Raw genomic sequence first — 72089 nt, forward strand, 5'->3', positions numbered from 1 at the left:
TGGAGTGGATGCAGGCTGATAAACTGGAGTTTTATCCCAACTTGTCAGCAGAACATCTAACCTGGGATTTAAGATGTCGCCTGTTTGAGATGCACTTATGCTCCCACTGAAGGAACAGGCCTGTATAGGGTTGCCAAGTCCAATTCAAGAAATATCTGGGTACTTTGGGGGTGGAGCCAGGAGACATTGGGGAGGAGCCAGGAACAAGGGTGTGACAAGCATAATTGAACTCCAAGGGAGTTCTGGCCATCACATTTAAAGAGACAGCACACCTTTTTAAATGTCTTCCTTCCATAGGAAATAATGAGGGATAGGGACACCTTATTTTGGGGCTCATAGAATTAGACCCCCCGGTCCAATCGTTATGAAACTTGGGGGGTACTTTGGAGATAGGCACGAAATACTATACTGAAAGTTTGGTGCCTCCACCTCAAAAAACAGCTCCCCCAGAGCCCTCGAAACCTCCAGATCAATTCCCCATTATACCCTATGAGAATCGATCTCCACATAGGGATTATTTATTTATTTATTTATTTATTTATTTATTTATTTATTTATTAATTATTACGCCCTCGCCGCAAGCGGACTCAGGGTGGCTCACAACATCATATCCACACGGTTAATAATGAAGTGCTCAGCAGACGTTTCCCTCCCCCCCCCTTTCTGGCAACTCTGAAATAGGGTGGCCAGACCGTCCCGGGCACCCGGGAATGTCCCGGTTCTGGCCCCCTATTCCCGCCTCCCGGGCTGGCTATACCGGGACCATTAGAGGTCCCAGTTTAGCCAGCCCCGGAGGCGGTGGGCCGCGGGCGCCGGCGGGAAAGGCGGCGAGTGAGGGAGGGAGCGTCCCTGCGCATGCGCAGGGCCCCTGCGCACGCGCAGGGACGCTCCCTCCCTCACTCACCGCTTTCCCCGCGCACGCGCGGGGCCCGGCGGCGGAGGCGGAGGCCTCTCCGCGGCCTCCGCTGGTCGCTGGAGAGGCCGGTGCTGGTCCCTGGAGGCCCTTTAGAGACTCTGGAGGGCCTCCAGCGACCAGCGCCGACCAGCGGAGGCCGCGGAGAGGCCGGCGCTGGTCCCTGGAGGCCCTCCAGAGACCAGCGGAGGCCCTCCCCGGCCTCCGCAGCCGCCGCCAGCCCCGCCTGCAGCACCAGCCGCCCGGAGGAGAGGCCACCACCCGCCCTGGATGAAGGTAAGCAGGGAGGGAGGGGGCCGAAAGCGGGGGGGCGGCTGGCAGGAGGGGGCGGCCGGCCTTCCTTCCTTCCCTCCCTCCCTCCTCCCTTCCTTCCTTCCTTCCCTCCTTCCCTCCCTCCCTCCTTCCTTCCTTTCTTCCTTCCCTCCTTCCCTCCCTCCCTCCTCCCTTCCTTCCTTTCTTCCTTCCCTCCTTCCCTCCTTCCCTCCCTCCCTCCTCCCTTTCTTCCTTCCCTCCTTCCTTCCCTCCCTCCTTCCTCCTTCACTCCCTCCTTCCTTCCTTCCTTTCTTCCTTTCTTCCTTCCTTCCCCCCTTCCCTCCCTCCCTCCTCCCTTCCTTCCTTCCCTCCCTCCCTCCCTCTGGCCACCCCTGGAGTAGACAATACTGACTTTGGTGGACCCAAGCACTGATTCAGTGTAAGGGAGCTTTGTGTTTGTGACTGGACTAGACAATACTGACTTTCGTGGACCCAAGCACTGATTCAGTGTAAGGGAGCTTTGTGTTTGTGTCTTCTGGTGCAATTTTATTCTCAGATCCTGTATTTACTTCATCAGTATATGGGATAAGGCACTTTCTCAACTGTGCTGCATAATGCAGCCTATTTCTTTTGTCCTGTTTGCTCTGTTGGCTATATCTGCGCCACCTTCATCACTTTCGGGGTGTGGATCCCCCAGTGGGGTGGTCTCCTGACTCCCTCCGCCGGCTGTTTCTGATAGCCCTGCGCCCCCTCTTTCATTTGATATGTGTCCCGTGTGGGTGCCACCCTCCCGCCGGGAGATGCCGCAAAATGAGCCCCCTTGAAGCTTATGGCGGCAGGGCTCGGGGGAAGCAAGCTAGACTGCTGTTCTTTTGAGGGGTTATAGAGTGTTTCGAGCCCGTCCCTGTGGCATTGGTCCCATCGTTGTGGGGCCCAGGGGGCCGGCGCAGCGGCACACTGAAGCAGCCTGTCGGTCACTTCCGGGTTCCTGTCCTGCATCTCGACCTGTGTTATTAGTGACAGGCTGCTTCGGGAGTCGGGAGTGAGCAGTGAAGTGGCCAAGTTTGCGGATGACACTAAATTGTTCAGGGTGGTGAGAACCAAAGACGATTGTGAGAAACTCCAAAGGGACCTGTTGAGGCTGGGTGAGTGGGCGTCAACGTGGCAGATGCAGTTCAGTGTGGCGAAGTGCAAAAAAAATGCACATTGGGGCCAAGAATCCCAGCTACAAATACAAGTTGATGGGGTTTGAACTGGCAGAGACTGACCAAGAGAAAGAACTTGGGGTCGTGGTAGATAACTCACTGAAAATGTCAAGACAGTGTGCGTTTGCAATAAAAAAGGCCAATGCCATGCTGGGAATTATAAGGAAGGCAATTGAAAACAAATCAGTCAGTATCATAATGCCACTGTATAAATCGATGGTGCTGTCTCATTTGGAGTACTGTGTGCAGTTCTGGTCGCCGCACCTCAAAAAGGATATTATAGCATTGGAGAAAGTCCAGAAAAGGGCAACTAGAATGATTAAAGGGCTGAAACACTTCCCCTATGAAGAAAGGTTGAAACGCTTGGGACTCTTTAGCTTGGAGAAACATCGACTGCGGGGTGACACGATAGAGGTTTACAAGATAATGCATGGGAAGGAGAAAGCAGAGAAAAAGGTACTTTTCTCCCTTTCTCACAATACAAGAACTTGTGGGCATTCGATGAAATTGCTGAGCAGACAGGTTAAAACGGATAAAAGGAAGTACTTCTTCACCCAAAAGGTGATTAACATGTGGAATTCACTGCCTCAGGAGGTGGTGGCAGCGACAAGCATGGCCACCTTCAAGAGGGGTTTAGATAAAAATATGGAGCAGAGGTCCATCAGTGGCTATTAGCCACAGTGTGTGTGTATATATATATATATATAATTTTTGGCCACTGTGTGACACAGAGTGTTGGACTGGATAGGCCATTGGCCTGATCCAACATAGCTTCTCTTATGTTCTTATGACTGAAGCCTCCAGAGGTGGAAAGTCACATGGTCCTCTGGGGGAAGGCTTCCCCCCGTTGGCCAGCTGACTGGGGGCGGGAAGGAGCCTGGGAAAGCAGAAGAACCCCTGCTGGGCCCAGGCTTCCTGCAGGATATTGTTGGATATTTTACTATCTTTGTACTATAGCAGTAATTCACAGCTGGCTTTTTCTGTATGGAGAAGCCAGACCAGTTGCAAAATTCTGATGTAGCACAGTGCATACACAGTATCCAAAGATGCAGACTCTCTCTTCCATATAAATACACAATTCCCTGCTGGCTATCATTTCCTAATCTTCTCAAAGAATCTATATTAAACAGTCACGTCCACTTATTGCTAGAGTTTCCAGTGGGAGAACCTGAAAAGTCACTCAAACCCCATTCAAATCCTTGAGCCTTGGCAAACAAGGTCTTCGGAGTACTTTGAGACTTATGCAGGAATAACCACACAGAAAAACCTTGGACAGGGATTGTGGCATAAAGGTGTTGGGAGTATGGTCCTTCAAACAGCTTAGAGGAGCATACATGGGTCTCCCTTGTTTGTCATGTCTTGCCTTTGAATATAGATGCAGCAGGAAAATAAACATCTGCAGCCCTGCCTTGGATAACTCAGGATAGATCCATCTCATCAGATCTCAGGAGCTAAGCAGGTCAGTCTTCGTTAGTACTGGGATGGGAGACCACCAAGGAAGCGATGCAGAGGCAGGCAATGGCAAACCACCTCTGAATGTCTCTTGCCTTGAAAACCTTACAGAGCTACCATAAGTCAGCTGCAGCTTAACAGCACTTCCTACCATATAGAAGCCTAGAATCACAGAGTCGGGAGGGGCCATACAGACCTTCTAGTCTAACCCCCTGCTTAATGCAGGATCAGCCTAGAGCAGGGGAATCAAGCTCATTTGTTATGAGGGCCAAATCTGACATAAATGAGACCTTGTCAGGCTGGGCCATGTTGGGTTGGGCTGGGCCATGTCAGGCCAGGCCATGTGTGTACCTATTTAAGATTAGGTAGCAGAGATATAAACTTTATAAAGGTCTTAAAGGTGCTTTCTTTGTATTTTTCTCATGGGATCCAGGGAACTGGGCAAAAGAAGCTGTGGCTCTTTCCTTCCTTCCCCAGGGGACGGGGGGCGGGGAAGAGTCTCAGCCAATAGAAGGAAGAGAGGCTTGGCTCACTAGCTCTGCTGTGTGATTGAGAGAGCCTGGAAAAACAAGCTCTGCCTTCCCCCCTTCCTTCCCAAGGGAGGAGCCTCAGCAATGGAGAAAACAGAGGTTTTGTTCTGTAGCTTTGTAGCCTTGCAAAGCAAGCGGTTATGCAGAAGGAAGCAAGAGACAGCCAGTTGCTCGGGGGCCTGATTCAGACCCTGGGCCACATGTTTGACACCCCTGGCCTACAGCATCCCTGACAAGTAATCATCCAGTCACTGCCTGAAGACTGCCAAGTGGGGGGAGCTCATCACCTCCTTTAATAGCTGTTGAGCAACTCTTACTGTTAAAAAATATTTCCAGATATCCAGCCGGTACCTTCCCATCCTTAATCTAAACCCATTCTTGCAGGTCCCCACCTCTGCTGCCAACAGGAACAGCTCCCTGCCTTCCTCTAAGTAACAGACTTTCAGAGAAAGTCCTTTTCAAGAGAAAAATCATGTCCCCCCTCAAACCCCTCCTTTCCAGACTCAACATTCCCAAGTCCCTCAGCCTTTCTCCATAGGGCTTGGTCTCCGGGCCCCTGATCTTCCTTGTTGCTCTCCTCTGCATGCGCTCCATTCCGTCCATATCCTTTTTGAAGTGCAGCCTCCAGAACTGTGTCCAGCACATTAGGTACGGCCTGACCAATTCAGTGTACAACTGGACTATGACATCTTACGATTTGGATGTTAGGCTTCTGTTGCTACACCCCCAGACTGCATTAGCTTTTTTTGTTGCTGCATCACATTGGCTATTCATATTTAATATTCGGTCCACCCATACCCCAAGATTAGGGTGGCCAGAACGTCCCGCCCTCCCGGGAAAGTCCCGCCTCCGCCTCCTGAATCCCGCGTCCCGATTGGCCAAGCTCGGGACCATTCAGAGTCCCGGATTGGCCAGTGCCCCTGTCCGTCATTTTTTCTCCATTATTTTTTTAATGATGAAGCCAATTACAAGGCAGCCTGCCTCCCCCAGCCAATCACAGGGGCACCTGAAAGGCAAGGGGGGCATGCCAGGCACCAGGGCTCTCACCAGATTGGGCCCTGCTGCCTGCCCTGGAGGCCCCGCCTCCAGGCTTCCCGCCCGACTGCAGTTAACCAGAGAAGGAAGAGCGGAGAGAGAAGAAGGTACGATGGGGAGGGGAGGGAAAACTGGGGTGTTTGGGGGAGGAGGGAAGCCCCAGGACCATGTGCTTTTGCACCTCCTGTAGCAGCAACTCGTGAGTAGACAGGCCAATCCCCCCTTCAGAGGCAACTAGCCAGGAACGGAGAGGAGGGAAGCTCCAGGACCATGTGCTTTTGCACCTCCTGTAGCAGCAACTCGTGAGTAGACAGGCCAATCCCCCCTTCAGAGGCAACTAGCCAGGAACGGAGAGGAGGGAAGCTCCAGGACCATGTGCTTTTGCACCTCCTGTAGCAGCAACTCGTGAGTAGAGAGGCTAATCCCCCCTTCAGAGGCAACTAGCCAGGAACGGAGAGGAGGGAAGCTCCAGGACCATGTGCTTTTGCACCTCCTGTAGCAGCAACTCGTGAGTAGAGAGGCTAATCCCCCCTTCAGAGGCAACTAGCCAGGAACGGAGAGGAGGGAAGCTCCAGGACCATGTGCTTTTGCACCTCCTGTAGCAGCAACTCGTGAGTAGAGAGGCTAATCCCCCCTTCAGAGGCAACTAGCCAGGAACGGAGAGGAGGGAAGCTCCAGGACCATGTGCTTTTGCACCTCCTGTAGCAGCAACTCGTGAGTAGACAGGCCAATCCCCCCTTCAGAGGCAACTAGCCAGGAACGGAGAGGAGGGAAGCTCCAGGACCATGTGCTTTTGCACCTCCTGTAGCAGCAACTCGTGAGTAGAGAGGCTAATCCCCCCTTCAGAGGCAACTAGCCAGGAACGGAGAGGAGGGAAGCTCCAGGACCATGTGCTTTTGCACCTCCTGTAGCAGCAACTCGTGAGTAGAGAGGCTAATCCCCCCTTCAGAGGCAACTAGCCAGGAACGGAGAGGAGGGAAGCTCCAGGACCATGTGCTTTTGCACCTCCTGTAGCAGCAACTCGTGAGTAGAGAGGCTAATCCCCCCTTCAGAGGCAACTAGCCAGGAACGGAGAGGAGGGAAGCTCCAGGACCATGTGCTTTTGCACCTCCTGTAGCAGCAACTCGTGAGTAGACAGGCCAATCCCCCCTTCAGAGGCAACTAGCCAGGAACGGAGAGGAGGGAAGCCCCAGGACCATGTGCTTTTCCACCTCCTGTAGCAGCAACTCGTGAGTAGGGAGGCCAATCCCCTCTTCAGAGCCGACTAGCCAGAAAGGGTGGGGGCGGAGAGAGGGAAACATCTTCATTTCCTATGAAAGGAAGACATTTTAAAAAGGTGTGCTGTCCCTTTAAATGTGAAGGCCAGAACTCTCTTGGAGTTCAATTATGCTTGTCACACCCTTGTTCCTGGCTCCGCCCCAATGTCTCCTGACTTCACCCCCAAAGTCTCCTGGCTCCACCCCCAAAGTCCCCAGATATTTCTTGAATTGGACTTGGCAACCCTATCCTTAGGCCAGCTTGCTTTTTAAAATTGGGGTTTCCTCTCCCACTTTGCCGTGTAAAATTGTCTATCACAGGGTGCTTAGGCTGCTTGGTGTAAAGATTGCTTGTTTGATCTCTGGATGTTGTTGTGGTGGTGTATTTTTTTTTTTAAAGAGAAATAATATCTGTCTCCGACAAGAGGCTTGTTGTGGAAAAGACCAACCCCCTGTTGTCTTTTTCCCCCCTCCTTCTCTCTCTTCTTTCTCTCTTTCTCTCTTTCTTTCTTTTGTAGGGATCCCTGGAGGTCCCTTCCAACTCTGTGATTCTTTGATGCTAAGCAGGTGCTCTGCCACTGAGCCACAGACCCTTCCAGTCTGCTGTAGACTGACCTTTTGTCTAGCGAGATGGGTATTGTCTGCTCAAGCTAGCATTGGCTCTCCAGGGTTTCAAGTGGAGGTCTTCACATGACATGATCCTTTTAACTAGAGATGCCAGGGTTGAACCTGGGACCTTCTGCATGCCAAGCCAAAGCCGCTTTCTAGCTGCTTATACTGCTTTCTAGCTGTCTTATACTGACCTTTGGTCTATCAAGATGGGTATTATTCAGAGGTGGAATTCTAGTCGGAGCTCCTTTGCATATTAGGCCTCACCCCCTGATGTAGCCAATCCTCCAAGAGCTTACAAAAAAGAGGGTCTAGTTCCATAGAACTTACAGCAAAACCCAAAAAAGAGTTATAGTGTTTTAAAGGCAATCTTTTTTTGTGTGTGTGTGTGTGTGTGAAATCCTTTTCTGTTTGCCATTGGAAGTTGTGGAAAGTACTTCTGAGCATCTTTTAATAGAGGCATGTGAGAGTCCTCAGATCTGGGGTGGCAGGGTGGCATCAGGAAATACTTCTTAGTTTTAGGAAAGGAGAATCTAGGTTGTTTTTGTAATAGTTATTTGAGGGTGGAAGATAAAGTGAGTAAAAGTTTTACACTGCCCACAAATAACGTTCCTGAAATGACCAATAATATTAGTACTGGGATCAATGACTAGGAGTTGTTGCATTCATAGGATGTAATAGAATGCGGGCAGAATGAATTACTACAGAAACTCTGAATGTGCCAGTATTCTCTTAATGGATTGCAAAGCATGTCTCTCTGCTGGGAGGGAGGGCTGCTTTTGCTCTTTCCTCAGGATCGGAGGAGCGCCTGTGGGGGGAGCGCGGCAGGGAGGAAAGCCGGACGAGAGTCGAGATTGGCCAGCCGCTGGCCGTGAAAGCAGCCTGAGGGGATAGGGTTGCCAATCCCCAGGTTGGGGGCAAGGGATCCCCCAGTTTGGAGGCCCTCTCCCCACTTCAGGGTCATCAGAAAGCAGAGGGGAAGAGGGAAATGTCTGCTGGGCTCTCCATGATTCCCTATGGAGACTGATTCCCATAGGGTATAATGGAGAATTGTCGGGTGTCTGGGGCTCTGGGGGGCTGTTTTTTGAGATAGAGGCACCACATTTTCAGCATACCATCTGGTGTCTCTCCTCAAAACACCCTTCAAGTTTCAAAAAGATTGGACCAGGGGGTCTTATTCTATGAGCCTCCAATGAAGGTGCTCCTAGCCGTTATTACCAATGGAAAGGAAAGGTCCCCTGTGCAAGCACCAGTCGTTTTTGACCCTGGGGTGACGCTGCTTTCACGTTTTCACGGCAGACCTTTTTAGGTGGTGGTTTGTCATTGCCTTCCCCGGTCATCTACACTTTCCCCCCAGCAAGCTGGGTACTCATTTTACTTCCTGTTTCCGGCAGTGGCATTTGGGGGAAATGATGTCACAGGAAGTGATGTCACTTCCTGCTTCCAGCAGGTGGCACAGGGAAAACGATGTCACGGGAAGTGATGTCACTTCCTGTTTCCGGCAGTGGCATGACGTCACCGGAAGTGACGTCACTTCCTGTTTCCGGCGGGCGCGCGCTTTGCGCGCGCGCACACACATTCATCCCCCCCCCCTCAAGGTGTCCCTGGCTGGCCTGCAGATATTATGGCCACCCTACCCAAGATTGGGTTCACATAGACTGTTCCCCAGAAGTGTATCCCCTGCCCAGTACACATGTTCCACATCTTTTGTTACCAAATGTAGAACTTGGCAGTTATTCTTGTTGAATTGTATCGTGTTCAGGTCCACCCACTTTTCCAGTGTGTTCAGATTTCATTGAATTATAGCTCTATCTTCTGGTGTGTTCACTGCTCCTTCCAATGTACAGTCATCTGCAGATTTAGTGAGTAGCCTCTCCACACCCTCATCCAGATCACTGATAAAAATATTTTTAAATACTTGTCCCAGAGCGAGACCTGTGGCACCCCACAGGACACCTTCCTCCATTCAAATGAGATGCAATTGACAACTACTCTTCGAGTGTAGCTAAGGACATAAGAGAAGCCATGTTGGATCAGGCCAATGGCCCATCCAGTCCAACACTCTGTGTCACACAGTGACCAAAAAAACCAGGTACCATCAGGAAGTCCATCAGGGGGGCCCGGACACTAGAAGCCCTACCAATATGCCCCCCCCCCCAAAAAAAGCACCAAGAATACAGAGCATCACTGTCCCAGACAGAGAGTTCCATCAAATGGTTTTCCAACCAGTTCCCTATCCACCTAAGTATCCTAGAGTCCAGTCCACAGTTCTCAAGTTTATGCATCGGAACATCATGGGGAACCTGTTAAAAGCTTAACTGAAATCCAGGTAAACAATATCAACAGCATTCCTTCCATCCAGTAAGCTCATCACTTGATCAAAGAAGGAAATACGGTTGGTCTGGCAGGATCTGTTGGGGACAAAGCTATGCTGACTTCCCGGGTCACACCAAGTTGTCTTTTAGGAGCATGCAGACTGATCTCACTAAAATCTTCCCCAGTGTCTTCCCTGGGACACAGATCAGACTGACTAGCCTGTAGTTTCTTGGGTCATCTCACCTCCCTTTTTTGAAAACTGAGATAATTATCTGCCCCCCTCCAGTCTTGTGACACATCTCCCATTCTCCAAGAGGTCTGGAAGATGATGGGAAAAGGCTCTGCAATCTCTCCAGAAAGTTCTTTGTGCACTCTTGGGTGCATACCATCTGGCATACCACCTGGGTGCATTATTACGCATTATCTTTTATATGAAAGTTCCACAAGAATTGCTATATTATGTTCTAGGTAGACATGTTTCAGAGTCCTGATACAGAGTGACTGGTACAAGCCAAAGAATGAGTGTCACAGCTAAGCAATGGTTTCAGTCCAGTTTGCCATTACTCTATGGTCGTTAACAAACCACACCCCACCTGCCCCATCTTTCTTATCTAGCATTTCATCATTCATTTCAGAATGTGTCACCAATGATTCACATTCTAACCTTTCTGTCACAGTGGTTTTGTCAAGCAAATATCCAAATGTTGCCCTCTGGCAAGGATTGCCTTGTATTTATTTCCCCATATTTTTTACAACTGCTATGATACATGGTTTTTTACAAGGTTTTGCAGAAAAATACAAGCATGGGAGCTTAAATACAAGAATACCAGCATCTCTCAATGCTTCATTTCAGTCTGCAGAGAGGGCTGAGGGCTTAAGCACTTTGGGCTTTGCAAAAAGTTGCAGTTTTATTTTATTTTTTTATATTTCTGCATTGCCTTATCCTCCAAGACAGGCAATAAAATGATTTTAAAATACAACACACAACAATAGAAGGCTTTCATAAAATAACAGAAATGCAAAGGCAGCACAAAAGCATGTGTTTGGTTCAACCCAGATGTTAGGAGGAATCAAAATGCATCCACTTGTCCCTGTGACAAAATCAAATTAAAAAACAGAAGTGCCTTTCAGGGAATCATATCCCTCAGCTATGAGCCACAACCAATGAGAGACTGCTCCACACAGAATTACATTTCACATTTTAAGCTTCAGGTGATGGCAACAAAAGAGTTCTGCTGGATCAGACCACTGGTCCATCTAGCTCAGCATCCTGTCTCACATAGTGCCCAACTAGTCCCTCTGGAGGTCCAGCAACAGGGCGTACAGGATGAGGTCTCGTGGCAATGGGATTTACAGGCTGATTGCATCTGAATATGAAGCTACCAAAAAAGCTCTGGACATCTAGATTGGATTACTGCTATGTCTTCTATGTTGTGCTGCCCTTGATACAATATATTAATAAGTACTTCTCCATGGCAAAGGACGTTTAACTCTGCCAAAGCCAGTCTTTCCCTCTAACAACATGAGTGCCACAGATGAACTGGTATCCTTTTCAAGGCCCCCTTCACTTCTTTGTTCCTAAGGCTATAGATCAAGGGGTTCAACATGGGGGTAATTACCCCATACAGCATGCTCACTGTGACGGAAAGCAATGGGTTAACCATAAACTGAAGACGCACAGGGCTGCATCAGGTGACCTGAGGGTGGGGGCAAAGTGCTCGGAGCTCTCAGGGAGGGAAAGGGGTAGTTGAGAAAGAGAAACTGCTGAGGCACTCAGTCAAGTTGATGTCTGACAGAGTGGAGGCCTGTCAGAGAAGTCTGTCAGTGGTGAAGCCTGACAGAGACTGAGAGGGTCAGTTCGAGCCTACCAGAAGGGGAAACAAGTACATCCTGACCATCGTAGATTATGCCACCAAGTTTCCAGAAGCGGTTCCACTTAAGGACATTGAGGCAAAGACAGTGGCAGAAGCCCTATTGAATGTGTTTTCAAGATTGGGTTTTCCAAAAGAGATGGTGACTGATTTAGGCACCACATTTATGTCAAATGTGATGCAAGAATTATTAAGAGCTTGTGGAATCCGGCATGTGACCACAACGGCATACCACCCACAAGCAAATGGAGTCAATAAAAGGTTTAATGGCACCCTGAACCATATGCTAAAGACTTACGCATACAAGCATCCCAACGATTGGGACCAGAGGTTGCAACACCTGCTCTTCGGGTACAGGGAGGTACCCCAAGAAAGTTCCGGGTTCAGCCCATTTGAACTGTTGTATGGAAGGCAAGCCAGAGGACCCCTTGATGTTCTGAAAGAGGCGTGGTCCGGGAACGAGGACATCCAGGAGACAGATGTCATCTCTTACCTACACGAACTACAACAGCATCTGCAGGAGGTGAGGACGGCTGCTGCAGACAACATGAGAAGATCGCAACGACGGCAGAAGCAGTGGTACGACTCCAAATCCAGAGACAGAGAGTTCAAGCCAGGAGACAGAGTACTGGTGTTGAAGCCCAGGAAGAAGAACAAGTTAGACGTGGCCTGGGAGGGACCTTATACCATCGCCCATAAGGTCTCCAACGTGAACTATGTAGTGAACTTAAGTGAAGATGGTGAACAATGTAAAGTGTTCCATGTAAACATGTTAAAACCTTATTTTGACAGGGGTAATTTGGTTTTAATTGCTAAGAAGGGAGAGTGTGCGGGAACTGAATTGTCGGGTTGGGGGAAAATATCCCAGGAAGAGACCATTAATGAGGTTCAGTTCGCCCCTTCTCTTAATGGAGAACAAAGAGGCCAATTACAAACAATATTGGGAAGGTACAAAACAATTTTTTCAGATGTACCAGGTAAGACAAACCTAGCGTGTCACAAGATTGACACAGGGGATTCGAGGCCTGTGGCACTCCAACCGTATAGAGTGACTGGCCCGAATGCCAAATATGTACAGCAGGAGGTAGAAGAAATGTTGAAATTGGGTTTGATTGTACCATCAGAAAGTCCGTGGGCCTCACCTGTAGTCCTAGTACCCAAACCGGACAAAACCATGAGGTTTTGTGTGGACTACAGAAGATTGAATAAGATCACAGTACCGGATGTGTATCCAATGCCTCGCATAGATGAGTTGGTCGAGACAATTGGAGCTGCCAATTTTATCACCACCTTAGATTTGACAAAAGGTTATTGGCAGGTAGCTATGGATCCTAAAGATCAGCAGAAAACAGCTTTTGTAACCAAAGAGGGACTCTTTGAGTTTACTGTATTATCATTTGGGTTAAGGAACGCTCCCTCCACGTTCCAAAGAGTAATTGATAAGATGTTAGTGGGACTGAAAGAATTTGCTCTTGCATATATTGATGATATTGCTATTTACAGTGCTACATGGAAGGAACATTTGCAGCATGTGGCCATTGTGTTACAACGAGTGAAAGATGCGGGTCTCACCATCAAAGCATCTAAGTGTCAACTAGCCATGGCCGAGGTTAAGTATTTAGGGCATGTGCTAGGAGGAGGTAAGATCAAAGCAGATTGGAGAAAGGTGCAAGCCATACATGAGTGGCCCAGACCCAAAACCAAGAAACAAATTCGAGCATTTTTGGGCGTAGTAGGATACTACAGAAGGTTTATACCTGAGTTTAGCGCGATAGCAGCACCGCTATGGTAGATGCACTGTCAAGAAGAATGTAAATTTTGAGAAGTCTGTTTGTATGGTAATGTTATAGGATATTAGTCTGTATAACTGATGAAGAATGTATATAGTTTTGAGGTTGGTGTTATAACAAAAGTGTGGAGTTATAACATAGTGTAACCCAAGCAAGTGTGCCCATGTCCCATTGCTCAGCAAAAGGCTGAGACCTTTCGCCTTGCACAATGTCTCAGAAGGGGGAGGGACATGTGACAGAAAGCAATAGGTTAACCATAAACTGAAGACGCACAGGGCTGCGTCAGGTGACCTGAGGGTGGGGGCAAAGTGCTTGGAGCTCTCAGGGAGGGAAAGGGGTAGTTGAGAAAGAGAAACTGCTGAGGCAGTCAGTCAAGTTGATGTCTGACAGAGTGGAGGCCTGTCAGAGAAGTCTGTCAGTGGTGAAGCCTGACAGAGACTGAGAGGGTCAGTTCGAGCCTGCCAGAGAGGCTGAGAGGACAGCTGATCCTGTGAAGGAGCTTGAGGCAGAGACGGGGAAGTCTTCCAGAGACTGCAAGCTCGACAAAATCAGCCAAGAGGGCTGTGTGTGTGTGAGTCAGTTGAGACCTGAACGGTCACAAACACCTAGAGACAACTCTGAAGATCTAGTGAGGTGGTTGAGGGAGTGGATGTGGGTCTGAGACACCAGAAGGGCTGAGAGGAGAGACTCCAGTCGAGGGGTGAGACTAGACACATCAATCCCAAGAGGCCAGACCTTGGCTAGAGGTGGAGAGTGAGTTAAAGGGAAACTGTGAACTGTGTAACTGTGAGAGACTCAAGAAAAGATAAAGTGAATGTAAAGCCTGAAACAACTGAACAACGTATTAGCCTGTGTAAATATCTCCCATATCCCCAAGTTAAGAACTTTGTGTTACAATAAATCTGTGGTTTAAGTTAAAGTTCTCAAGAGCCTATATTTTGTGGGAAGAACAAACAAAGCTGCTGTGGTCCCATCAAATAAACAAGTAAAATACCCCGAAGAGACTGGAATAAAGAGGTCCAGTGAGGCCATGAGGCGGGCGCTGCTATACTCACCAGCCTATCCTGATCCGGATGGTGGCTGGAAGAAGGACGTATGTAAGTGAAGATGGCAGTCCCATAGAAGAGGCTCACCACCATGAGGTGAGAGGCGCAGGTTGAGAAGGCTTTGCGCTTCCCCTCAGCAGAGCGAATCCTAAAGATGGTGGAGATGATGTAGACGTAGGAGACCAACGTGACCAGGAAAGCCCCCACTCCAAAAATGCCCCCACCCACAAGAACAACCATCTCAGTCGTGTAGGTCGAAGCACAAGAGAGAGCAAGGACAGGCGGGATGTCACAATAATATTGATTGACTTTGTTGGAATTGCAATAAGGTAGGATGAAGGTCAGCGTAGTATGGATCAAGGAGTTGAGGAACCCAGCGATCCAAGTGCCAGTAACCATCTGAAGACAGAGCTTCTTGCTCATGAGGACTGTGTATCGCAGGGGGTTGCAAATGGCCACATAGCGATCGTACGCCATGACAGCCAAGAGAAAGACCTCAGTTCCTACCAGTGCAATTAAGATATACAGTTGCAGAATGCAGCCGAAAAAGGAAATGACATTATTCTCAGACAAGAGGTTCTCCAGCATCTTAGGCACTGTGGCTGTGGGACAGAAAATGTCCAGCAAGGAGAGGTTGGTGAGAAAGAAATACATGGGATTGTGTAAGTGTGGGTCAACTCCTATGGCAATGAGGATGGTACCATTTCCCACAAGGGTGATCAAGTAAATGAGCAAAACGGCAGCAAACAGGGTGAAGCGGACAGCTGGGAGATCAGAGAGTCCCATCAAGATGAACTCTGTCACTGTTGTGCTGTTCTCCATTTCCTGGTTCAGATCAGATCTTTTCTGCAAGAAGCATACGGTCTGCTATCAAATGGATGAGCCACAGGCATAGAAGACCTGCTCAAGGATCAGAGCAAAAACTTTCTACATAACAGGGCACCCACTCTACCACCATACTTCTGCCCTTTTGCCGCTTTTACCACAGATTATCTCATAAACTGGGAGGACAGGGGCAGGCTTTATTCAGCCCCCTCCTTGAATATCCTCCAGGTCCCCAGAAGGAGTTCATCACCAGAGGTCACCAAGCCTTCTAAATGTACACACATACACAGAGAGACATAAAATACCAAAATAGAAAAAAAAAACCCAGTTAATGTCTACAGCTACAGATATGGAAGGTTCCTGTACCTTTCATAGCTGCAAGGAACATAAGAAGAGCATCATGATTTGAACAATATCCAACCAGACATTTTTAGGAAACCCACCAGCTGACCAGGATCGGGCGGCTCGCCATGCTCCCCGGCACCGTTCCTCCCCTCCCCCCGCTTCCGTTTTTTTTGGGGAGCAGGGGAAGAGGATGGAAATCCTGGGGTCCCCCGCCAGTGCGGGAGGGTTGGGAAGCCTACATAAATGAGACCTTGTAGGGCCAGGCCATGTTGGGCCGGGCCATGTGTGTACCTATTTGAGATGTAAACTTTATAAGGCACAGACAAAAAAAAAACCCTTAAAATAAAACATGCTTAAAACGTTAGCACTCGTTCGTCTTGAAGGTGCTTTCTTTGTATTTCTCCTTTGTATTTCTCACTACCTGAAGGAGTCTCAGAGTGGCTTACAATCTCCTTTCCCTTCCCCTCCTCACAACAGACACCCCATGAAATAGGCAGGGTGAGAGAGCTCTCCCAGAACTACTCTTGAGCAGAACGGCTCAGAGAGAACTTGTGGCTGACCCAAGGTAACATCAGCAGATGTATGTGGAGGAGTGAGGAATCAAACTGGGTTCTCCCAGAAAAGAAGCAGGTGGCTGGCAGCTGCTTTCGCTGGTTAGCTAGCTGCTGTCTGTTCTCTGCAGAAAAGACTGGACCACTGTGTTGCATTGAAGAGGGACCCCTGAATAATTAATGAATACCCCTATAATAATAATAAATGAAGATATGGTTTTTGTGCCTTCAGAAGAGAATGTCTGACGCAATATTTGAAGCAGCTGTAACTGTTAAAACCAGACAGGCTAAGGGTGTGAATCCAAGGTTGTAAAATAGATAACAGGGGCCCCGCAGAGAAGGAGCTTCTTGCTGGTAACACAGAGGGACAGAGCAGTGGAAAACTACAAGAAATTACTGGAAGGAAAGCAGGAGGTGGGGCATTTGAATTAGATAAGAGGGGGCTTGTCTGCTTGTTTTGGGGAATGAATAAAAGAGGCTGAATGAGAGAATTATTTAACTTAGTCATTTTGGGCTTATGCCGACAAGTTCTGCTTTGATGTCAAAGTAAAATACCTCGTTTCAAACCAAGCAATGTGTGGAGCTTCGTTATTTTCCTGCTACATAAAATGGTTTCATTGGCCGGAGAATGATGTGGTAAGGATTTTTTCCTTCCCCTTGGATGACTGCATAACCATCTGCCCTCCACCCTCATGGCAGGAAAGAACAGACTAGGCACCACAGTCACATTTTTGACTGAGTTCAGCTCTCTCTGCCTTGGTGGGGGGGGGGGGTGTGCCCGGTCAGTCAACCAAGATCCTGAGCCTGGTTGAACCGACGTGTGTAGGGAATTGGAAGATCTTCAGGATTGTGAGTATGAACTGTCTGGGAATTTTGATTACCTCTCCTTGGGAGAGAATAAGGGTCTGATCAACCCTTAAGCTCTGTCTATTAGGCTCTGCTTTGGAGCTGAAGCACAGAAGCTAGGATCTGGGAGGATTTCTGTGGTGTGTGTGAATGAGAGATGAAGCCTCTAAGCGAGAGGGATTTTCTCTTGTGTAGTTCTCAGTAGGGAGATCTTGCCGGGTCATGAGAGAAAGGGAGTGTAAACCCTCAGGGCTCCCTGGCTGCCAGACCCCTTACTGGCAGCTCCTGTTTTCTGTTTGAGAGCAAGTTTGGTGCAGTGGTTAAGTGTGCAGACTCTTATCCGGGAGAACCGGATTTGACTCCCCACTCCTCCACTTGCACCTGCTGGAATGGCTATGGGTCAGTCATAGTTATCACAGAGCTTGTCCTTGAAAGGGCAGCTTCTGGGAGAGCCCTCTCAGCCCCACCCACCTCACAGGGTGTTTATTGTGGGGGAGGGAGATAAAGGAGATTGTGAGCCGCTCTGAGACTCTTGTGTTTTAACAATTTATTAATAACATACGGTTACAATGTTTAGTTATATCTTTTCTATCCCTAACCCATATGATGTTTTCAATCCCCCCTCCCTCCATTATTAGACTTACCCCGAAGTTATGTATTAAAATCCAAATATAAAGGTAACCCAAACCCATCAAAATACAATGTCTTTTCTTCTCACTCATATTAAAAAATTGTCCAATGTCTTTTTACGTTCCACTCTAACTCTATATATTTTTTAAATTTCTTCCACTCCTTCTTAAACACTTGCAAATCATAGTCTCTCAAAGTTCTTGTTAATTTATCCATCTCACTCCACGATAAAACTTTCACAATCCAATCCCATTTCTCTGGTATTTTTTCTTGTTTCCACAACTGTGCATACAATGTCCTAGCAGCTGAGAGCAAATACCAAATTAAAGTCCTATCTTCTTTTGGAAATTTTTCTATTTGTAATCCTAACAGAAAAGTCTCTGCAACTTTCTTGAAATCATAACCCAGAATTTTAGAAATTTCTTGTTGTATCATCCGCCAAAAGTTTTTTGCTTTTTCACAAGTCCACCACATATGAAAAAAAGAACCCTCATGGTGCTTACATTTCCAACATCTGTCTGACATCTTTTTACTCATCTTTGCCAGTTTCTTCGGAGTCATATACCACCTATACATCATTTTAAAACAGTTCTCTTTGATATTCTGACATGTTGATATCTTCATCAAGTTCTTCCAAAGGTACTCCCAAGTATCCATTTGAATTTCTCTGTTTATATTGATTGCCCATTTAACCATTTGAGATTTTACTACTTCCTCTTCTGTAGACCATTTCAATAGTAATTTATATACTTTTGATATTAATTTTTCATTGTCTCCAAGCAGAACCTTTTCTAATTCTGTTTGCTCACGTCTAATTCCATGAGATTTCATATCATTTTCCATCAGACTTTTTATTTGTTGCATTTGAAACCAATCATATTTATTATTTAGCTCTTCCGCAGACTTTAATTCAACTTTCCCACCTTGAATCTTTAACAATTGATTGTATGACATCGCTCTTTCTTCCTCAGATTCAGCTGTTATTTTTATTACTTCTGCTGGCACTATCCAAAGCGGCTTCCTCTCATCACCATATTTCTTATATTTTATCCAAGTATTTAATAAAGTGTTTCTAATATAGTGATGAGAAAAAAATCCATCCATCTTGTGTATCCCATAATACAGATACGCGTGCCAGCCGAATTTATTCCCATGAGCTTCCAACCTTAAAGGTTTTTTATCCAACAGCATTATCCAATCCTTAATCCACGTCAAGCAAACGGCATCATGATACATTCTTAAGTCCGGGAGCTGAAAGCCTCCTCTCTCTTTTGCATCTGTTAAAATTTTCATCTTAATTCTTGGTTTCTTCCCGGCCCATACAAAGTCAGAGATCTTCCTTTGCCACTTATTGAATTGTTTGCTATCTTTCACAATCGGGATAGTTTGAAACAGATACATTATTATTGGCAAAATATTCATCCTAACTGCAGCAATCCTGCCCAATAAGGACAAATTAAGTCTGTTCCATTTTATCAAATCTTTGTCCATCTTGCACCAGAGCTTTTCATAATTATTTTTAAATAAATCGATATTCTTCATAGTTATTTCTAAGCCAAGATATTTAACTTTAGAAGTAACTTTACACCCCGTCAATGCCTGCAGTTCATTCTGTCTATTTGGTTGCATATTTTTACATAAAAACGTCGACTTCTCTGTATTTATATATAATCCTGCTATCTCTCCATATTCTTTTATCTTGGTTAAAAGCAACGGTGTTACTTGAATCGGATTCTCTATAATAAACACAATGTCATCTGCAAAAGCTTTATATTTATAAGAGCATCCTTTAATTTTTAATCCTTCTATTTCTTTGTCGTTTTGTACTTGTTGTAACAAAATTTCAAGAGTCATTATAAACAACAATAGTGATAACGGACATCCTCGTCTTGTACCTTTGCTTACCATCAATTCTCTTGTAAGATCTGCATTTACACACAATTTTGCTTGCTGTTCTGTATATATTGCTTTCGTCATTCTTATAAAATGTTCCCCTAAATTAATTTTTTCCATTACTGCGAATATAAAGTCCCAATTCAAATTGTCAAAGGCTTTTTCCGCATCTACAAAAAATAAAGCCACTTCTTTTTCTGGATGCTTTTCATAATATTCCACAACATTAATGACAGCTCTTACATTGTCTCTTATTTGCCTTTTAGGAAGAAATCCAGCTTGATCTTTTTTTATAAAGTTTATCAGATATTGCTTCAGTCGTTCTGCCAAAATTCTTGTGTAGATCTTGTAGTCGTTATTTAATAATGAAATTGGTCTATAATTCTTTACATTTGTGACATCTTTATCTTCTTTAGGGATCAATGAAATTACAGCTTCTTTCCATGTATTTGGAATTATCCCTTTTTCTCTTATTATATTGATCAATTTCTGCAGTTTGGGTGTTATCTCATCTTTAAGGGTTTTATAACATTTAGATGTAAATCCATCTGGCCCAGGAGCCTTACCTTCTTTCATTGCTTTTATTGCTGTTTCAATTTCGATCTTTTCAATTGGATCATTTAAAATCTTTTTCATATACTCAGTCAGGGGCGCTATTTGAATATTTCATAGATACTCTTCCATTTTTTCTTTTTTATTTGTCACGCCTTTGAATAACTTTGCATAATATTTGAAAAATTCTCTTTTGATTCCATCTTGGTCTACTATTTCTTTTCCATTCGCCATAATTTTATTGATGGTTTTATTTTCTTTCTTTTTTTTCAACTGCCAGGCTAGGTACTTCCCAGGTTTATTCGCACCCTCAAACGATTTCTGTTGTAAACTTTTTAAATTCCATTCTAGTTCTTTATTCAGCAAATGTCTTACTTGAGATTACAATATTGTAATTTCTTTTATTAACTTCTTTTTTCCTGGTCTTTTTTCAATTCCCCCTCTTTTTTATTTATTTCATTTTGTAAAGCTAGCAACCGTTCTTCGAGGAAAATAAAGACTCTGCACCATAATGGAGTACAAATTACTATCTTGGAATATAAATGGACTAAATTCACCACAAAAAAGAAAAGCAACATTTCATTGGATTAAAAAACAAAAATGTAATATAATTTGTCTACAGGAAGTTCATATACAACAAAAAGACTGTAAATTTTTGAAGAACAGAAATTTGGGATTGGAATTTTTTTTCACTGGCAGAACAAAAGAAAAGAGGGGTAGTCTTTTATATTAAAGAATGATTAGAGGCAAAACTGATACTCAAAGATAAAGAAGGAAGATATATTGCAGTAGAAGTGACAATGGAGACAAAAAAAACCATTGTTATTAGGATTGTACGCGCCTAATGGAGCAAAAGACAAGTTCTTTAAAAACATTAATCGACAGTTGGATGAAATGTCGTACGACCAGATTTTGATGATGGGAGATTTTAATGGGACAATACAAAATAATATTGATAGATCAAGCCAAAAGAAGAAAGACAAAGACGGAAAACTACCAAATTCTTTTTTTGAGTTAGTCAAACAAGAAAATCTAGAAGATATTTGGAGGAAATTTAATCCTGAAGTAAGAGACTATACCTTCTTTTCAGCAAGACATAATTCTTTTTCTAGAATAGATATGTTATGGGGTTCCAAAAACTTGGGCCTCATGACTAAAAAAGTAGAGATTCTACCAAAGGTTTTTGCAGATCACAATCCAATATGTTGGACTACAAAATTGCAAAGAAAAACAAGAAGATGGAAAATTAATGAGGACCTACTACAAGATAAAGACATTGTGGCATTTTTAGAGAAGGAAACTGCAGCATTCTTCAAAATAAATGAAACTGATGATGTAGAATTTCAAACAGTTTGGGACACTTACAAAGCAGTAATGAGAGGAATATTAATTACATTGAATAATAAAGATAAGAAAGCCGCTCTGAGACTCTTGAGTGGAGGGTGGAATATAAATCCAATGTCTTCTTCTTTTTCTTCTGTTTTCCCTAGAAGTGTCTTGTCTAAATGTTTGGTGCCATGGGGAACTTAAAAGCCAGAACACTGGGAAATGTCAGAGAATGGTAGTTCCACATGGGTAGGCAAGGCTCCTTTGTCCCTAAACCTCCCCTACAAGAAAAATCTAACTTTTGAATTTGAATGTCTTTTAGAATGGAGAGACCTGGCTTTGTAAGGTAGCAAAGACCTCTCTCCCCTTAATAAAATAAAGAACAGAAGAGAAATGATTTGGACTAAAATTAGATGAGGCCAGCTCTCAAGGGAAGGCCTGGAGATCTCCTGGAATCACAGCACAAAGTTCCAAGCTGCAGACTCAGTTTGGTGTGAGTGAGAGCTCAGAGCCTGGTTCCCTTGGGATCTCATCTTTCTTTAGACTTCCATTTTAGATCTCTAGCAATCTGTCCTGTCTGGATATGGCAACCCCATTCAGGAAATAAAACTAACTGCAGAGAATGGGGGCTTGCCCAAAAGATCAGATCTCTGTTAGTGTGACAAAGTCTGCCACCTGTCTGGCCGAGGTGGGTCAGCAGACTTGCCAACTGATAGTCCAACACAGGTCCAGAGTCTGGTATTTCCCCCAGAAACACCAGGAAGGTAGATTGCCTCCAGACTGGATAAATCCTCTAGCGCAGAGGCCATAGTCAAGTCTCTGCCTATTAGGAAAACTCTAGAGAAAACCAAGCCACACCACTGCAGCAAGGGGTTCCCCAAGTCAGTTCTCACAAATTGATAGTAGGTATTTCCAAAGGCTAGTGGACAAGCTTGGCTCAGATTGTTGTGGCCCTGAAAGCAAATAACCACACAAATAAACTTAAAGAAAGTTCATTTTACAAAATAGGCATGAAAGCATTGGTTTTAGTGAGTTGTTCAATGTAATTAGCTAACTGGGTATAAATTCAGAGAGCTAGATATTATCATACAGAGTTCAAATGTCCAGATGGAATCCAAGGGTTTCCCGGAATGGAATTATGTCAGGAGGCTGTTTAGCAAAATAGGCTGTAGTCTAGGTTAGGCTAGGCAAAGAAATGTACTCATTATGTTATTTTTATGCCTCCCAGACCCTCGTGGTGTATCCAGTTAAGGCTATTCAGCTATCTCAGCACTAAACTTCAGTTGGTGCATGGCTACTGCATTACAGTTAGCCCAAAAGAACTGAGGTTCAGCTCTTTTAAAATGCAGCAGGGATGCAAATTAAATAAATACAATTTATTGCCATGATTGAGAGAGAGATTCAGAGAGTTGTACCTTTATTTTCATTTTTTAAATGCCAGAACCAAATACCTCTGAGAAAGAGAGATTAAACTAGTTTTGTTAAATATTTACTGCTTTAGTTCTATAAATTTCAGGCTCAAGTAAAGGCCTCTGAGCATGTACAGAGTGCCTAAATCAGCCCCAAACTGGAGCCTGGCTTAGGGAAGTTAAAGATTGCAAATTTGCAGTCTTCCTGCCCTTCCCCCACAAGAACACAGTGGCGCAGAGTGTTAGAGCTGCAGTACTGCAGTCCTAAGTGAGCTCTGCAGTGAGCTCTGCTCACGACCTGAGCTCTCTCTCAAGTGGAAGCAGGGTTTTCAGGTAGTCGGCTCCAGGTTGACTCAGCCTTTCATCCTTCTGGGGTTGGTAAAATGAGTACCCAGCTTTGCTGGGGGAAAGTGTAGATGACTGAGGAAGATAATGGCAAGCCACCCCGTAAAAAAGTCTGCCATGAAAATGTGAAGTTGTGAAAGCAATGTCACCCCAGAGTCGGAAACGACTGGTGCTTGCACAGGGGACTTTTCCCTCCCTGCCCTCCCCCCATTGGAAAGGAATGTTAATCCTCTTTTCTTTTCTCAATCTGAAATCTTCAACAGAACCAGAAAAGAGAATTAAATTGCCAGCATCTTTGCAAAGAGTCAAAGTTTTCTCTTTTGCAAGGAATTTATGTCCTAGCAACTTTCACTGGATTTTGGCTAGGAAAACTTTGGCAGACAATCTTTATCTGTTTTAGGAAAGAGAAGGCACTTAGCCAAATTTAGTCTTAATTGTAGAAATAAGAAGTGTAAAATCTGAACCCCCACCAGGCAGATATCTCATCACCTTCCCTATCTTGTGTTAATATATATGCCCCATGGTATCTAAGGGGGGGAGGCACAATTGAAATATTTTTCTGAATTCTCATATTCTCCTGATTTTGAGTCCAAAGATACAAATTCAAACTTTTGAAATTCTGCAAGAATGTCTCCACAAATAAAATGAGTAGTTCTAGATGCCTGGAAGGAAGATGTGTTAAAATATGTTAAAATAAACAAGCCAGTTTGAAAGCTCCTTGGCTTCCTCAAAACACTACTATGTTTTGCAAGGGTGCCAGTCTCAAGGTGGAACCTGGAAATCATTCCCAAAAATATAATGTAATGCCCCAGAACATTAAGGCTAGTGCCTCTGGGAGAGCAAGTGTCCAAGAAAATGGACTGCATGCCTTGTAATCTTCAAATTTAATTCAAATATTCAGAAATCTCCAGCCTGAAGCTGGCGTCCCAAAGTTCCACTTACAGCTAATCGTTCTCTGCTAGAGAAAGGACCCTGCCTGTAAACTGCCTTGAGGCTAAGAGTTCTTCTAGATTAGAAGCTATTCCTCTGATAATTTATTTATTTATTTCTTTTCTTTTCTTTTCTTTTTTTGCTTTACCTTTTGAATCTGAGAATATTTTTCTAGTGGCTGTTATCAGTTTCCTTTTTACTTAGATTTTGTTGCTTTAATTTAAAGGGGAATATTTATAAGGTATTTAGCTTGTGATCTCCTTTGTTTTAAAGAAATGGTGCACCTAACAGATCTCTTGTTAAGTTTTTTTGATCTGGGACAATGGGTTGGAAATTTATATTTGTAATCTTGGGTTTATATGGAGCATCTATTCTGCTAAAGCAATACAGTATCCAACCTTTTGGAAATTTTATTCTCTTGTGCTTTTTTGTTAAGTACATCTCATACCAGAAGCATGTGGTCTTCAGGTGTTGCATCTGGCAGTTTTTCTGTCTTACTTTGGGCTGCTTCCCAACTTTTCATTTGAAGTTATAACGTGTTATAGAGGAACATCTATACCCATCCTTAGGTGGAACTGCCCTCTCACTGTGCATCTTCTCTCTTAAGTCTTGAGAAACTAATACTTTGTTTTACCAGTGATCCAGTTATTCTCAGTGTCATGTTTCCTATGGAAATACCTTTTCTAGATTTGTTGGTAATTTAGTAGGCAGAATTCCTGAAAACTCTTGGTCTTCGTTGGAAATCTTGACTTTAATAATGTTCGGCATTCCTTAAAATGTATATCTTCATTTGTTCTCTTGATGTCATTTATAGTTATGTTCCATCTATGAACTGTGCATATCAATCTTCCTGTTCAGCTATTTGGTGAACCTCTTACTTGTGGAAAGAGGCATCTATATGCTTATCTATCATATTTTATGCCTCCATCTATAAGTATCTTGTTAGAGCATGACTTTTTCTGAGTGTTTTGTTCAGAAAATTCTTTCTACGTTTCATGTTCTTACCATGGTAGGGCTCCAATTCTGTTTGATTTTGTGTTTCAATCCAGTCTCCAGTCCTGGCAAGGCTTGCTACTAGATAACACATTTCCATTTAATTGTTTTAAGTTTCTGCCTCCCTGTTATTTCAACCTTCTTTGTCAAGGTGTATTAACCAGAATTTGCCTTCCAGGATTGTTTTGTTATATATATGAAGAAAATCGGGATCTGCAATTCAAGTTTAGTGCATGCTCATTATTATATAGTGATTTTAAGAATTGCTGGTATGTCTGCTAAGAATTGTTTGTTTAAGGATTAACTATTATTTGCTTTTAGGATTTTTGTTGTTAAAGTTTGATGAAACCCACTCTCACACCTACGTGAGACCCACAGAACAAATTTTGGATGAGCTGACACAGTGGAAGATGGGGTTCAGTGGGACTTGAACACCCCACTGGTGTCCAATGGTTTAAATTCTCTAATCCAGTTCTCTAATCATTTTGGGTCTGATCCCTCGCATACATGTATGATAAAAGCTGGCATTGTTTTATTGAGGCCTCAGTTTTGTTTTGTGTTTGTTTTTGAAGTTTTTCTTCCCTTTTTGTGACCATTTTCATAATCCAGGGGTAACTTCAACTCTGGTAATCTCTTTTTGGAGCTCCAAATTTTGTGCACAATTTCATGTTTTCTTTTTTAGATTCATATCTGTTGCAACAAAATAAAAAGCCTCTCATGAACCTCTAGGTGCTCCTTTTCTATATGGATATGCACTAGCCTGAATCATGAGAAGTGATGCATGGGTTTATATTGTGGATTTGTGTTCTGCATAATGTATGTTGTATGAAATCTGTCCTTTAACATTGGAAGGGTAGAGACCTTGTCGAACTGAAACACCATGTCAGAAGGAGGAAGTTTCCTGTCCAAAGCAAATATGGTAATTTAGCTAATATGTGTGAAACCCGATCTCAACAGAGTTGGACTCAAGTTATGGCAATTTGTGGACAGCCAAGAAAAGTTTTAAAGGGAAAAAGCACCTATTATTGTTGTTTTATTTGTTTGTTTTTCCAAGTATGTTTTCCAGGCTCTTCCATATCTACCTAGAGGTCCTGAAATTTGCCTGGTCATGCCTCATTAATGTTGGAAGGAAGGCCTCCCCAAGAACCCCATCCAAACTGAGTTGTGGAGAAAACTTATTTCCAGGGAAATTCCTCTGCCTAGCAAAAGGCTGGTTATCCCAGCTGATCATAACAGCAGCCCACTGCCACTTCCAAGTTGTGCTTCCAGGGAAAGGAATTCCTTTTGGCTGCAACAGAAACAGATTTCCCTGTGAAAAGATTGTCATGCATAGAGCACGCAAACTCTCCATGAACTCAAGAAAGAAGACTTTTTGTTAGACTAAGGGAGGAGGGGAATAAGGAATTAGTCAGGAAATGGTTTTTGTATTGTAATAATATGGCCAATGTGGACTGCCCACAACTGGCAATGTTTCCAAGTATGTCTGAATGTGTGCATCTAAATCACCTAGACAACAAGGTGTTTTCCATAAAGGCACATGAGTTGATTCAGTTTATAGTATGTCATTTGCATATGTCTCTTGTGTGTTTTAGAAGTTGAGATGAGTTCTTGTATTCTTGCATCATAACTAATGATGTTTCATTGATAAAGAAATAAGTTCTTTAGGATCCTTCCAAGATCTATGTTCACAAATTTAGACTGGACATATGTAATTATTCAATGCATACCATGCATGGACTATTTTATATTTTTACTCATGTATAGCCTATTTTGGGTAACTGACATTCCTAAAACCCTTTCCCTTTGTCCCAACTGTGTCTCAACCCTGATTGTTTGAAGTCTGATCAGTAGTGCACCATGAAATATGACACACACCCTCCAAGGACTGGATGGTGCCAAAGGGAAGGAATTGATACCAGAGTGCTGCCAAATAAAGAGGGTAGCCTTAAAAGACACGGCTTTTTCAGGGCTTTTTTTGTAGCAGGAACTCCTTTGCATATTAGGCTACACATACCCCTGACATAACAAATCCTCCAAGAGCTTGCAGGGCTCTTAGTACAGGACCTACTGTAAGCTTCAGGAGGAGCAGTTACATCAGGGGTGTGTGGCCTAAGATTCAAAGGAGTTCTTGCTACAAAAAAAGCCCTGGTTTTTTAAAAAATGTTTTTATATGTATTTTAACTCTGGGTTTATTTTAATTATGTGTTTTTGTTGGTTTTTATTATTCTTAGAAAAGATTTTAATGAGTATGTCTTAATTTGTTAGCCAACTCAGTAGCCCTTATGAGGGCAAAAAGATGGAGTGCACATTTTATAAAATAAAAATACCCGAAGCACCGAACAGAAATGATTAAACTTGCTACAGAACAAAAAACTGATGAGAAATCCTGAGGAAAGAAAACGTGTTCCATTCAAGAGTTCTTTACCCCTCCGCCAGCATCAAGACTGGTCTACCTCTCTGGTTTTTCTTCAGTGGAGATCAAGAGGAAAATACCCTCTAGCTCTCCACAGCATGTTTCTTTCAGCTTGGGGATAGCTTTACAGATATCTAGTCAGATAGCCGGCTCAAGGTTGACTCAGCCTTCCATCCTTCTGAGGTCGATAAAATGAGTACCCAGTTTGCTGGGGGGAAAGCATAGATGACTGGGGAAGGCAATGGCAAACCATCCATGTAAATGGCAAACCATGTAAAAAAGTCTGCCGTTGTGATGCGATTTATTTATTTATTTATTTATTTATTTATTTATTTATTTATTTATTTATTTATTTATTTATTTATTTATTTTTATTTGGGATTTATATCCCGCCCTTCCCACGAATGGCTCAGGGCGGCTTCCAACAATTAATCAAACTTAAAATTAAACAATTTCAAATGTAAAACAGTTAAATAGTTAAACAGTTAAAAACATTAAAACAGAGTAATTCAGTTTCCTGTAAACAGATGGCTGGCCAGTTACCTCAAGTTGTTATCCTAGCTAGATGTAGGCTAGGTATAGGCTAGCCGGAAGAGGGTCGTCTTACAGGCCCTGCGGAACTGCGCCAAGTCCCGCAGGGCCCTCACCTCTTCCGGCAGCTGATTCCACCATACGGGGGCCATAACGGAGAAAGCCCTTTCCCTGGTGGCTTTCAGACGGGCTTCTTTTGGCCCGGGGATAGTGAGGAGATTTTGTGTTCCTGACCTCAGTGCTCTCTGGGGAACATGTGGGGAGAGACGGTCCTTCAGGTAGGCAGGTCCCAGGCCATATAGGGCTTTAAAGGTAATAACCAGCACCTTGTACCGGACTCGGTATATCACTGGAAGCCAGTGCAGAGTCCGGAGACCCGGCTGAATGTGTTCCCACTTTGGGAGACCCAATAACAGCCGGGCCGCGGCATCTGCACCAGCTGCAGTTTCCGGGTCCAAGACAAGGGCAGCCCCATGTAGAGGGCGTTGCAGTAGTCCAACCTTGAGGTGACCGTAGCATGGATCACTGTTGCTAGGTCGTCGCGCTCCAGAAAGGGGGCCAGCTGCCTTGCCCGTCTAAGATGAAAAAATGCGGACTTGGTAGCGGCTGCTATCTGAGCCTCCATCTTTAAAGAAGGCTCCAATAGCACCCCCAAGCTCCTGACCCTGTCCGCCGCCATGAGCGGCGCACCATCAAAAGCCGGCAGGGGGATCCCCCTCCCCGGGCCGCGGCGGCCCAAGCAAAGGACCTCTGTCTTCGTAGGATTTAACTTCAGCCCACTCAGTCTGAGCCACTCAGCCACGGCCCGTAGTGCCTGGTCAAGATTTTCCGGGGCGCAGACAGGCTGGCCATCCATCAGTAGATAGAGCTGGGTGTCATCAGCATACTGGTGACACCCCAACCCAGAGTCGGAAATGACTGGTACTTGCACAGGGGACTACCTTTACCTTTTAGAGTTAAAAGATCTTCCATTTATATATCTGAAAATGCTTAATTTGGGTGAAACATTAGGCAACTACCATGAATAGAAGATGAACAATGAAATTGCAGGTTGCTACTGTAGATAGTTACATCCCACCTTTCAACTGATCTTCATTTGATCAACAGATTAAGCATACCTAAACCCCTCTCAAAAAAAACCCCAGACTTCAGCAGCTCTTGGACCTTGAGGTGAGGGGAAATGTCTTTCCTTCATGTACACAGGCTCTGGTCAAGTCAGGAGCTGTGCACACCATTCTTTCTGGCAGGGAAGCTGCTTGGACAAACTCAGGTTCCTCAGGAAATAGTGTTCCACACCATCACCAAGAGGAAAATACTCAAGGTGGTAAAATCCCTGTCCAAGTAATGCTGTTTATTACTTCAGGTGCGTTTGGGGGGGGGGGGGTCTCTTTCTGATTGGTGTAAATAATAAATGTGCCTTTCTGTTTTTAATTGATGTTTTTATGGCAATCAGGCACTCCAAAATGATAATAACTACACTGATCAGAAACATCTGGCATTGTTTCCTAATACCTAGCTCTAGATAGAATATACAAGAGAGATTCCTAACCTTACAGTTGTTTGAGTATTACTGCAACTGTGAACCTCTTCAGAATCAACTCTTACCAGAACTATTGGCTAATATTGTTAGAATATTGACCACATATAGCACCTGTTCTGAAAATGGAAATAACCATTTTTGTGTCACAACATTTTATTCAAAGGCTTACATGTATGGCACCCAAAACATCATCACTAAAGTGCGAGGTGTTCTAGGTTTCAGCTGCAGTCACTGGTTCCTTCGGTGATTACTTGATCTTCACGGAGCACAGTCCACTGCTAACTGTTCTTTTCAAGGCCTCTTTGACTTCTTTGTTCCTCAGACTATAGATGATGGGGTTCAACATGGAAGTTACAACTGTATAGAAGAGGGCCAGCAACTTGTCACCATTTGTGGAGTAGCTGGATTTGGGTCTAAGATAAGTGACGATGGCTGAACCATAAAACAAGGACACCACAATGAGGTGTGAGGAGCATGTGGAGAAAGCTTTATGCCTGCCCTCAGCTGATGGCATCCTCAAAATAGAGGTGATGATAAATATGTAGGATGCGAGGATTAGAAGGAAAGGAGTAGTGATGAAAAGAACAGCCAGCATATATACAACAATGACATTCATTGAGGTATCACCACAAGCTAATGTCAAGAGAGGTGGAATATCGCAGAAGAAGTGGTTAATCCTATTTGGCCCACAGTAGGTCAGGCTAAAGACATAGCTGGTTTGGCCAAGTCCTACAATCACCCCCACCGACCATGAGGCAACTGAGAGTTGGGCACAGACCCCTCGATTCATTATGACAGTGTACCTCAATGGCTTACAGATGGCCATGTAGCGGTCATAGGCCATAGCAGCTAGAAGGCAGCATTCTGTGATGCCGAAAACAGCAAAGAAACACATCTGAGTAGCACAGCCCCAGAGAGATATCCTTCTGTTCTCAGACACCAGGCTCATTAGCATTTTGGGAACAATGGCGGTGGTATAGCATATTTCCAACAGAGACAGGTTCATCAAAAAAAAGTACATGGGTGTATGAAGGGCTGGGTTTAACTTAATCACAGCAGTGATGGTAGCATTCCCAGCAAGTGACATGGTGTACATGAAGAGAACCACCACAAAAAGCAATATCTGCAAATGTGGCAAGCCAGAGAAACCATCAAAGATGAACTCGCTCACTGGAGAAGACCGATTGCCCATGGTGAGTAATACTTCATCTATAGGAGAAGAGAAACACAAATACTGATGAAGGTTATTCAGTCATAAGTTTGCCATCTCTCTTTCTTCCTTTCTCTTATCCGCAGCCATAAAGGTTCTGAACCAAACTGAAAAGTCTCCATCTGAGTGGCAGGATTATGGCCCAGACAGGAGGAGCCAGGTATCATTTTGGGCAGGAGCTCACAGGAGTGGAGCTCCAGAACCTCTAAGTTTTATTGTGCTCATTTTTTCTTACACCCCGCCCCCACACATACACACACAAATACTTGTTTCTGGGCTGCATTGTTCAAACCCCCTAAGAGAATTTTGCTGAACACTAAGATTTGACAAACGTTCTGATATTTTCCCCCACATAAAATAGGAAAATAACCAAAACATATAAAGCAGACAGATGGAAATCTTCATGCCACTGTGGCCACATAGGAGAAAGCAATTTTTAAAATATGATGGCAGTAAGGTTTTATTGTGACAATTATAGATCAAGAAGCATTTTAAGGTAGATGCTGAGCTGATAAAATTTAGTACACCTTCCATTGATGTCAGGGGTGTGTAAATGAGTTATGCAAATCGGTTGTGCTAATAAGCTCTGGCACATCTTTTTCTATGAAATGACCCCTGGAAGGAGCCACTCTATCAGATAGTCTATTCCTGCATCTCTATGGTACAAGTGGTAGTTGCCAGCCCAGGTGCCATTTTCCATTTGACACCTGGGTGTCAGTCGTCTTGCACTGGGCCTTGGAAACCCATGAGCTTTGGCTTAGGGCTGCCACCTCCACCTCATGGAATTACAACTGGTCTCCGGGTTATAGAAATCAGCTGCTCTGGAGAAAATGGCTGCTTTAAAAGTGGACTCTATAGTGTTATTCCCTGATGAGGTCCCTTCCCTCTACCAACCATGCTCTGCCCAGCCAGCAGCAGTTTTTCAGAGTCCCAGCCCAAGGGCTTTGCTAGACTGCCTACCTGAGAGATGCTGCCAACAGAGCCTGGATTTCCTGTGTGAAACCATGCATTGGGTTGCTCTGTCTCTAGGGCAGTTTCTAGCCTGCCATTCCGCTAAGGACCTTCAAACAGCACAATTCAGGGGTCCCCAATACTGTTGCCTTTGCGGGCACATTTGAAATTGCGATACGGCACACTGGGAGCAGCAACAAAATGGCTGTTGCAGAAGGCAAAGCCAGCCACAAAACGATTGCTGCAATTTAACTTCAGTCCCACAGTGAAGGGCTGTAGTGCCAGTCAGTGTTCCCTTTAAACTGAGTTAGTATGAGCTAGCTCACAGTTTTTGGAGGAGGAGAAGAATAATGGATTTATATCCTGCCCTATACTCTGAATCACAGAGTCTCAGAGCGATCACAATCTCCTTCACCTTTCCCCCCACACACAACAGACATCCTGTGAGGTGGGTTGGGCTGAGAGAGCTCTCCCAGAAGCTGCCTTTTAAAGGACAGCTCTGCAAGAGCTACGGCTGACCCAAGACCATTCTAGCAGCGGCAAGTGGAGGAGTGGTGAATCAAACCCAGTTCTCCCAGATAAGAGTCCATGCACTTAACCACCACGCCAAACTTGCTCCCTACACCAAAAGGAACCATTTGCCATTAAATCTCCTGTTCCTTCTTGAAGCATGGTTTACTGTTGATACTGCCACCCCCTCCCACACATACACACTACTTGTGTGGCAACTTTAGATTTGCAGTTCAAATTCTTCTGGTTGTGGGAAGGTAACTCACCGCCTTCGAAATCCTGGCTGGGATGCCAAAAACACTCCATGCCAAGCTATGAACTTCATCACTGATGGACTCTATGCAGTGTCTGTACATGGAAACATTAATGGGTTAAGACTGGAGGATTAATCTGAAAACACCAGCCAGCAGAGGCAGTCCTGGCCCCAAGGCAGGATTGGTGCACACTCCAGAGTCCAAGAAATTCAGGCTACAGCAAGTTATTGCTGGAGCCGATAGTTAGGCTTAAGTTCAAAGATGCTAAGCAAGTTGTTTTCATTTTTTTCAAGGAGGTCTTCCTGTCTTTGGGTTCAAAAAGTTTTTGGGTTCAAAAACCTCTGATTTCAGGACTACAGCCATTCCTGAGAAATTCTAATCCACAGTCTAACGCAGGAGTCCTCATCCTTCTTGAGCCTCTGGGCACCTTTTGAGTTCCAGCACAGTGTGGCGAGCACAGCCACGGAATGACCGCTGCAGAAAGCAGAGCTGGTGAAAACAGCTGGCGGATGCCAGGAAAGGCGTTGGCAGCACCACAGCACCCTCAGACTCCACAATGGGAACCCCTATTCCAACCCATAACCAGAGGGTTAAAAAAATTTAATTCATTATTAACTGACTGGGGGAGAGATCCAATATCCTCTCCTCGGTTTTAGTTGTTGAGCATGAGACAGATTGGTTCAACTCTGAGAAACTAGTTATCGATGCAATCAGTTTCCTATATTCCCAAATTTTATGATGTTACTCAGGGGTGGAATTCTAGCAGAAGCTCCTTTGCATATTAGGCCACACATCCCTGATGTAGCCAATCCTCCAAGAGCGTTCAAAAAGAGCCTTGTGAGCTATTAGAGGATTGGCTACATCAGGGGTGTGTGGCCTAATATGCAAAGGAGCTCCTGCTAGAATTCCACCCCTGATGTTACTGACCTTTCGTTCAACCCTTGCCCCAAACCTGTTAATTGACCTCATGACTTTTCCGGCTGAGGATATGACTATACAATGAAGATATGAGTATCTCATTGAAAGTTTATGTCCTTCAATGTGTTTTGTAGAAAAGTTATGTCTAACACTAGAATCAAGACTCCTCTGATTATGGCCCATTATACTATTTTCCCATCAGAAATGGTAGTGGGCCGCTACAAAAAGACACCTATGGTCGAGCATTTCTGCCTGTGAGGTACCAGAGAAGTGGATACGATTACACATATTCTGCTCAGCTGTGGGTACTATGATCAAGTGAGAGCTAGATTTATTCAGCCTATACAGGAAAGACTATCAGGTCTCTCGAATAGAAGAAGACCACCACAGATTTATACCCCACCCTTCTCTCTGAATCAGAATCTCAGAGAGGCTTACAATCTCCTTTATCTTCTTTCCCCAAAACAGACACCTTTTGAGCTGGGTGGGGCTGAGAGAGCTCTCCCAGAAGCTGCCCTCTCAAGGTCAACTCTTGCAAGAGCTTTGGCTGACCCAAGGCCATTCCAGCAGCTGCAAGTGGAGAAGTGAGGAATCAAACCCAGTTCTCCCAGTTAAGTCTGCACACTTAAGCACTACACCAAACTGGCTCTCTAGTGCAATAAGTAATACACTTCTCTTAGACTCTAACCCTCAAGGTCACCTTGACATGTGCCATATTTTTAGCAGCAGCCTACAGGATTTGTAAACAGTACTTAAAGGTGTGATATGAACTGTAAGATATTGTAAATGTCTCAGTCTTAATCTGAATCTTAAATCTGAATCTAAATCTTTATATTATTATGGTTCTATTATGTTATTTGGCCCATGACATGGACTGTTTTGTGCTGGTTACAAACTGTGATAATAAACTGATGCTGGACTCCTCTGAGTTATCAGAGCTTGGCAGCTTTGTTTACATTCCTCTATAAAAGATGAACTCTGTTTCAGCTCAAGCACACCAATCTACATGCCAGTATGCTTGTCTCAGAATGGACCATTCTCAAATTAACTGCCTACCTTTCCTAGCATTCCCTTAGAGTGATTCCACCACCACCACCACCACCAAACCCCATTCCTCACAGATAGATCTCAGGACCAGTGTTCCCTCTAAGCTGAGTTAGTGTGAGCTAGTTCACCATTTTTTAGCATCCAGCTCACATTTTTTGTCTCCGCTCAGGAAAAATGGCCCTAGAGCAAACTGATTTATGTAGTAGCTCACAACATTAATGCCAATAGCTCCCAACTTTAACGCTAGTAGCTCACAAAGTAGAATTTTTGCTCATAAGACTCCACAGCTTAGAGGGAACATTGCTCAGGACATTTGCAATTCAAGTTCTTTTACTTTCATTAAAGGCCAGATGATCTCCCCAGGACAACAGCTTTCGACAACCTATGGCTTTTAATTGTTCCCCCCCCTAACACTGAGATATGTGGCTTCGAACCTAAGAAAGGTTTCCCCAGAAATGTCGAGGAATGAAAGACTGGGAGGGGAGGGGCTGGGGCTCAGTACTAAAGCACCTGGTTTGGCATGCCAAATATTCAGGTTCAATTGCAACACCTCCCAGCTAAAAGACCTGCATTTTCAGGTGTTGGGAAAGACCCTTCTCTGCCCGAGAGCCTCTGCCACTCGGCCGACTGTTCTGAGAGCTAAAATGCAGCTTGGTGCATAGACGTCTCCTGTCTGCTTTACTACCAAACAAGAAATAAGCAGACTGATTCTTGGAGAAAAAAGGCAATATCAAAATTGTGAAGCAGGTATTGAGATAAGGAGCTTTTTTCCCGTAAGGTATCTGTAAGTTAGAATGCAGAGAACTCCACCCAGCTTCAGAAACACCACAGAATGCCCACGCTTACCTGTGAGGTCATAACTCAGTCAACTGAGTGAGGAGAGGTGGCCAGGCTGAAGAGAGGTTGCCAGATTGAGGCAAACGATGTCTTTCTACCATCACATATTCCTCCCGAGGCCTCATCAGTGGACCAGCCCCTACTTTTCTCAGAAGCCCCAGTATACAACACACCCCTGTGAATGTGAAAGCCACACAGGACCTGTTTGTTCTTTTGGAATGATTTTTACAGCACAAACATTCTTGACATATGGATGGCCGCCAGTGTGCCCTCTAAGCTGAGTTAGCTAGCTCACAGATTTTTAGCCTTCAGCTCACACATTTTTGTCTTGGCTCAGGAAGGATAACCCCAGAGCACACTAATTGATGCAGTAGCTCACAACTTTAATGCCAGTAGCTCACAACGTAGAATTCTTGCTCACAAGACTCTGCAGTTTAGAGGAAACCTTAATGGCTGGTGGAGAATCTCCTTTGCATATAAGGCTACACATACCCCTGACATAACCAATCCTCTAAGAGCTTGCAGGGCTCTTAGTACAGGGCCTACTGTAAGTTCCAGGAAGACCAGCTACATCAGGGGGGTGTGGCCTAAGATACAAAGGAGTTCCTGCTACAAAAAAAAAGTCCTGTTTTTTTAAAGAAATGTTTTTGTATGTATTTTAACTCTGGGTTTATTTTAATTATGTGTTTTTGTTGATTTTAATTATTCTTAGAAAAGATTTTAATGTGTATGTCCTAATTTGTTAGCCAACTCAGTAGCCCTTATGAGGGCAAAAAGATGGAGTGTACATTTTATAAAATAAAAATACATGAAGCACCAAGCAGAAATGATTAAACTTGCTATAGAACAAAAAACTGATGAGAAATCCTAAGGAAAGAAAACCTGTTCCATTCAAGAGTCCTTTACCCCTCCACCAGCATCAAGACAGTGGTCTACCTCTCTGGTTTTTCTTCAGTGGAGATCAAGAGGAAAATACCCTCTAGCTCTCCACAGCATGTTTCTTCAGCTTGGGGATAGCTTTACAGATATCAGGTAGCCATCTAAAGGTTGACTAAGCCTTCCATCCTTCTGAGGTCGATAAAATGAGTACCCAGCTTGCGTGGGGGAAAGCGTAGATGACTGGGGAAGGCAATGGCAAACCATCCTGTAAAAAAGTCTGCCGTTGTGATGCGATGTCACCCCAGAGTTGGAAACGACTGGTACTTGCACAGGGGACTACCTTGACCTTTTAGACTTAAAAGAAATTCCATTTTCATCTCTGAAAATGCTTAATTTGGGTGAAACATGAGGCAACTACCATGAGCAGGAGATGAACAATGAAATTGCAGGTTGCTACTGTAGATAGTTACATCCCACCTTTCAAATGATCTTCATAAACAGATTAAGCATACCTAAACCCCTCTCCAAAAAAAAAAAAGCTGACTTCAGCAGCTCCTGGACCTTGAGGTGAGGGGAAATGTCTTTCCTTCATGTACACAGGCTCTGGTCAAGTCAGGAGCTGTGCACACCATTCTTTCTGGCAGGGAAGCTGCTTGGCCAGACTCAGGTTCTTCACGAAATAGTGTTCCACACCATCACCAAGAGGAAAATACTCAAGGTGGTAAAATCCCTGTCCAAGTAATACTATTTCTTATTTCAGGTGTGTAAATTCTGATTGGTGTAAATTATAAATGTGCCTTTCTGTTTTAAACTGATGTTTTTATGGCAACTAGGCACTCCTAAATGATAATAACTAAATTGATCAAAGACATTTGGCATTGTTTCCTAATACCAAGCTCTAGATAGAATATACAAGAGAGATTCCTAACCTTACAATTGTTTGAGTGTTATTGCAACTGCGAACCTCTTCAGGATCAACTCTTACCAGAACGATTGGCTAATATTGTTAGAATATTGACCACATATAGCACCTGTTATAAAAATGGAAATAACCACTTTTCTGTCACAACATTTGGATATGGCACCCAAAACATCCTGACAGAAGTGCGAGGTGTTCTAGGTTTCAGCTGCAGTCACTGGTTCCTTCGGTGATTACTTGATCTTCACGGAGCTAATTGTTCTTTTCAAGGCCTCTTTGACTTTTTTGTTCCTCAGACTATAGATGATGGGGTTCAACATGGAAGTTACAACTGTATAGAAGAGGGCCAGCAACTTGTCACCATTTGTGGAGTAGCTGGATTTGGGTCTAAGATAAGTGACGATGGCTGAACCATAAAACAAGGACACCACAATGAGGTGTGAGGAGCATGTGGAGAAAGCTTTATGCCTGCCCTCAGCTGATGGCATCCTCAAAATAGAGGTGATGATAAATATGTAGGATGCGAGGATTAAAAGGAAAGGAGCAGTGATGAAAAGAACAGCCACCATATATACGGCAATGACATTCATTGAGGTATCACCACAAGCTAATGTCAGGAGAGGTGGAATATCGCAGAAGAAGTGGTTAATCCTATTTGGCCCACAGTAGGTCAGGCTAAATACATAGTTGGTTTGGCCAAGTCCTACCATCACCCCCACTGACCATGAGGCAACTGAGAGTTGGGCACAAACCCCTCGATTCATTATGACAGTGTACCTCAATGGCTTACCTTCTAGCTGCTATGGCCACGTAGCAGTCATAGGCCATAGCAGCTAGAAGGCAGCATTCTGTGATGCCGAAAACAGCAAAGAAACACATCTGAGTAGCACAGCCCCAGAGAGATATCCTTCTGTTCTCAGACACCAGGCTCACTAGCATTTTTGGAACGATGGTGGTTGTATAGCATATTTCCAACAGAGACAGGTTCGTCAAGAAAAAGTACATGGGTGTATGAAGGGCTGGGTTTAACTTAATCACAGCAGTGATGGCAGCATTCCCAGCAAGTGACATGGTGTACATGAAGAGAACCACCACAAAAAGCAATATCTGCAAATGTGGCAAGCCAGAGAAACCATCAAAGATGAACTCGCTCACCGGAGAAGAACGATTGCCCATGGTGAGTAATACTTCATCTATAGGAGAAGAGAAACACAAATACTGATGAAGGTTATTCAGTCATAAGTTTGCCATCTCTCTTTCTTCCTTTCTCTTATCCGCAGCCATAAAGGTTCTGAACCAAACTGAAAAGTCTCCATCTGAGTGGCAGGATTATGGCCCAGACAGGAGGAGCCAGGTATCATTTTGGGCAGGAGCTCACAGGAGTGGAGCTCCAGAACCTCTAAGTTTTATTGTGCTCATTCTTTCTTACACCCCGCCCCCACACATACACACACAAATACTTGCTTCTGGGCTGCATTGTTCAAACCCCCTATGAGAATTTTGCTGAACTCTAAGATTTGACAAACGTTCTGATATTTTCCCCCACATAAAATAGGAAAATAACCAAAACATATAAAGCAGACAGATGGAAATCTTCATGCCACTGTAGCCACATAGGAGAAAGCAATTTTTAAAATATGATGGCAGTAAGGTTTTATTGTGACAATTATAGTTCAAGAAGCATTTTAAGGTAGATGCTGAGCTGATAAAATTTAGTACACCTTCCATTGATGTCAGGGGTGTGTAAATGAGTTATGCAAATCGGTTGTGCTAATAAGCTCTGGCACATCTTTTTCTATGAAATGACCCCTGGAAGGAGCCACTCTATCAGATAGTCTATTCCTGCATCTCTATGGTACAAGTGGTAGTTGCCAGCCCAGGTGCCATTTTCCATTTGACACCTGGGTGTCAGTTGTCTTGCACTGGGCCTTGGAAACCCATGAGCTTTGGCTTAGGGCTGCCACCTCCACCTCATGGAATTACAACTGGTCTCCAGGTTATAGAAATCAGCTGCTCTGGAGAAAATGGCTGCTTTAAAGGTGGACTCTATAGTGTTATTCCCTGCTGAGGTCCCTTCCCTCTACCAACCATGCTCTGCCCAGCCAGCAGCAGTTTTTCAGAGTCCCAGCCCAAGGGCTTTGCTAGACTGCCTACCTGAGAGATGCTGCCAACAGAGCCTGGACTTCCTGTGTGAAAACCATGCATTGGGTTGCTCTGTCTCTAGGGCAGTTTCTAGCCTGGCATTCCGCTAAGGACCTTCAAAGAGCACAATTCAGGGGTCCCCAATACTGTTGCCTTTGCGGGCACATTTGAAATTGCGATACGGCACACTGGGAGCAGCAACAAAATGGCTGTTGCAGAAGGCAAAGGCAGCCACAAAACGATTGCTGCAATTTAACTTCAGTCCCACAGTTAGGGTGGCCATAATGTCTGAAGGTCAGCCAGGGACACCTTTTGGGGGGGGAAGGTGTGCCGCCGGAAACAGGAAGTGACGTCACTTCCGGTGACGTCGTGCCGCCCGCGGAAACAGGAAGTGACATCACTTCCTGTGACATCATTTCCCCCACGCCACCTGGCGGAGACAGGAAGTGACATCACTTTTGTGACATCATTTCCCCCGCGCCACCTGCCGGAAGCAGGAAGTGACATCACTTCCTGTGACATCATTTGCCCCAAATGACATCATTTCCCCCAAATGCCACTGCCGGAAACAGGAAGTGACTTCACAGCACTTCCTGTGACGTCCCCAAAAATCCCCCAAATATCACCGCCAGAAACACCAAGATTATTTATAGAGAGGGAAAGGGGGAAGTAAAGTTAAATGAAACTCTTTTTTTACTTTTTTCAAAGTGAGAAGACTAGAGAGAACGGGTTCCATGCTGAGAAGCCAGTCAGATTCCAGTGAGATTCCAGTGAGACTGTACTGCATAATGCAGCCTATTTATTTTGTCCTGTTTGCTCTGTTGGCTCTATCTGCGCCACCTTCATCACTTTCAGGGTGTGGATCCCCCAGTGGGGTGGCCTCCTGACTCCCTCCGCCGGCTGTTTCTGATAGCCCTGCGCCCCCTCTTTCATTTGATATGTGTCCCGTGCGGGTGCCACCCTCCCGCCGGGAGATGCCGCAAAATGAGCCCCCTTGAGGCTTATGGCGGCAGGGCTCGGGGGAAGCGAGCTAGACTGCTGTTCTTTTGAGGGGTTATAGAGTGTTTCGAGCCCATCCCTGTGGCATCGGTCCCATCATTGTGGGACCCAGGGGGGCCGGCGCAGCGGCACGCCGAAGCAGCCTGTCACTAATAACACAGGTCGAGATGCAGGACAGGAACCCGGAAGTGACCGACAGGCTGCTTCAGCGTGCCGCTGCGCCGGCCCCCTGGGCCCCACAATGATGGGACCGATGCCACAGGGACGGGCTCGAAACACTCTATAACCCCTCAAAGGACAGCAGTCTAGCTCGCTTCCCCCGAGCCCTGCTGCCATAAGCCTCAAGAGCGGCTCACAATCTCCTTTGTCTTCCTCCCCCACAACAAACACTCCATGAGGAAGGTAGAGCTGAGAGATTTCACAGAAGCTGCCCCTTCAAGGGCAGCTCTGCAAGAGCTACGGCTGGCCGAAGGCCATTCCAGTAGCTGCTTAATTTAGGTGAAACATGAGGCAATTACCATGAGCAGGAGATGAACAATGAAATTGCAGATTGCTACTGTAGATAGTTACATCCCACCTTTCAAATGATCTTCATTTGATCAACAGATTAAGCATACCTAAACCCCTCTCAAAAAAAAAAAAGCTGACTTCAGCAGCTCCTGGACCTTGAGGTGAGGGGAAATGTCTTTCCTTCATGTACACAGGCTCTGGTCAAGTCAGGAGCCATGCACACCATGGTTTCTGGCAGGGAAGCTGCTTGGACAAACTCAGGTTCCTCAGGAAATAGTGTTCCACACCATAACCAAGAGGAAAATACTCAAGGTGGTAAAATTCCTGTCCAAGTAATGCTATTTATTACTTCAGGTGTGTTTGGGGAGGGGGATCTCTTTCTGATTGGTGTAAATAATAAATGTGCCTTTCTGTTTTTAATTGATGTTTTTATGGCAATCAGGTACTCCGAAATGATAATAACTACACTGATCAGAAACATCTGGCATTGACCATTTTCCCACTTACCTTACCCCGGAGCGACGTCGCAAATGTAAACTGCTTTTTGGCGGTTTACATTTGAGATGCAAAAGCCCTGGGACTACGCGGCTCTTCCTGGTGCTGCGCAGCAGTTTGTGTGAAATCCGCGCAGACGCAGCGCGGTGAAGAGGGACGTAGCTCCAGGGTAAGGTAAGTGGGAAAACGGCCATTGTTTCCTAATACCAAGCTCTAGACAGAATATACAAGAGAGATTCCTAACCTTACAGTTGTTTGAGTGTTATTGCAACTGTGAACCTCTTCAGGATCAACTCTTACCAGAACTATTGGCTAATATTGTTAGAATATTGACCACATATAGCACCTGTTCTGAAAATGGAAATAACAACTTTTCTGTCACAACATTTTATTCAAAGGCTTACATGTATGGCACCCAAAACATCATGACAGAAGTGTGAGGTGTTCTAGGTTTTAACTGCAGTCACTTGTTCCTTTGGGGATTACTTGATCTTCACGGAGCACATACCACTGCTAATTGTTCTTTTCAAGGCCTCTTTGACTTCTTTGTTCCTCAGACTATAAATGATGGGGTTCAACATGGAAGTTACAACTGTATAGAAGAGGGCCAGCAACTTGTCACCATCTGTGGAGTAGCTGGATTTGGGTCTAAGATAAGTGATGATGGCTGAACCATAAAACAAGGACACCACAATGAGGTTTGAGGAGCATGTGGAGAAAGCTTTATGCCTGCCCTCAGCTGATGGCATCCTCAAAATAGAGGTGATGATAAATATGTAGGATGTGAGGATTAGAAGGAAAGGAGTAGTGATGAAAAGAGACCCCTGGAAGGAGCCACTCTATCAGATACTCTATTACTGCATCTCTATGGTACAAGTGGTAGTTGCCAGCCCAGGTGCCATTTTCCATTTGACACCTGGGTGTCAGTCGTCTTGCACTGGGCCTTGGAAACCCATGAGCTTTGGCTTAGGGCTGCCACCTCCACTTCATGGAATTACAACTGGTCTCCAGGTTATAGAAATCAGCTGCGCTGGAGAAAATGTCTACTTTAAAGGTGGACTCTATAGCGTTATTCCCTGCTGAGGTCCCTTCCCTCTACCAACCATCCTCTGCCCATCCAGCAGCAGTTTTTCAGAGTACCAACCAAGCAATTGAAGGTCCTTAAAATATTGTTGGTCTTTAGGATGTTACACAGTTTCTTATAGTTGGTATTGCTCATTATTAGAGTGGCAGCACTCTCCCAATCAGGTGTTATAGGCAAATCGAAATCATTTTGTTTTACAGGCCCTAAAAATTGAGAAAGAGCCCACAGGGCCCTTATATCCTCTGGGAGGGTGTTCCACAATGCCGGCTTTGCCACAGCCCCTGGCCCTTGTAGAACTCAATCTGGTCTCCCTTGGTTCTGGGGATGGAGAAAAGATTTTGAACTCCTGAACACAGTGCTCTCTGAGGAACATGTGGAAAAAGGTGATCCCATAGGTATACATTATTATGCACAGTACTGAGTGTTGTTATAGGAATAGAATTTCTTTTTCCAGAATTTAGTTTTTACTTATAGCTTTTGAGTACTCTAATTCTCCTTTACTCTCTCAAAGAAGGACTTGCTCTTTAATTAGATTTTGATACCTCTTCATACTTTCCTGTTATACTACAAGGCGGTAGTCTGTTCCTGCTTTTATAAATCTTTCCTTGCAGGGTTTCTTTTTATAATAAAGTGTATTGGCTTAAATGTACAGTATAACATTTGACATTTACTATCAATAAACATGTTCCTTTCCATATACAAATCTGATTCTCTACTAATAAAAAAAGGAGAATGGTGGGAGGAGAGAGGAATAAAGTTGAGGGAAATAAAGGAAAGAAAACAGAAAAATGTGGGAAGTGAATGGAATCCAAACAGATCAAATTAGTTTTTAATCCTTTTTCATAAAGCTCTAAAATTACATTCCAAACACCATTATACTTCAGGCCTGCATCCAGTCTATTAAAAGCTATTTTTCTTTCATTGCCAGATCCAATGGTTCTTCTATCCAGGCATAAATATGTGGTGGAATTATAGTTTTCTAGTCTTTCTGAACATCCCAGTGTGGTGCTTTAGTATGAGAACAGGAGGCTTTGGTAAGACATTGCCACATCAGAGCACCTGCAGAGTAAGATACTGATATTTGCAAAACCTCCCTCCATGCACTTCTTGTCTTGGCAGTTTTCATTTGATCAAAAGGGGACTGATTTAAAACAGACTCCAAATTCCTTCAAAGAGGAAACAAATCTGGTGTTCAGATTTCAATGAAGAAATTGGGTAAAAGTAAATTAAGAGAGTTTATCTTAAAAATGCTAATGTTTTATAGCAGCGGGATCTAGGAATGACAATACGGTGGATTTCCAGATTGAAATTGTTTATATCTCCATAACTTCCTGTGTATAGGATAGTCTATGGGTTGAATCTAGCCCATTGTTTTGCTTTATCTCCTCCTTACAACTGCCCCTCCCCACATAGTTTTTTATTTACAGAGGTTTTATGATCCCTAGCACAATCTTAAGTAGTCCAAGGAGATTCCTCTTCCCTGCTGCACTAGCAGAAATAATAGCTGGATCTAACCCAGTGACAGTCAAGATTTAATCAATTTTGACTGAAATACAAGGAAAAGCGTTATTCTAAATGGTAAGCAAGCACAGGATACAATGAGTGAGTATATGTTTATACTTCCCTAATGGCACAGAAATCTAGTCTTGTGATTTCCATGCATTTTGAGCACAAATGATTTTCCCCTCTTTCATTTTAGTGTTTCTGGAACAATCTATTGCCTGTTACCTCTTTTCTTTATTTGTCTACTTTTCTGTCTAGCTCCACCCCTTTCTGAAAGGTATGTCCTTTAACAATAGTGCTGGTGACAAAGCTTCTTTCAATGAGAATGAGGAATTGGTAGCTGAATTTGATGTCAACTGTGTCACCTTCCCAAACCAATCTGTCATTCAAACTAAAGTTGGAAGGCTGGATCCCCAGGCTCCTCTGGACCAAGGAGTTATCATGAATAATGATGCCATTATGTGGCACCGCTGGTTCAACCAGGTAGGACTTGAATTTTGGGAACGTTCAGTTTTAATAAGAGATACTGGGAAGGCCCAGTTGTCTCCCAGAATAGTTGATATGTTTCACACTGTGAAAAGAGACAACTATGTAAGTCTTTCTCTGTGATATCTTTCCATTTTCTCCAGTGGAACTTTTCATAATCTTTAGATTATTTCTTCAGCTTCAAAGATAAAAAATTAATTTTTCCAGTGATGTAAAAACAATTCGTTTCTTGCATCTATATTCCAATATTACTTTTAACTCTCTGACAGTGCAATTATATGAAGAGTTACTCTAGTATGAATGCATTGAATTATACAGCATAGAGTGATTCTTCAAAAGATTGCATTATATATAACCTAGAGATATTTGAAAAATGACTCTAGAATTCTGGCCATATATATGCTTTCAAAGATTCATAAACTGGACTTTCTGCTGCCTGGGTGTCCCATTATATCTGGGACTAATTCTATTCTTCAGCCCCTATCCAGATATGTGGATTCTTTTCTGCAACACTTTGTTGGTAAACTGCCTTCATATATTATAAAGACTAAGCAGTTTTTTAGCATTATAGAAGATGACGTTGTTCCAGAGGGAGCTGCCTTATTAATTTTAGATATAGCATCCTCATATACCAACATTTTTCATGAGGAAGCCCAAGCCATTGTAAAGGAAACTTTAGAGAAGAGGGAACTTTTATCTCCACCTACTTATTCTTTTGGTAGAGTTAACTGAAATCATATTGTAGAAAAATTATTTTAAGTACAAGGAAGAGTTCTATCTCCAAGTCAGAGGAGTAGTGATGGGCTCTTGTTTTGCTCCAAGTGTTGCAAACTTATTCATGGGCAAACTAGAAAGCGAATGGATTTGAAATGCTACTACTAATCCTTTCTTTGATCAGATTTTATTCTATAAATGCTATATTGATGATGTTTTTCTGATTATAAAGGATGATATACCTGCATTTGTGGGATCGCTAAATCAAATTCACCTTAATATTAAATTCTCAGGAAAACATGATAGAGAAGTGGTGGCCTTTTTAGACACCTTGGTCTATAAACAGCAGTCAAGACACTTGGCAGTACATACCGGGAAATGACTTGATAAAAACTCATTTCTTCATTTCTGCTCTTTCCACCCTATGCATTTTCATTCCATTTGGGCAGTTTTTAAGGCTTAAACACAACTGTATGGAGGAGGCACATTACTGGGAAGACAGCAGCCTGGTGGCTAGGGAATTCTGAAGGAGAGGTCCTGCAAGGTCCAGGGCAACCAGGATAGAGAGAAAATCATTGTTTGTGCAATCTAATGGACAGCAAACTAACCGCATTACATGTGGTTTGACTATACGCCAATGTCAGATAAGATCCAGAAAATCATTTAACAACACTGGCATCTTGTAAGTGACATCCTGGGTTGTCACCTCGCACCTTATATTGGTTCGAGGAATACCAGCAGTATCAAAGATAGACTTGTACATTCAGATATGAACACCAGAAATATGGAGAGGGATTCTTCAATAAGATACCACCCGTTTAAGTGGTGTTTGGTATTCCCCCAGTCATTAGAAATTACTGAATTTACCCCAAGTCAGTCCCCCACTGTACTGAACCATTATTCTACCTGTGCAACCAAAAATATAATTTATTTGATTTTGTGCAATTGTGGTCTTTCCTACATTGGAAATAAAACACACCCAGTAAGGGTTAGGATTTTGGAACACCTCAGCAGAATTAAAAATTCTGTAGCCAAAGTGCTGCTTGTCAGTCACTTCCTCGAGAAAAGGCAAGCTTATGACAGTTTTAAGTTTTTTAATGTATATAAATATACACCACGAGGTTCCCCTGAGGATGTAGTAATTACTTTACTTCAAGAAGAATGATTTGGATCCACAAATTAAATTCAGTTGCAAACTGAACAACTATTTAGATATATTGTGCTTTCTGTAAATGTGTAATTGTGAATGTGTATTTATACATATTATGTATATTTATATGTATGAATGTGTATTTATACATATTATGTATATGCCCAGGAGGTCGTTACGTTCAGCCTCCCAACATCTGTTGGCCATCCCTGGCCCAAGAGATGCCTGCCGCAGTCCTGGCCCCAACCTGGTAGAATAAGATCCCTATTGAGATCCAGGCCCTACCTGGCTTATTAACCTTCCATAGGGACTGTAAAACGGAACTGTTCTGCAAGGCTTTTAGCTGAGGCTGCGGGCGTCTATTCTTGATCCGGTTTGCCTCCCCGGCCAGCACTGTCATCTGTGCTAGGAAATTGAATAAAAACTGCCATCCCTATGAGATATCATGATGTGAGATGGCTAGGCTGGGCAATATATGATGTTAAGGTAATCTGAGTGCTGTTGAGTTGTCTGTTTATAAAATGTTTTTATTGTATTTTATTTTATTTTTCATATGTTGTACTCCACCCTGAGCCCTACAGGGAACGGGCGGAATAGAAATTTACTAAAATAAAATAAATAAATGCAATGAATCATAGTTTATCATATTACTGGCTGTGATCTGTGAGTGTAAGCATTGCTTTTAACAAGTAATAGCAACTGGTGTTACTGATTATAGCTACAAAAGCATTCATGCAATAGTGGTTCTTTGCCTTGGGCCTTTTTTGAGCGTAGCACCAGTTTTGAGTGTAGCACCAGTTTAGAAATTGTTTTGGAGACACTTTTGTGTCTATTCATTGAAAACTGTAAAGTATAACCAGTTATTGCTAAAAGTTTTTTTAATGTATAATATGAGTTGCGGCTATAATTGTCAGTCAGTCAGTCAGTCAGTTTATTGCGGTGCTAGGCCAATCAACAACAACAACACAAAGGCTATAATTGTATATTTCATTGCAGATCTTGCAGTTACAGAATGCAGTGGAATTATTGCTGTGAATTAATTTTGAATTTTCTTGTCTTGTAAGTATTATCTTTAGGCACAAACTGTGGTTGTAGCTATAATCATGACATCACAATATAGAATGTTTGTATAAATGTGTTCCTTTCTTATAGTTGTAATTGTGCCATCAATGAAGCACCTGGAAGAGTGATTGATGCAGATATTGTCAAGTCGACTTCCTGTACATCAGGACTCCTTTTTGAACTTTCATTGTGCCTTGCACCTTTAAACATTGTTGTCTGTAAATTTGTAATTATTGCTTTTGATGAATTACATCTTATTTATTTGGTCACTATAACCATTTAATTGTTTTGTATATGCAATCCAGGAGTGACCTGTCTCCAGATTTTTCACATTCATTCAATGATTGGAGAAATTGCAATGAAGGATCATCCATCATGTTTTACTGTGTCCTGGGCTACATGGGCTTCCTGGCCTCTATAAGCTTCATGGTGGCTTTCCTTGCCAGGAAGTTACCTGACAGTTTCAATAAAGCCAAGTTTGTCACATTCAGCATGCTGCTCTTTTGCAGTGTTCGGTTAGCCTTTGCTCTCACCTACCAGAGCACTAAAAGGAAATACGCGGTGGCTGTGGAGCTCTTCTCTGCCTCCAGTGTAGGACTATTGGGCTGCATCTTTCTCCCCGAATTATTCTTCTGAACCTGAGCTGAACAATAGGGAACAACCTATATTGCGGCCACACTGAAACATTGCCTATGTCCCTTCACACCAGTCCTACTATTTTCAATTTGTACTGGTTCCATGGAGAATGTATTAGGTTTGAATATGAGTGGATTTTCAATTGATTGTACTGTTCAGCAGTTTTATATGGTTGAAAGATGGGGCAGCTCTGTGTGTGTGTGTGTGCGTGCACACACGCAAGCAGCTTTTTATGGATTATTACTGAGAAGGCAGCTTTAGAAACAAGTATGGTGCATTTAAGCATGTTGCATGCAGGAATCTCATTTTTCATTGAGCAGTTCAAGACTGCCTAAAAGTTTATCTGTGTGTAAAGTGCTTCCAAGTTACAACTAATTTATGGTGACCCCTTTAAGGGTTTTTCAAGGCATGTGAGAAGCAGAGGTGGTTGGTGGGAGGACCAAAGCAGCTTACAACATTCTCCTCTCCCCCCTTTGATGTGCACAACAACCCTGTGAGGTAGGTTAGGCTAAAAGTGACTATTCTGAAATTGCCCAGTCAGCTTCCACAGCAAGAACCTGCATCTGGCAGACCCAACCCTGCAGCCTTAACTACTATGCAACACTGGCTGTCTTAGGGGGCTGCTGCTGAACAGTAGCGAGTGTTCAGGCTTAGTTAAGTCATGTCAGTCAGGTGGCATGAAGTCACACAGAGGGTGCTGTGAGGCCCAGGGTAGTCAAACTTCAGGTAGAGCCTGAAGATCTCCTGGTATCACATTTGAACTCTAGACAAAAGATCATTCTCCCCCTGTGGAAAATAACTGCTTTGGAGGGTGGACTCTGTAGCATTATATTCCTCTGAGGCCTCACCCCTCCCCAAAACCTGCCCTCCTCAAACTCCACCACAAAATCTCCAGGAATTTCTCATCAACCTAGAACTGGCAGCCTTAGTCAAGACTCGGCCCAATTAGTTCTCACTCAAATGTCTTTAATGATACCTTTCAGACCAACACTGTATCTCTAATAACATTGTTGGTCTTATGTACAGGACTTCATTCTCTCTCTGTGTCTTGCTTTCCCTTCCCCTTCCTTCCCTCTGTATCTAATCTGCTGCCATGGGATACCAATTTTCCCTATGTCTCTGGCTGTTTCCCTTCCTGAGAGGGGGAGGAAAAAGCCCTTGCCAATCAAGGGAAGGCTTTCTCTGGCTTGTTCCCTCCTTCTCCCTCCCTCAGCCAATTGAGGATAGGCTTTCTTTCTCTTCTCTACAAAGCAATGGCTCAGTCCTTGTCTTTCCTGTGACTAGAGGATGGGGGTTGCTCTTCAATGAGATTAATTGACAGGCAGCTCAGCCAATGTGAGAATAGGTGAACTGTGGCCAGTCTGTCTGGAGAACTATATTATAGGGCAGATGCTGTTATCAGATTATCTGAATTCCCAAATTAATGTTTAACGTCTAGTCTGTAGACCCCTTCCATTAAACAGTAAGCGCTGAGCAGTGTATTGGGTGGGGAAAGCATATATCCACAATGAGAGAGCAACCTGGTGTTGTGCCTGTGATGCAGTGGCTGGCCATGGTATCTAGGAGCCAAAAGTGAAAAAAAGATTCTTCAGCAGGGCCAGGAACTGCCATGGCATCATTTGTGGCCATCTTGCTGCCACATTCCATTTCAGAGTTGTTGCAAGGTGAGGGCAATGTAATAGACAGGGCAGGCATGGCCAAGGAGAGTCCTAAGTCAAGGAGGCTGAACCAAGTGTTCATCACAGCCAGGAGGTGGAGAGGGAAGGGCCACAGGACCTATGCTCCACCTCTGCTGTAAACACACCCCTTAAAGAGACAAGTACCTATCTCAAGCCCCAGCAACTTATCAGTGAGCAAGGAACAATTCATGTTGGTGCTGTGCACTCAGACTGCACAGGCTCCCGGAGGTTGATGTTGCACAAGAATGTGCAGGGGCATCAACCAGACACCAGCAGCCACAGTGGCCAGATGGGCACCCACGTTGCTGAGGGCATCCACATGCTAGCCTGAGTGGAACCTCTGATGGAGGCACAGCAGTAGGAGGCCTGAGGGGTGCAGCAGGTGCCAGGAGAGACTTTAAGAAGTGCCCCAGTAGCCTCTCAATGTATTCCTGTCTCCCACACCTGTGTCCCTTGCAGTGTCAAGAATTCCCTCTGTAGGCCCAGCAGCTGCTGTTACAGGTGCTACTGCAGACCCTTCTCCTCACCAAGGACTGACATTTTGTCTGTGATCCACTGCTAAAGGTTGCTAGAGGGCAAGGCAACCTTGGGCTCTCTTCCTCGGAAGTTGGAGCACATCACTTAGCATAGACTTTTGGGGTGGGTACTGGGTAGTCAGAGGATCATGTCTTCTTTTTTTCACAGTGGAAAACTTCTCTTCAAAGAATAGAAACATGTTGCTCAGGACAGCATCAGAGAATACCCAACTTCAATTACAAAACCCTGTAACTAAGACTGCAATTAAGTCTTCCATTTTCTCAATTCACTAGGGAAATGTAGTAGTCCATAACAAAATGAATAACAAAGACAGTGAAAGCAGGTATAAATATATCCTCATATTATTCAGAACCATCGAAGGGTCATGGTTTCCCGCCTATCAGCAGCCAGACTAATCTCATGGAGCTCTGATCATGTAGCTTTTCATGACACCGCTATAGATGCCTTCAAGGGGATCAGTGTTCACTGTGGAGAACAGCAGGTATGGTGATACTGTTGATATTGCTGTTGCTGCTTCTGCCTCCACTAGTATGTCAGGCACATGCTGTTAAATGCAAGACATGGCATCCCCATGAGATTGTTCACAAGTATCTTCATCCAGGTGACCTCATTTTGGGCGGTCTTCTTTATCACACCTTCTTCACCGCCACACCAAAAAAATTCACCAGTGAACCTCCACGACCACAAGCTGAGCCTTTTGTGTAAGAAATTATTCCTTTTCACATACTATATTCTGTTTAGATTGTATTATGCAGAAAACCAATACTTGAAGAGGGTTCAGCAGCTGCAATAAATGGAGGAGTTTCCATTATGCTATCTTAAATGTACATCTCTGTGCAGAGTTATTCTGACTTAAAGCCACTGGTTTTTTCAATTTAAAGTATCTCCTTTCCCTTCAACTGAGTCCCTTCTGAAGTGCAGAGAGAGCTCCTTCACAACAGTTGAAGCTTGGCAATTCTATTTTGCACTGTATGTGCTAGAGTGACATGTTTAATGCAGGGAATCAAAATTACAGAAGGAATTTGAAATGTGGGAGCCAGAAGAATCAAACTAGGAGCAGGTATGATTGATTCTCCAGCAGAAATTGTTTTAAGAAAAAACAGGATGACTTCCTGAAACAAATGTTGGTAAATATACATATATAGTCAAGGTTAAAAACATTATTAGGCACCATACAGGATATATTTTCAGTTTGATTATTTTCATTTCTACTCCAATTCCCATTCTCCATTAAACCTCAGCAACCATACAAGACATACTAATAGCATAAAGACTTGTCTCTGGTCAGTCTAACACATAAATACTTCATGGAAGGAAAGAGCTCGAAGATGGGTTAACATGCAATTGTTCTCCAAATTTCCAAAGGCCTTCTTCTACATTTGAAAACAAAGACATTTGGGTCTTGTTCTTTCAAACCAGTTTCATTAGATTTTTTTCTTTATTACTTATATTAAGTGTCAGCTTATAGCCAGATATAAATTCAGTCTTATCTCAACAGAGGTATGCAGCCATCCCCAGCTACAATCTGCTGGCAAACATAGCAGTAATTTTTCCTTAATTTTAATTCAAATGAGAAAGTTCAGTTGATCTGTATTTCTTAAGTGGTTCTGGGGATTCACATTATGCAGATAAGAATATTCTTAATAAAATTTTGTGAAACGTTTAAAAAGGAATATTTTCATTTTGTTTGCATTTCTCTTGCTTACAGCTTTATCATTTAATGTCTTTACCCTGACCTATTGTAAATTTATACTTTATTGATATAGTATATTCAGCATCACATTCTGAAGAGAAATATGCTATTAGACATTAATATATCTTGCCATGTGCAAACCATGTTGGTTCAGGGGTTGACTGGTAAACTATTGTACAAAATTATCATGAACATTGGGGGAAAATACACAAAATGGCAATAATTTTCCAAATCCACAATAAAATAGTAAAAAATATTCCAAATGTCTTCACAGTTCAATGACTTCGAACTACCAGCATGTTTTGGCCATGGTTTTTGCAGTAAAGGAGATCAATGAAAATCCCAGGCTCTTGCCCAATGTCACCTTGGGTTTCCGCATCTATGACAGCTACTTGAATTCAAGGTGGACCTATCAAGCCACACTGCAACTTCTTTCTCCCTGGAACAGACTGGCCCCCAACTACAAGTGCAACATCAAAGACAACTTATATGCGATAATTGAAGGACTTGCCGCAGGAACATCATATTTGATTCCGAGTGTTTTGGGCATGTACAAAATTCCTCAGGTAGGATATATGTGTGGAGTATGAACATTTCAAGGGATTTATACATTTTCCAAACGAGACTTTGTGCTGTGAAGAGAGGAAACAGTGTCTTTGATGTTGAAGGGTAGATCTTGCATTTTATGACAATAGAAAATGTAAGCAGATAGTAGATTTTCATTATGTTTCTTTACCGAACTGTGACGTCATAGTTGACGTAACTTTATTATACTTCATGTCCACTGATCTGTGAAAAAGAACATGATCTGTATCAGCTCTTTGATCCTGATAATACATAGTATAAATTCATTTTTTCAATGTAATCTTTTCCATCCCCTTTCACATCTTCATAACTGCATTCCTCACTACTCTGGTAAGACTGCCCTGACCTGGAATGCCCAGGCAAGCCCAATCTCATCATATCTCAAAAATAAAGCAGGGGCCAACCCTCACAAGTACTTGGATGGGAAACCCTCCAAGGAATACCAGAGCCTGAATTCAGAGGCAGGCACTAGCAAGCCATCTCTCTAAACATCCAAGCACCACTAGGGGTGGCCAGAAGTCAATCATGACTTCTAGGTACACACACACACTCACAAACACAGACAATACTCACCATTTTTTTAAAAAAAACCTACTCGAGTAAAAGTTTTGAGGAAATAATTGTGTTGGCCTGCTAAATTATATTGTTCTATTCAGTATCCACGTCAACCTTCCATGGAGACAAGTTAGTTTTTGTAAGAGGCGTCACAGAATGGCCCCAGTGACCCATAAGCTTTGTTCTGTTTTGGTTCTCTGAGATATCTAGACACTCAGTGGTCATCCAGAGTCTCTGTCTGGTCATCTTCTGAGTTCACCCCACATATATGGGTTTCTTAACCATCCCAGTTTATAGAAGATCCTTCTTTTTATCCATAGTTAATGTACTACTCGCTGCTGTTTTCAGTGGGTGCTATTGTAAAAAGTCCTACTCTGAGCATTTGTGTGGATGTGGAACTATCTGGTTCTATCTACGGATCAAGTTTTATTCTTTTGTAAAAGATATAAACAATTAAGAACACAGCTGATTGATCCCCTAGTTCCTGATATTGACATACCTGCAGCAAATTAGTTCCAATTTTTGCTTGGTGGTTTTGACCCAGCTATTACACTTCCAGTAGTGAAATTTATGTTGGGCTTCTTTGAATATAAAGACATGAGGAAAATCTAAAGAATTTATGTAACTTCCAAAAAATAAAGTCTAGAAAATAAAACAATAAAAAAGAAAAAAGTCTGCTTTACAGTTCAGTGTGTTTGTTGTTGTTCAGTCGCAAAGTCGAGTCCGACTCTGCGACCCCATGGACAAAGTCACATCAGGCCCTCCTGTCTTCCACCATCCTCCGAAGTCTGCTCAAATCTGTGTTTGTTACATCAGTAATGATGTCCAGCCATCTCATCTTTTGCCGCCCCCTTCTTCTTTTGCCTTTTGTCTTTCCCAGCATCAGGATCTTCTCCAGTGAGTGCTTCCTTCTCATTTAGTGGCCAAACTATTTGAGCTTCAGCTTCAGCATCTGACCTTCCAGGGAACGGTCAGGGTTCATTTCCCTTAGGACTGACTGATTTGATCTTCTTGCAGTCCAAGGGACTCTCAAGATTCTTCTCCAGCACCACAGCTCAAAGGCATCTATTCTTCTGCGCTCAGCCTTCCTTATGGTCCAGCTCTCACAGGCATACATTACTACTGGGAATACCATCGCTTTGACTAAAGGGACTTTTGTTGGCAGGCTGATGTCTCTACTTTTTATTATACTGCCCAGGTTCGCCATAGCTGTCCTCCCAAACGTCTTTTAATTTCATGGCTACAGTCACCATCTGCAGTGATCTTGGATCCCAGAAATGTGAAGTCTGTCACTACTTCCATGTCTTCCCTTCTATTTGCAATGGTGTGATAGGGCCAGATGCCATGATCTTAGTTTTTTTGATGTTAAGTTTCAAGCCTACTTTTGAGTTCTCCTCTTTCACCCTCAACAAGAGGTTCTTTAGGTCCTCCTCACTTTCTGTCATTACAGTGGTATCATCTGCATATCTGAGGTTGTTGATGTTTTCCCCTGCAATCTTAATTCCTACTTCTGCTTCATCCAGGCCAGCATTCCGTATGACGTACTCTGCACATAAATTAAAAAAGCAGGGTGACAATATACATTCTTGTCAAACTCCTTTTCCTATTCTAAACCAATCAGTTGTTCCACATCCCATTCTGACAGTTGCTTCTTAACCCTTATACAGGTTTCTCAGGAGACATGTGAGGTGGTCTGGTACTCCCATCTCTTTAAGGAATTGCCACAGTTTGTTGTGATCCACACAATCAAAGGCTTTGGCATTGTCAATGAAACAGAAACAGACGTTTTTCTGATACTCCCGTGCTTTCTCCATAATCCAGCAAATGTTGGCAATTTGATCTCTAGTTCCTCTACCTCTCTGAAACCCAGCTTGAACTTCTGGTAGTTCCTGATCTACATACTGCTGAAGCCTAGCTTGTAAGATCTTTAACATGACCTTGCTGACATGTGAAATGAGTGCAATGGTGCGATAGTTTTGAACATTCCTTGGCATTACCTTTCTTTGGGACTGAAATATAAGCGGACCTTTTCCAATCCTGTGGCCCTGTTGCATTTTCTAAATTTGTTGACATAATGTGTGCATCACTTTAACAGCATCATCTTTTAAGACTTTGAATAGCTCAACTGGGATACCGTCATCTTGCTCGCTTTGTTGTTAGTAATGCTTTCTAAGGCCCATTTGACTTCACACTCCAGGATGTCTAGCTCAAGGTCTTTGATTTCACTGTCATAGTTGTCAAGGACATTGAGGTCTTTCTTGTATAATTCTTCTGTGTATTCTTGCCACCTCTTCCAGATCTCTTCTGCTTCTGTTAGGTTCCTACTGTTTTTGTCCTTTATCATGGTCATCTTCACATGAAACGTTCCCTTGATTTCTCCAGTTTTCTTGAAGAGATCTCTTGTCCTTCCCATTCTATTATTGCTTTGCATTGTTCTTTCAAGGAGGCCTTATCTCTCCTTGCTGTTCTCTGAAATCTGCATTCAGTTGGGTGAATTTTTTCCTTTCTACCTTGGCCTTTCGCTTTCCTTCTTTCCTTCTTTCCTCAGCTATTTGTAAAGCCTCATCAGACAGTCACTTTGCTTTCTTGCATTTCTTTTTCTTTGGAATGGTACTGATTGCTGCCTTTTGTACAAAGTCACGAACCTCTGTCCATAGTTCTTCCGGCACTCTGTCTATCAACTCTAGTTCCTTAAACCTATTCTTCACATCCACTGTATATTCATAAGGGATGTGATCAAGGTCAAACATAAATGGTCTAATGGCTTCCCCAGTTTCTTCAGTTTAAGCCTGAATTTTGCAATGAGTAGCTCATGATCTGAGCTGCAGTCAGCTCCAGGTCTTGTTTTTGCTGACTATAAGCAGCTTCTCCATCTTTGACTGCAGAGAATATAATCAATCTGATTTCTGTGTTGCCCATCTGGTGATGTCCATGTGTAGAGTCACCTTTTAGGTTGCTGGAAGAGGGTGTTTGCTATGACCAGTTTGTTCTCTTGACAAAACTCTATTAGCCTTCATTTTGTTCTCCAAGGCCAAACTTGTCAGTTGTTCTGGTTACCTTTTGACTTCCTACTTTGGCATTCCAGTTCCCTATGATGAGGAGGACATCTTTTTTTGGTGTTAATTCTAGAATGTGTTGTAGATCTTCATAGAACTGGTCCACTTCAGCCTCTTCTGCATCAGTGGTTGGGGCACAGACTTGGATTACTGTGATATTGAATGGTTTGCCTTGAATACGGACCGAGATCATTCTGTCATTTTTGAGATTGTATCTCATTACTGCCTTCCTCACTCTCTTGTTAACTATAAAGGCCACACCATTTCTTCTACGGGACTCTTGCCCACAATAATAGATGTAGTGATCCTCTGAGTTAAATTCACCCAATCCCATCCATTTTAGTTCACTGATTCCTAGGATGTCGATGTTCAGTCTTGCCATCTCTTGTTTGACTACATCCACGTTACCTTGTTTTATAGATCTTACATTCTACATTCCAGAGCTGTGCCATTAGAGAAAGCGAAGGAGTTTTCCCAGTCTTCTCCTTCAGTCCACTGTTGATCAGTGTCAGAAATTCCTACCAGAGGGCCAGCAATTTTCCTCTCACTTTTACCTGCAGTATGAAAAAAAAATCAAATTAGAAAATAATCACTGAGAGAATTCCAAAACACAGAGACTGGAGTGGATAGAATGAGCTGGGTATAGTTACATGGTGATTACTTCACAATTGGGCACAGTGTGAGAGACTGTAGAATGTGATTACTGCTTACACAACACAGAACCTTGGTAGGACACCTTACTGTCTGGTATACATGTTGGTTGGGGCATTTGTGCCAGCACATTGGTCTTATTCTGAAGGTCTTTTGATCCCAGAATGGACCAATCATTATGGTATCTACAGCAAAGGACTTTAGAATCATGGAATCATACTTCACATAACAATATTGTACAAAACAATCTATGAACACATAGAAATTCACTGTAGGAATATAGGACTTAATAGCCGTAACAGAATCTCAAGAAAACTTTGATTTAATGCCAAGGAACAATTATTGCTGTTCTTTTCTTTTGAAAAAAGAAAAATCAAGGACCTACATACCTCCACATCTCCATATTTCACTCTGAAAATATTTCTGTTCCTGTTATATCATGGCAAATTGTGAATTTGGTGAAGTTTCCTTACTGAACTGTTTAGTTCTTTTCCCCTGGTCTCTTAGGGCCAAAAAAGTCTCTGCTGTAGTTGTGTTTCACTTTCCTTTGTTGTTTGTTGGCTATTAATTTTTATTCAATTAGAGGCCAGAAAAGGCCCTGCTTTTGTCTCCAAAAAAATTCAATCCTTTTGGCATTGTGTGCTTATTACAGTCTGCACAACTCATTTTTTTTCTTAGTTCTCTTATGGGCCAGCTCCATTGATGACAGAAATCACACAGATCCTGTCGTTATACCAGATGGTCCCAAATGATGCTCTCCAGTTCAAGGGGGTACTGCAACTGCTTCTCCATTTCAACTGGAAATGGGTAGGATTCTTTGGTGGAGTTGGTGTGAATTTAGAATGGTTCACACAGAACATGCTTCCTGAATTTTCCAACAATGGCATCTGTTTTGAGTTTCTAGAAACACTCTACAATTTAGGTATGGATAATATGTTTAAAGAATTTGATAAATGGTCAGAAGAGGTATATAAAATACTCATGAACAGCAAAGCCAATGTTGTGATCTTATATGGAGATGCTCAGTCCATGGTTCTTTTCAGGCATCTGCTAGATAGACCAGTATTTACAGATATGTTAGAAAAGCCACGAGGAGAAGTTTGGGTTATTAATGGCCACATGGAAATTAAATCACATCCATCCACAACATACTGGAATATAGAATTCTTCCATGGTGCATTATCACTTGCCATTCACTCAAATGAAATCCAAGGTTTCCGACAGTTTCTTCAGAGCAGAAGACTTTCGGACAGTACAGAAGATGGTTTCATCAGGGATTTCTGGTCCCTGGCATTTGGATGCCTGCTCCCAAATTCTGTCCTGATGGGACACTGGCAATTTGCGTACACAAGTAACTGTACTGGAGAGGAGAGGGTGGAAAATCTTCTTCTGCCCTTTTTGGAAATGAATATGACAGGCTACAGCTACAGCATCTACAATGCTGTCTATGTTGTGGCCCATGCGTTACATGCTATGTATTTGTCTAACAGAGAAAGAAAGACAAAGAAGTTTCAGAACCTTCAACCTTGGCAGGTAATGACAAGAATGCTGTATTGTGAGAGTTAGTTAATGCAGCACTGTTGGAGCTGCTAATATATAGATAATTTTTAATCTATTACTGTTGGTTTTTCCATGGTTTTATTCCAGAAATCTGTTTTTATGGGAACAGGTTTCTCTTATGAGTGTGCTGATTACCTGTCTCTGTATTTGCCTATTATATTGCCTGAGAAGAATATGTGTTTATGGCCTTGGCACATACAGACCTGCCGAACCATGGTTTTGGATTCTAAACGCACAAACAACAATCTTGAAGTGTTATTTTTGGTAATCATTGAAGGTGTCACCCAGTGTCTTAGGGGAAGGGCACATGTATGACAATTCACTTATGCACCCTGAACTCTGACCTCCTGGGACCTAAACCTTTGTTTATACATATTGTATTTTCCCCCTGATAAAGTGAGACCAAAAAGTGAAATGTTATTAACTGCAAATTGATGGATTGAAAGAAAAACAAGAAATAAATTGACTAGTCATGACTAACAATTTTGAAATTTTTGATAATTAGAAGGCCAGTTGGTCCTTGGAAACGGCCCCGTGGTGCACAGTGGTAAAGCAGCAGTACAGCAGTACTGTGATCTGAACTCTCTGCTCACGACCTGAGTTCTATCCCAGCAAAAGCTGGTTCAGGTAGCCGACCCAAGGTTGACTCAGCCTTCCATCCTTCCGAGGTCGGTAAATTGAGTACCCAGTTTGCTGGGGGGGGGAAGTGTAGATGAGTGGGGAAGGCAATGGCAAACCACCCCGAAAAAAGTCTGCCGTGAAAACATTGTGAAAGCAACATCACCCCAAAGTCAGAAACGACTGGTGCTTGTGCAGGGGACCTTTTCTTTCCAGGTCCCTGGAGCAGTTACATAGATGTGTGTGTGCGTGTGTCTGAAGAACATGGGTAGAAAGGCTGGAGAAGAGAAGGAAAGATGGTCCAAGGAGTAAGCTTGGGCATCTAAGAGGAAGAATTACACTAAGCACTTGGATAAATAGCATGGAGGGGCTGGCAGAATCCAGAAACTAGGGGATCTGTCCTAATGGGGCTTGGGAAAGGTCAAGGGAATCTCTATGGCAGGAACCTGGAGCTTCGTCAAATCAATAGAGACGAGCTGTGTGGGGATCTACAAATATAAACACAATATATTTTTCCACTGCACCTTATTTTTCCTTCTTTCCTTCTCTTTCTCAGTGCTGCATTGGTTTCCCACCATTTTTCTCTTCTAAAAATAGATTACCCGATCATTCGTTTCAGTTGAGTAGACTTATGCGCCTCAAATCTCCCCATGGATGTTGTGCTCTCAAACCGAATAGATCATCTGAGAGATCTCCAAGAATCAATGGTTGCCTCTCAGTGACAAGTGATTCTTTGATAGCACTGACCCTTCTTATTTTCCCATTTGCATGATGCAGGAGGAAGTATTAAGCCTCTGTCTGTATTCTCCTCCATTCTGCAGGTGGGATGGGCTGCATGTCACTGGAAAGGCCAAGAGTTTCTTCATTGGTTGGCCCACCTTGGCAGTCTTTCTTGCTAGACTGTGGAACCAAACACTTTAATTTAACCAAACATATAATTTTCTGTTATACTACATGGCAGTAGTCTGTTCCTGTTTTTGTAAATCATTCCTTGCAGGGTTTGTTTTTACAGTAAAGTATATTGGCTTTAACATACAATATAATATTCAGTGTTTACCATCAAAGAACCTAGTGGACAGCCCTGTTGGTCTGAAGCAGTAGAACAAAGTAGGAGTCAAGTTCACCTTTAAGATCAACAAAATTTTATTTACACAAAAGCTTATGTTCTGAATAAAACTTTGTTGGTCTTAAAGGTGCACTTGACTCCTACTTTTTATTGAAGAACCTGTTTCCTTCCATAATTCAGCTTCTCTAAAGAGAAAAACAGGAGGAAGATGGGAGGAGAGAAGAATAAAGTTGAATGTGGAAAAAATGGAAAAAGTAGGGAAGTGAAACTATTCCAGATAAAATAAGTTTTACATGCATTTTCATAATGCTCTAAAATTACAGTCCAACTCCCATTATAGGTCATGTTTGCTATTTCTTTCCTTCACTGCCAGTTCCAGTAGTTCTTATATCCAGGTTTCAAAATGTGGTGGAGTTATGGTTTTCTCACCTTCCTGAACACCATAGGATGATGCTATATGTAGCAGGAGGATAGGAGACTTTGGGAAGAGATCGTCACATAGGAGCCTCTGCGGATGAGATTATGAAATTTTCAGAACCTCCCTTCCTGCACTTGGCAGCTCTGTTTTAATCAAAAGGGAACTGATTTGAAACAGATTTGCCCAAGGAGGAAAAGAATCAGATGTTCAGATTTCAGTGAGGAAACTGGGTAAAGGTGAATCAAGAGAGTTTCTCTTAGAATGGTGCTAATCTTCATAGAAACCTAAAGCGATCTAAGAATGACAATGCATTGAAACTTTTCATATCTTCATATCTTTCCTGTGGACAGTGTTAGTTGGATCCAGCAAACTATTTTGCTCTTTCTCACTCAGTTCTTCTTACAATAGCCCCTGCTCTACATAGCTTTGATTTATATAGGTTCTATGAACCCTAGCACAATATTTTTGAGTGGTCAAAGGAGACCCTTATTCTCTTTTTCACCAGCAGAAATTATAACTGGATCCAACCCAGTGCCATGCAAATCTTATTAAACTCAGGAGCAACACTGAAATATGATCAGAGTTTCTCTCCCATGCGTCACAGAATAAGAATTTTGACTGAAAGAACAAGGGAAAGTATAATACTAAGTGGCAAGAAAGCATAGGAAGCTGCCAGTGGCACAGAAATCCGCTAGAGCCTTATTATTTCCATGCATTTTGAGCACAAACAAATCCCCCCCTTTATTTTAATGTCAAAATTGCATAGGAAAGTTAAGAAGTCAGAGTCATAAAGTTTGTTCCCCCACCCTCCAGCATTCCAAGCTAAAACATTTAATTGTCAAGTGCCCTTATTGATTTTCTCCAAGTCCCCGTTTGAGTCATAGAAAATACAGTCATTTTGGGTGCACTCTTAGTGTTTGGGTTGTTGATTGAATTCTTGTCCTGTTGTGGTAGCTCACAGGCATCAGGATCCACTGTTTTGTACTTCTATAAATTGGAGAAGGCCACTTCCACGGGCAATTCCTCCACAGAAGTCCAACAGCAGGTAGCTATCTTGGATTTTTTAGATGCCTGTAATTTTGTTTCATATAATCCATCCTTTCAGTGATTGCTTGCTGTTCATGTTGGTAGGTTTCCAAAGGAGTGCAAAAGTTCAGTCTCTATAGAGTTTTTTAAGTAATTGTGTGTTAGGTTGGCAGAATGTTGTTCTATATGGTCCCTTTAAAATTCAGATGTGGAAAGTTCAGCTTTGAGATTGCTGCAGGCTCTGTCCAATTAATCAAGTCTTTGTGTGGGGGAGCAGAGGTTTTTTTCATTGTTGTCTCTGCTTGTTTGGCAGTTTACCCTTCTGGGGTAAAGTTCTTGCACTATAATATCTTTAAAAAACCATGCTGTAAAAACACCTCTTAGATTCAGTCTTGATTTTTGCCTATGAAGCAATGAGGAGGGTTTAGAGGAAGAGAATGAGAGTAAGACTTTCTTTACTTGATTCCAATGCCAAGAGGCTCAACTGCTATTAAATCAATTGCAGATGGATTGATCCCAAGTAGTTCACTGAGACATCTCTTGGCCTGGAATTTATTCTCCCAAATTGGCAACAATACCTTGTAAATAGTCATACAGATTTTATATGGCTGGAGATTCAGGGGCTATTGGTTCTCACAATTGTCATATTTTCCTACAGTCCCTTAGACGCTTCCAGTCTGAAATGTAGCTTCCCCACCCTCTATTGATTGAAGGTATTTTGAGTTGTTGATATTCTAACAGAGAAGTATTGATATTTATTAACTGTGGAGGTCAGCCCTGCAATGGCTGCCGTGAGAGATTTAAGTTGAGTTTTAATTCCTTTAGTGCTCAACAGTTCTTGCAATTAGGTCAAATTGGTTACAGCTTGTTTGCATCAGAATTTCCCTTTCAGTTTGCAGGCTCAGCTGCTGCCTCTCTGCCTGCAAGAGCTGCCCCAGGCCAGCTACAACATTGCTTTCTATCTGAGGAGGTAATCTCCTTTTCCTCTGATAATTCAGACAGTTCCAGAAGGGGAAGGAAGCAATTTGACTTTTCAATGGTGCAGTCCATATCTTGTCTGTCAAGCTTTGTCTCTGGAGCAAAAAATTCTATTTTAGTCTGCTTACACTCTGGCAATAAGCCAAGCTCTTCGAGGTCTCTTGGTCGCTTGCCAGAGGCCATGAGGTAGTTTTCAAATTCCAAGGACTCATGTTTACTGCTGCCTAAGCATCAAAATATACCAAAGCAACAACAACAACAACAAAATTTTATTTGTATCCCGCCCTCCCCGCCGGAGCAGGCTCAGGGCGGCTAACAGCAAAGCATACATTTAAACTTGAGAACCTCCCATCATCTCATTCAAGGAAAAAAAAAAAAGAAATATTGAATAAAGAGATAAAAGGATAAAATCTCAAAAAACGCTCAAACAAGCAGCCATCTCCATTAGCAGGAAACCAGAAGCTCTTTATTTTAATGCAGGGGTGTCCAATATGTGGCCTGCGGGCCGGACGAGGCCCGCAGAGGGCTCCAATCAGGCCCTCCAGCAACTGGCTGTCATCTGCTTCATTTTCCCTTGCCTGCTTTTTTCAGTCGCCATTTTGTGTTTCTCCTCGTATAAGCCACAGCAGCAAAGCAGCCTTCCCTCTCCCCCCTCCTTTTTCCCAAAGGGAGGAGGAGGGAGGAGCAGCCTCAGCCAACGAGGGAGCTTGGCTCTATAGCTCTGCTGGGTGATTAAGTTTGCCATGCTCAATTAATCACCCTGCAGAGCTACTGAGACAAGCCTCTCTTCCTTCTAATGAATGGCTGAGGTTCCTCCCCCTCTTCCTGCCCTGGGGAAGGAAAGAAAGAGCCAGAGCTTCCTTTGCAGTCCCCACCATCAGGAGAGCTACAAAGAGTACTTTTAAGACTAGCAACGTTTTAGTGAAGGTATGAGCTTTTTGGCTTGCTACAGAGAGAGAGAGAGAGAGAGAGAAAGTTTTGCTGGGCTTGTTATGGGTGTAACTGGGTTCCCCTTCTCTTTTTCACTGTACTCATGCCCTCCAGTCTATCTCAATAGGAAAGCATGTGAACTATTTAGAAGAGAAATATCAGCATTAGGCTGAGAGTGTGTTCCACCCCAGGTTTATCCAGCAAATTTCCTTAATTTTTCTTTCACATTTTCCTTTGATTGGGGGTCTTGAATTTAGACTTTCCAATAGTAGGCTGACACTGACCACTGTACATGGTTGTCTCTCTGTTCTTGTAGTTGTTTTTTGCAGGAAAGTTGTATTTTTTTTTGTTATCGTCATTTTTCTGGGGGAAATTATAGTTTTGTAGGCAAGCACATAGCCCTCAGTCTGTGCCATGGTGCCTTCACATGTCCTTGACTAGTACGCGAAGCAACTTCTGTACAAAAGCTCACAATGCCCAGCTGTTTCATGTTCCTCTGTGTCTTAGGCTCAAAGCACTGACCATGAGATGTCTGTAATGAATGTCAATGAATCAAAAGTAGTTTGCAACTTACAGATGTCCACACCTGAACAGCACATATTCAAGACTGTTACAACACAGACATTGCCTGCAGTTTTTTATGCAATAATTCATAGCAAGAGGTGACATTTATCAGAGACTGTAAAACAAAATATTGCAAGCGTGCTAATATTTTAGGCATGTTTTATTTTAAGTAAAAAAACCCCTTTGTTTGTCTATGCCCTTTATAAAGTTTATATGTCCGCTACCTGGCATTACATTTTATGATACACATGGCCCTGCCCTAAAAGGTCTCATTTATGTCAAATTCAGCCCTCATAACAAATGAGTTCGTCACCCCTGTTTTAATGTGTCTGCCTATCTGGGACATTCAACTGCCTATTTATGTTTCAACTTTTCTGCCTAGCTCCACCACTTTCTGAAAGGAATGTCCTTCAACAACAGTGCTGGTGAAAAAGTTTCCTTTAATGAGAATGGGGAATTAGTTGCAGAATTTGATGTCATCAATTGTGTCACTTTCCCAAACAAATCTTTCATTCAAACTAAAGTGGGAAGGGTGGATCCCCAGGCGCCTCTGGACCAAGGAGTCATCATAAATAAGGATGCCATTGTGTGGCACCGCTGGTTCAACCAGGTAGGACTTGAATTTTGGGAACATTCAATTTTAATAAAAGATATTGGGAAGGGTCAGTTGTCTCCCACAATAGTTGATATGTTTCACACTGTGAAAAGAGAAAACTGTATATGTTTTTCTCCATTATATGTTTCCATTTTCTCCAGTTGAACTTTTCATAATCTTTGGATCATTTCTTCAGCAGCAAAGATACAAAATTAATTTCCCCAGTGATGTAAAAGTTTCTTGCATCTGTATTCCAATCATATTACTTTTAACTCTCTGACAGTGCAATTAAAAATTGTACCAGATCAGTTAAAATAAATTTAAAAGATGCAGGGCCAGCACACAACCTTTTTTAATCCCCTTTAACACTGGAATTTTGCTAGTCAAGTCACCACTAGAAGAAAATTTCACTTGACAAAAAGTATTAGAATGAAGCTTCTTCAAGAAGGTGGTTGGGCTCTATCTATTGAATCAAATGCACCCTTCAAGTCGATGAAGGCAGCATATAATTTTTTTGTCCCGGTATGCATATATTTTTCAGCAAGGAAGTCTAGAGTGCAGCAATGGTCCATAGCAGATTTGCCTTTGGAGAAGCCAATTTGTTCAGGACCTATGATGTTGCCTAGGTGCATCCAGTCAGTTAATCGGAGTTCTAAACGTTTGGCATACAATTTGCCCACTATATATAATAAACTAATGGGGCGGAAATTTTCTGGTAACTCCAGCCAGGGATAATTATAGAATCAAGTCAAGAGTCTGGGATGGAGCCATGCAGATCAATGAAAGAGAACAATTATATGAAGAGTTACTCCAGTATGAATGCATTGAATTTTACAGAGTAGAGTAACTCTTCAAAGGATAGCATTATACATATTTAGTTGTTCTCAGGTATCACATTAATCATCAAAATTATTCTTTATAGAACCTAGATAGTTAATCTCTCATGTCATCCTTTGTGTAAGACACTGCATGCTATATTATTTTATTTATTATTATTATTTATTTTATTTATTTTATTGGATTTATATCCCGCCCTCCCTGACGAAGGAGGCTCAGGGCGGCTCACATCAATAGAAATTTACAATACTAACTATACCATTAAAACATTGAATAATATCAATAATTAGAACATATTAAAACAGTTTGGTGCTAGTGTTAACATCCAGTATCTTCAGCCCTCTTGAATATCTTCATCAGTATTTTAAAGGCAGCAACATCTTTGCTTCAGACCATTATCAATGATTCAAGTGGGTTGTCCCTAGGAACATAAGAGCCATGCTGGATGAAAGGTTCAAGTCCAGCATTCTGTTCACATAGTAGCCAAACAGCTGCCTTTAGGAAGTGCATAAGCAGGACGACTGCAACAGCATCCTTCTTTACATGGACCCCACAATTGATATAAAGAGGCACACTGCCTCTGGCACTGGAGAGAGTAGGTATTTCTCGTGGCCAATGTTCCCTCTAAGCTGAGTTACTGTGAGCTAACCCACAGTTTTTTAGCCTCTGGCTCACAAATCTTTGTCTTAGCTCAGAAAGGATGGCCCCAAAGCAAACTAATTTGTGCAGCAGCCAAATTGATCACTCACAACTTTAATGCCAGTTGCTCACAAAGTAGAATTTTTGCTCATAAGACTGCACAGGTTAGAGGGAGCATTGCTCGTGGCTAGTAGCCATTGTGACTACAACCATGGATAGTCCCATCCTCCATGAATTTGTCCACACTCCCTTTTTAAGCCTTACAGGTTTAAGGCCTGTAATGACCATTACCATATCATGTGGCAGCAGCAGGTTCCACAATTTAACTATTCATCCAGCTAAATAGCAGCTCACTGAACACCAGCTTTTATTCTTATCTTGAAGAATTCCAAACAAGTTCTGAACATTGACACTCCTCTTTCTTGATTGATGGGTTAGGTCCAGCCCCTTTCTCTGTGTAATGGCAACTGTCATCCTGGAAACAGCAAAAGAAGGAAGGAAGGGGAGCCCTTCTGTTGCTATGATTGCATTCGATGCCCAGAAGGGAAGATATCGGACAAGAATGGTGAGAGTTGATCAGACAGGCTGGCTGCAGTACAAAGCAACAGGCATGCAAGATTAGCATTTAAATTGGTGTGTAGGGGATGTCTTCCTCGTTATCATTTAGTTATTTGGGACAGAGTGGTGACATCAAGCATTGCCCCCCAGGCGGAATAACGCGGCAGACAACAAGTTGGGTTAAAAGGGCCACTTTATTAACTTGACGGCAAGGGCAAAACATGGGGACAGGACAAGCCAGGGGTCATACCCGACCACCTCCTTGACCTGAAACTGGGCGAGCCCCCTGAGCCCCGGGTGTGAGCCAACCAAATGGCTCAGACCCGGCCAGCCCGGCAACTTGATCACCGCTCACAGAGCTCCGCCATCCCCACAGGCAGCAGCCTGGGATGCGGACGCTCACCACGTGCCGGGATCCAACAGACTCCCTGGAGCCAACCTTGGGCCGTACAGCTTGCGGTTCCCCAGGAAGTCATGCACCAAATGGCGCGATGCTACGGGAGCTCACCAATCCCCAGAACATAATGCCAACCACAAACTGCCAGTGACCAACCTATATAACGGCACCGCCATTCCAATTGCCAGCACCAGACATCAGCAGTACAGGGTAGGCAAAAACACCCCCGGACCAGGCCAATCATCCGAGGGCGAAAAAGTCCTACCCGGCCCCAAAAACAGGCTACCAGCCTATGCCTGAACTGCATGAAGGGCGGGCGGGCCGAGAGCGATTTCCAACTGCTTATTAGGGGGCGTGGGCAGCCTCTTAAGGCTGCCCATCACCCCCTCCCTCCTGGGATAACCCATTGCCTCGGATCCGTGCGGGGAGGCAATGGGCAGCCCCCAGCCTCAGCAGTCAATGGACTGCTCGGCTGGGAAGGGGGCGAATTGCCCCCCCAGGCGGAATAACGAGGCAGACAACAAGTTGGGTTAAAAGGGCCACTTTATTAACTTAACGGCAAGGGCAAAACATGGGGACAGGACAAGCCAGGGGTCATACCCGACCACCTCCTTGACCTGAAACTGGGCGAGCCCCCTGAGCCCCGGGTGTGAGCCAACCAAACGGCTCAGACCCGGCCGGCCCGGCAACTTGATCACCGCTCACAGAGCTCCGTCATCCCCACAGGCAGCAGCCTGGGATGCGGACGCTCACCACGTGCCGGGATCCAACAGACTCCCTGGAGCCAACCTTGGGCCGTACAGCTTGCGGTTCCCCAGGAAGTCATGCACCAAATGGCGCGATGCTACGGGAGCTCACCAATCCCCAAAACATAATGCCAACCACAAACTGCCAAGGACAGCGCCAAGCCTCTGCTTAGGCCGCTGTACCCCCAAACTATAAGACGCGAACCAGCCCTTGCCGCAAGTCGGTTAAGAACAAATCGTTGCCCTTTTCTGACAAATGCACCCCGTCTTCACGATATAATTCCGGCATGCTGGCTAGGATCGAAGGATGGGGGACATAATCCCCAAGCCCACCACACAGGGCCTTACGCAATGCACGGTTGGCCTTAATTCTGGCGTGCTCCAAACCTTCAGGGTCCCATGCAGTCCGCCACACATGGTGCGGCAACATGGCCGACCACAAGATAAGGACGCCCGGCCACCGTTTCTTGATCAAAACCAGGTCCGACTGGGCCTGAATCGAAAGGGCCTTGCCCTTGATCAGACCCAAATCGTTCTCACCCAGATGAATTACAAGAATCTGCGGTGGGGGGCCAACCAGCTCCCTGAACAACATAGGCAGGAGCCCAGGCCACCTCAATCCACGGCAGCCTTGCCAGGTGATCACCGCTCTGTCGCTCAGGCCCAGTTGTGAATCGATCGACGTCCGACGGGCCTGGTGTGCCGCCCAAAAGACAATGCTGTGACCGCATATAAGGATCCTCCTCCTCTCATCGCCAGCCACAGCCCCTAAAAGAGAAAACTATTAGAACTGGAAACAGTAATAATACCTGGCACCAACAACGATTCCCTACGACTAAGGGAGAAAACAAAACCATCCTTAAGACCTCAAAGACCTAATATAAGCTCGATAGGCCCCTGATTTCCACCGGCCAACTCGACGGATATCATCTCCCCCATACCCAAGCGCTGCGGCTGTGGAAGCAGCACCGATTCTAAAGGAATGAGTACCAAATTTTTGACCGCCGAGGCCCAAATGTTGCAAGGCACGGCTACTGATGGCCCAAAATTGGTACCTTGTCAAGGGGGCTTCATCAGCATGGCGGAAAAGAGGGCCATCAGATGCCCCGCGCCATTCAAGATAATTTTTAATTGCCGTGACCGGGCATAATTCGCATTCAGCGCAAGTTCCAATCCTAACAGTGCAGCCGTGCTGCTTCTGATCCGTCTTTGAACGGCGGACTCTAAACTCCACCCGGTCGCTAAATAAAGTAACATCCCTCAACTGCAGGGCCCTCGCGGAAACATCAGTGCGGGAAAGTGAAACTAGCTCAGATACTCTAAAGGCCCCAAAAAAGGCCGTCAATGAGGCGCTGTGAAAAAGTGCCTCCTCGTAAGCAGACCCACAAACAAGGGCCCAGGAAGCTCGAAGCCCCCGCAGGATAAATGGCGAAATAGGCTGCCTCCCGTCGGACCTAGGTCCAGCCTCACGAGACCATCCCTCAAACATTTTCTGAATGCGAAAATCCTTAGTGGCATCGCTGTGCCCCCTGGCCTTACTCAAAAAGGCCAGGGCCGCCATCTGGCCCTTAATAGACTTAACCGACAAACCCCACTGTTTCTGATGTACACAGAATTGCAACAACTGTTCAACAGGAACGGGCCACACCTCCTGTAATCCTGCCCCCTTTCTGAAAGACAAAAACTGGCTAGCAGCCCGGTCATACGACCTTTTAGTGCTGGGCGCTATGGCCAGGTGTATCGCCCGGCTCACTTCTTTCCTCCAATCAGCCATAACTCCGCCGGGATGCGCTTGGGCAACAGGTCGGCCTCCGGGGCTAATTGACGGAAACGGTCCATCTGTTGGCGAGACAGAGCGTCCGCCACCCCGTTACAAATGCCAGGAACGTGCTTGGCTAAAAACAATATATTCAATTTCAAACAATGCAAAGTGAATGCCCTAACTAGCCGCATAACTGCGGGAGACTTAGAGGTTAACCTGTTGACGACATGGACAACGGCCATGTTGTCGCACCAGAAGTGAACCGTGGAATCTGCAAGGGCTTCGCCCCAAAGAAACACAGCCACGACAATCAGAAAAAACTCCAGGAACGTTAAGTTCCGACACAACTCAGTGCCCAGCCAATCTTGCGGCCATTGCTCGGCACACCAGTGCCCCCTAAAGTAAACACCAAAACCAATAGAACCAGAGGCATCGGATACAATCTGCAGCTTGGCTTCAAGCTGCATGTCCCTGCACCAGAAGGAAATTCCATTGAAATCCTGCAAAAATGTCTCCCAGACCATAAGGTCCTCCCGCATCTCCGAAGTGACGCAGGTGAAATGATGTGGCAGGCGCAAATTGACCATGCAGTCACAGAATTGTCGCAAAAAGGCCCTGCCCAGGGCCACAACCTTACAGGCGAAATTCAAGTGGCCCACGAGCTGCTGTAACTCCAATAAGGTGACCTTGCGCTTAACTAAAACCACTCGGATCCTAGCTAAAAGGCTCACTCGCTTGTCCTCGGGCAACCAAGAAAACTGGTGCACCATATCCAGCTCGATACCCAGAAAGGTAAGGACTGTGGCAGGGCCTTCGGTCTTTTCAGGAGCCAACGGTACCACTAATTCCTTAGCCAACTCCACAAAAGCCATTAACAGGAACGAGCACTGTCCAGAGCCCGCAGGGCCTACAAAAAGAAAATCGTCCAAATAATGAACAATGTCCTGAATTCCCATCCTAAACCGTAAGGCCCATTCAAAAAATGAGCTAAAACGCTCGAACAAGAAACAGAACACCCCATAGGAAGTGCCCTATCAACATAGTAACTTCCTTCAAACGCGAAACCTAGTAATTCAAAGTCACTGGGGTGAACTGGGAGGAGGCAAAAGGCTGATTTTATATCGCACTTTGCCAACTCAGCACCTGACCCACACCGCCGGACTACCTGAACTGCTCGGTCAAAAGAAGTATATTTTACCGAACACAGCTCGGTTGGGATGGCATCATTTACTGATCGACCCCTAGGGTAAGAAAGATGGTGAATCAACCGGTATTCACCCGCTGCTTTCTTAGGTACCACTCCCAAGGGGGACACCCGCAGGTTCAGCAGGGGGGGGAGATTTAAACGGGCCTAACACCCAACCTTCAGCACATTCTTTACTGATCTTTTGCCTAACAATGCTTTCCAAACCCCTAACTGAACGCAAATTGGAGGAGAAGAATGGAGTACGAGGGCCTTCATAAGGGATTCTAAATCCAACTGAGAACCCTTCCGCCAAATAACCCGCATCATCCCTACGAGGGTAAAATTCCAGCCACTGCTTAAGAACCCTCAGGCGTATGGGGCTGGGGCCCTTTTGGAGGGTGTTGAACGGCGCCACCACCTGTCCGCTTGTTAGGCCACCTCTGTTTTGATCTAGAGCATGCCGTGAAGGCATGAGGGCCTGCACAAATCGGGCATTCATGTTTATATTTACAGGCCTTTCTGGAGCATGAACCTTGGGAGGTGAACTCCCAGCAAAGCAGCCGTGGCTGAACCGACTGCCCCGCGGAAGCGCGGGCACCAGAGAAGGTCGTTCCTGTTGTCTTTTGCACTAAATGACCACTGTCAGATCGCTCCCCAACATTTGGCTTCACAGGCGCCATGAGCTGCAGCCAAAGCTGCTGGTTAATCTGATTCCACTGAAGGAAAGAAGGCAGAGAACTGGGACCCACCGGTCTCCCCAAAAATGACCCGGCCCCCAAGTAATTGGCCCCTACACCTTGGGCTCCTCCCACTGGCCTCGAAGCAGAAGCTACATTGGGCCCCCATGGGCCCCATGGCCATACCATTCCCTGCTGTGGCACGAGAAACTTACCATCCCCAGCAGGCGGCACCACCACCACCGCATCGGGCTCTTCAGCCTGCTCCTCTTCCTGGGGCACTCCTTCCTTTGGCTCACCACCGCTTCCTTCGGCTCCCTGTAACACAGAAAGGCGAGCCAGCACCTCCTTCTGGAAAGAAATGGTGGCAGCTCTACCCGACCCTAACAAGCCAGTGGCCCTTCTAGAAGGGCCCGCCAAACCCCTCGCCTCCTCCAGGGCTGCCAACTGAGCCATAATGGCCTGCTGTGTTTGAGCTTCATTGCCCTCATCCTGCAGGGGAGCTTCGGGGGTTGGCCTCTTGGCGGGGCGCTTGGCCGGCTGTTTTCCTTTTTTATTGCCCTGCCCCTTCTTAGGACCCATTATTTACACTTCAACAAGCACACAAAGGCCAAAAGCACAGTGGCCAACTATGACGGGGGTTACCCAACCAGAAACCAAAACTAGGGGTGAGGGAAAGGGGCAGAGCCCTGTCCCAATGCAAGGGCACACCACTGCAGCCAACAAATGAAGGCCTAAGCTCTCAGACACCACCCACAAAGGCCAGACAGCCTCTACCCACCCTAACAGGCCTGGCACCAGAAGTGCCTGGCATGTGTGTGTGTGGTGGGGGGGGGGGTACTGCACTGCCCAGAAGACGCTCCACCCGGTCACCCAAGGAGGAGGAGTGGGGGGGGGGTAGGAGGCCTAACGCGTCCCCACCCTCCCAAACGCGCCCCAAAAGGACCCGCTCAGCCCGCCACCCCGATCAGGCCGCACGGCCCAGCGGGTGACCTTCGGCCTATACAAGGCCTAAGAACAAGAAGAGGATGGGCAGGGGAGGGGGCTCCACCCGCGAGGAAGCACG

At 44.0% G+C, this 72089-nt stretch overlaps 2 protein-coding genes and 1 pseudogene across 2 annotated transcripts; all 3 read right to left on the bottom strand.

The window, feature by feature from the left end:
• Positions 1-11082: 11082 nt before the first annotated feature.
• Positions 11083-15103, bottom strand: LOC132583300 (olfactory receptor 5V1-like). Its single transcript, XM_060254963.1, has 2 exons — positions 14281-15103; positions 11083-11204 (listed from the first exon to the last, which is right to left on the bottom strand). The coding sequence occupies exons 1-2, from the start codon at positions 15095-15097 to the stop codon at positions 11083-11085; spliced, it is 939 nt and encodes a 312-aa protein (XP_060110946.1). The 5' UTR covers positions 15098-15103.
• Positions 15104-29556: 14453 nt separating this feature from the next.
• Positions 29557-30611, bottom strand: LOC132584483 (olfactory receptor 10AG1-like). The gene has a single exon (XM_060256374.1). The coding sequence runs from the start codon at positions 30594-30596 to the stop codon at positions 29652-29654; it is 945 nt and encodes a 314-aa protein (XP_060112357.1). The 5' UTR covers positions 30597-30611; the 3' UTR covers positions 29557-29651.
• Positions 30612-37162: 6551 nt separating this feature from the next.
• On the bottom strand, positions 37163-38145 carry LOC132584087 (olfactory receptor 10AG1-like; annotated as a pseudogene).
• Between the last annotated feature and the right edge of the window lie 33944 nt (positions 38146-72089).

Source organism: Heteronotia binoei, chromosome 15 (genome assembly GCF_032191835.1).
Source record: "Heteronotia binoei isolate CCM8104 ecotype False Entrance Well chromosome 15, APGP_CSIRO_Hbin_v1, whole genome shotgun sequence".
In the NCBI taxonomy this organism is placed as follows: Eukaryota; Metazoa; Chordata; class Lepidosauria; order Squamata; family Gekkonidae; genus Heteronotia; species Heteronotia binoei.

Excerpts from the sequence above, each read along its gene's own strand:
- LOC132583300 (XM_060254963.1), bottom strand. The coding sequence starts at position 15,097 with ATGGAGAACAGCACAACAGTGACAGAGTTCATCTTGATGGGACTCTCT. Across the intron at positions 11,205-14,280 it reads GGATCAGGATAGGCTGGTGA|TGAGCATGCTGTATGGGGTA; the intron begins GTATAGCAGCGC and ends TTTCCGTCACAG.
- LOC132584483 (XM_060256374.1), bottom strand. The coding sequence starts at position 30,596 with ATGGGCAATCGGTCTTCTCCAGTGAGCGAGTTCATCTTTGATGGTTTC.